Genomic DNA, 72,089 nt, shown 5'->3' with positions numbered 1-72,089 from the left:
GGAGTGAGACAGAGAGAGAGAGAGGGAGAGGAAAAGGAGGGAGAGAGGTAGAGGAAGAGGAGGGAGAGAAGGGAGAGAGAGGGAAAGGAGAGAGAGGGCGAGGAGGGAGAGGAGGGGGAGGGAGAGGAGTGAGACGGGGAGGAGAGAGAGAGAGAGGGAGAGGAAGAGGGGAGAGAGAGGGAGAGGAAGAGGAGGGAGAAAAGGGAGAGAGAGAGAGAGAGGAGGGAGAAGGAGAGGGAGAGGAGGGAGAGGAAGAGGGAGAGGAGGGAGAGGGAGAGGAGTGAGAGGGAGAGGAGTGAGACGGAGAGGAGAGAGAGAGAGGGAGAGGAAGAGGAGGGATAGAGGGAGAGAGAGTGAGAGAAGGGAGAGATAGGGAGAGGGAGAGGAGGAAGAGGGAGAAGAGTGAGACGGAGAGGAGAAAGAGAGAGTGAGAGGAAGAGGAGAGAGAGGGAGAGGAAGAGGAGGGAGAGAAGGGAGAGAGAGGGAGAGGAGGGAGAGGGAGAGGAGGGAGAGGGAGGAGAGGGAGGAGAGGAGGGAGAGAGGGAGAGGGAGAGGAGGGAGAGGGAGGAGAGGGAGGAGAGGAGGTTGAGGGAGGAGAGGAGGGAGAGGAGGGAGAGGGAGAGGAGGGAGAGAAAGAGGAGTGAGAGGGAGACAGAGAGAAAGAGGAGGGAGAGGGAGAGGAGGGAGAGAGGGAGAGGAGCGAGAGAGGGAGAGAGAGAGGAGTGAGGGGGAGATGGAGAGGAGAGAGAGGGAGAGGACGGAGAGGGAGAGGAGTGAGAGGGAGACGGAGAGGAGAGAGAACCCCCTGTAGGAGGTTCGGCTCGCTCGATGCGCCCGCTCGCTCGCATTACCGTGTCACAAGATGAAGATTGTCGAAAAGGTGTGTCACCGACGTGGAAAGTTTGGAAAGCTGTGCGTACTTAACCGGGTGTGTGTGTGAACATCAAGGCTGACAGTCTAGAATTACATCACTAGTAACACTCATTCACCAAGACTTACCCGAAACTGCAGAGCGATCATCTCTGGATAGTGGGACCGAGCCGCTTCGCACAGGGCAACTATTTAAGAGATGCGGGATCATGCTGGGCGCTGCGTGACGTCCCGCCGCAGGCAGCAGCTAAATGCCTGCAGGCTCTTGAGTCCCTTTTCAGGGGTAGACAAAACACTTGTTGGTGCGTGTGTTGTAAATAAAGATGTTAAACTAAAAAATGTTTTAAAAAGTAAGTGGTGCAGTCATGATAAAAAAAAATATCTGCTGTGGTTAACCGTGCAGACAAAGGTCTGGAGGGATATGATACTAACAGGCAACACTGGCTTGGATTAAGTGAGGAGGCCAACAGGCCACAGTGTGGGCATTTATTGTACGACATTAAAAGGCAAAAGTGCTATCGAGTTTTTCTTTGCAGAGGCGACCCCACTCGTGCGTGCTTGTGGTATTTTGGAACATTAAGGATGTTAGGAAAAGTTTACTTAGTGGTGCAGAAAAAACACAGCTGGGATTATCCTTACAGATAGACATCTAAGGGGATGACTTGATGGGTGGGGTATAACTCTTTCGGTGCTCATGACGAGCTCAGCTCGTCATGTGGCACAGTGGCGCTGTGCTCATGATGAGCGGAGCTCGTCATAACCGCCGTGGAATGCCCACGCAGGGATAATTCCCCTGCTGTGCTGGGCGTTCCATTAAGCGGACGTGTTCATGACGAGCTCAGCTTGTCATGAGCACAGCGCCACCGTGCAGCGTGACAAGCCGAGCTCGTCACAAGCACTGCACGCGGACCCTCTCCCCCCCGCGCCGCGGGGGAACTAGCCCCGCGGCAAAAGTGTTAAACGTGCACCATTGGCTAAATAGCGTTAGGAGGACAATAGGTATTTCATTCAATGTGGGCATTTGTTGTAGAACAGAAAAGGGTGGAGGCTCAAACCCACACATGCATTGTCATATCGGCAATTCAATGGCTGGGTGGTTCTTGAATACATACTAGATAATATTCAAGTTCACAATAGACCTACACATATGTTTCTAAAACACAAGCGCATCAGAAAACATTTAAATCAGGCTGATTGTAGCATGCTGGTTGGAAAAGATTAAAATTCTAAGCATATTCAAAAATGCAGATATATATTAAGCCGTACGTTGTGTTTGACATGTTACAGTTTACATTGTCGACAGTTGATCATTGGTGTCTAGGTTTATACAGAAAAGTTCTTTTAAAAAAAAGCATTTAAAAAAAAAGGATGTAAGACAATGTATATATCCCAGAACAGAAAAGGTAGAGTACCTAGGTACCTGGATAGATATTAAGGTAAGCCAATTGTGCGTTGCTCAGGTCTAATTCATTCAGTCCATTAGCAATGGTGTCAAGGCGTACCATCCATTTCGATTCCCTAACTGTTAGGATTGAGGCTATGTTACCCCCTCTAGGTCCCAGATTGGCTTTTTCAATGACCACCTGCATTTGATCAGGACTGTGACCCATCTGTGTGTACTGTTCAACTAGAGAGCACCAACATGAAGCATTGGATCCTGCTTTGGTGCTGTAGTATCCTAGCCTTAATTTTCTGTTGGGTTTGGCCCAAGTGGAGAGAGCCACATGGGCAGACTATTCCATAGATCAGGCTAGTGGTATTCCAGTTGGTGAAGGATTGTAGCATGATTGTGTGGTGTTTGTAGCTGAAAGTCTTAGTTGATATCGTGGTCTGGCATGCTTTACAGTATCCGCACTTGTAGTGACACTTTACCGGTGGTAAATTCCACAGTGATTTTAATCTTGGCTCTGGTGGGCTCAACAGGAATGAGTGTACGACATGGTCCTTCACACTCATGGCCTTTTTATAGGAGTGTGTAGGTTTATTTGGTTGGTCAATATCGGCTGATACTAAGTTCCAATGTATGTTTATTATCTTTTTTACTGCGTTATTCTGAGTGGAGAAAGTTGTGACACAGATTATTCTTTGTGACGTAGTGTCTTCCTTGTCCTTTTCTCCCAATAGTGTTTCCCTTGGGTTGAACCAGACCCTTTTCGGGGCCCTCTTTACCAGTCTTTTTGGGTATCCTCTCCTCATCAGGCGGGCACTCAGATCTTCAGATTCTGACAAGTAGTCTGCTTTCTTTGTACAATTTCCACTGATCTGTAGAAATTGACCCACCGGAAGATTATCCCTCAGGCCGCGTAGGTGGTAGCTGTTGTATCGCAGGAGGGAGTTGCGTTCGGCAGGTTTTCTGTGGAGTCTAGTGAATAATTTGTTGTCTTCACAGCAAATCGTAATGTCCAGAAAAGCTATCTCGTTGGCATTCAACTGGATAGTAAACTTGATATCGTGGTCACATAGATTCAGCCACTTCTGGAAGTGACCAAGCTCGATTGTGTCACCCTTCCAGATAAGCAGTATGTTGTCAATATATCGTTTCCATAAGTCCACATGTTGGTGGAACGGATTGTTGTTGAAAAAGTTCTGTTTTTCAAAGTTGTCCATATAGATAATTTGCACAAGCCTACGTTCCGAGACCCTATGGGTGAGATGACAGTGGAGTATCTTCAGTCTAATATCGACAATGCTCCAATACCAACACCAATGTTGAATGGGACACTTCCAAAGTGGTGACCCGCAACTATTGCCTTAGTCAGTTGGTGGGGGCGGCAAAGACACACAGAGCAGAATTGACTGCACTGAAGGACAGCATGCATCAGTTGGAGTGCGAGCTACCAGGCGAGTCACAGATTCGGCCAGCCCTGCTGGAAGAACAGAACATCAGAACAGCTTCATTCGCTGAAGTGCCATGATTACCTAACTGTGGCTCATTTGGAGGGAGGAATGGAGGGCAAAGTCCTGTCATGGCTAGTATGCATTGGCAGTAGGGGAGGCTCTATCACCCAAGTTAAATCTGAGATGGAGACATGCTGCTTACGCAACTAGAGATACTAGCAGCGATCACAGACCACTACCATGAGCTATACAGGAGACCCAAACCGGTACAGAGGAAGAAACTGGATGCCTTCCAAGTGAAGGCGACATTGCTGCGGATGGCGGCGAATAGCCGGGCATCATTGGAGTCCTAGTTACAAACTAAAGATTCAGGTAGCCATTAAAGAGCTGGCATCCGGTAGGACCCCAGGCATTGTTGGCCTCCCAGCTGAGTTTTATTAAACCTTTACATCTTGCCTAGCTCCGAAACCAGCTAAGCTGTATACAAATGTGTTAGACTGTATATCCCTGCCGGCGACAACAAGGAAGGCTCAAGCCCTCTGAGGACCCTATGGGTGTGGCAGACTACCAGCCTTTAGCAATGTTAAACTTAGACTATAACATTCTCTGTAAGGTCCTGGCCAACCGCTTATTGCCCTACCTTCCCACACTAGCACATGAGGATCTGAATGGTTTATCCCCAAGTGTAACGTCTCATTTAACATACACCGTCTATAGTGCTCTCTGTCTGAAATACCTCGGGCCCTCCACACAGGGGCAGTGGTAATATTTCAAGATAGCAGGAAAGCGTTTGACACATGTCAAAGATGGCACTGGGGGAGGGATGTGGTAGGTAAGTGGGGCTGCTCTACATAGGTGCACAGGCACGGGTGCGCATGGGATGCTGCATTTCTGGCCGTTTTGTTATTCATAGAGGCACAAGGCAGGGCTTCCCGCTATCACCACTGGTTGAGTCTTTTTGCGTGCATGATGCATATTTAGGGCCATAAAAGGGGGATCTCACTCCATGATAGTGAACATGTGGTTTCATTATATGCAGGTGACATGCTCCTCTATCGGCGAAAGGATCAGATGGGCATCCTGTGGTGTGCTGACTTACTGGAAGACTTTGGAAACGTCTCCAGGTTGTGCAATAACTGCCAAATAAGTTTTCATTCCCGGTGTCACTAGACCTTGCTGACTCGTGGGATCGGTGCAGTGGAGAAGAATACAAAGGGCATCTAGAACCTTTACATACCTGGGGTTTAGAGTATACCACATGGACTCAGATATGATAGAGGGATACACCCCAGAGCTGGTCATCAAGGTGCCAAATCCACCTCAGAATTAATACTTTGTTCCTTTTGGTGTCCTTCCGTACGTAGCGACACAGAACAATATGTCACCCCTTGTCCAATCTATACACAAAGTATACCTTCTCATACCCAGCCTTTAGGTTTGCTACATTCTTTACCCATTCTACCTGCACCCTGGCACACCATATCAGCTTACTTCATTACAGCATTACCCCCCTTCTGAGGGGATCAAGTCATAATAGTAACATTAGATTCCTTTTCCAAGATGGCACACTTTACTCCTCTAAAAAAGTTGGCATCCGGTAAAGCAAGTCTTTATACACAAAATATTTCACATAGATGGTCTGCCCCAGTTAATTGCATCTGATCAAGGTCGCGTACTTATTTTGGTTTTCGAAAAAATAATTGCAAGCCTCTGCAAATTGAGGTTGCATAATCCTCTGTTTTCCATCCTCAAACCAATGGATAGACAGAACGTCTCAACCAGAGTCCAGAACAATACCTCCAATGTTTTTGCATTTCTACTCAGATTGACTGGTTCACCTTTTTGTCTCTTGCAGAATGTTCCTATAATATTTTTAGTTCATAATGCATCCAGGACTATACCATTTTTGTCTGTATGGACTTCATCCTAAAACCTTCCCTTCAGGCCTGCAGGCTTCTGCCACATTTCTTCATCACCTTCAATCTCTAAGGCATAAAATTGTCCTTAATTTATAAGAATACAAGCAGACGATAAAAGTCTCCTCTGATGCCCATTGGCTTCGATTTCTTGTGTATCAGGTTGGAGACAAGGTTTGGCTTTCTACCTGCCCACCTGTCCTTAAACAAATTCAAACCATGGTTCTATGGACCATTCAAGATTGTTCATATAATTAATCTGCTGGTGCACTTGCTCCTTCTTGGATTCATTCATCTCAGTTAAAACCCTATTTAAAGGATCCCTTTTGGTGTGTCTATTCACAGCCACCTCGGATTTTGGTAAATTATGCTCTTGAAGTTCAAGACATTTGTGACTCCCGCTTCTCTAAGTCTCACTTGCAGTTCTTGATCAATGGGAATTGATCATTCTCCCAGCAAACAATCATGGGAAGATGCTTCTGCACTTCATGCCCCTGACCTGTTCTAACGATACTCTCAGCAGTTTACTGACAAACCCAGTACCTCCGGGGAGGGAGACATACTGTAATACCACGGGCCATGATATGACACATGCCCCACCCAACTGCTTCCCTCTGTATAGACTGGCATACAATCAGCCATTCTCTCGCGGCTGGACTATGCAAGTTCCCTACTGCTAGAGGCAAACGTAGCGGAGAAAACTAGACTGCAACTTGTCCAGAATGCCGCAGCCAGAGCACTGATTGGCCTTGCCCAGCATCAGTCAGTGGCAAACACCCTAGCAAAACTCCACTGGCTTCCGGTAGAGAAGAGGATTCACTTTAAGACCTTGTGTCTTGCATTCAAAATCTTGAAAATGTCCTCCCCACCCATGCTAAGTCCACTCCTCACAGCATAAGTGCCCCGACGTACTCTGCGCTCAGAGGGGCAGAACCTGGTAGTTGTCCGGACAGACGAGCGCTCCTTCTGGTATCTTGCAGCTAAGCTCTGGAACGCCCTGCCATCCGGATTCGTGGACTGAATGACCTACTATCCTTCAGAAAGGCTATAAAAACCCACCTCTTCTGCTAAATTTTGTTATGTTACTGCAAATTCCATCTGCAGCCGTTCTCTCTCCTTTTCATGCTGAAAGCGCCGGGACGCCCCTTTGCTGGGGCAGCCGTGCGCTATACAAGCTTATGTAACATAACATAACATAACATGTGCCTTTCACTTACATGTGGGGCTGTAGAGATGCAGGCAGGCCACCACAAGTAACGATGAGCATTTCTTCACGGTGGCCGGCCTGCTGGTGTAGTCTCAGGCTATCCTCTCTCCGGGATCACGCTGAAAACCACCATAGTCCTCCTTCCCAGAATCCCTAGAGAGGTTCAAGGGTTATTTCCGTTTCTCTATCCATGATGGCAGCCTCTCTAGTGATTTGCATGGTTTTCTTTTCAATCAAATATGGTGGCGCCATTTTCAGATGTAACTTCCTGTACTGGTTCTTTAAAAGCGGTTGCATTATCTTTTTCCTTGCATTGCAACAGTTCTTTGCTCCTGTTGGCATTTTCCATTGCCCTGTTGGTGTGTTCCCCGCTAATGTTGGTACCTGTTGATCCTGTTGGGGGTTCTTCTTTCTTGACCGTGTCTCCAGGGGTACTCTACTGGGTCCATTGTCACTGCCCTTGTCATCTTGGAGTCGTACTACTTTCAGTGGAGGTTTTTCCCTTCAGAGTTTTTCCTCATTGGAGCTTCTTCAGCTTAGGCACGTGGGGGCAGATTTACAAGCCCGTTGCGCCGCCTTTATGCCGCCATTGCGTCACTTTTGTGATGCAGCGGCGGTGCAAAAGATGCGCCATGGTGTGGGGTATTTTCAACATGACGTATCTCCCAGATGCGTCACTTTGTAAAGCCCTGCGCCAGAAGAGGCGTACCATTGCAGGAGGAGGCGTTCCGGCGCAGGAATGCCTCCCAAAAGTGGCTGAGTGAAATCTACAAGATTTCACTCAGTCACTTTTGGGCCCATACTGCGTCAAAACCCTGAGCCTGCTTGAAGCAGGCATAAGGATTGACGCAGCATTGTGCACATAGGGGCCCCCTGATCATTGCTGGAGCTGCATCGCGCTTGTGACGCAACTCCAGCAATGCACCACTTTTACGGCACAGATGCGTGACGCATCTGTGCCGTTTTTTGCCCCATGGTGCGCCGCATTGTAAATGCGGATCATCAAGGGTGGCGGAGCTGCGGCGCACAATAACTGGCGCCTCCCTGGGGATATGCAGGGATGCGCCAGTAATTGTAAATCTGCCCCTTAATGTGTCTGTGGGTCACCCATATCTCAAGCAGACAAAGACGGTCAAGGATTGAGCTGTAAGATCTGCACGCCACCCACAAACGGTCAGATGTTCTTTTTCTGAAAGGCCTGACACCACTAGGCAATTGCAAAAGCAATGCGGAAATACATTTAATCCCACTGCCTCCACGAGGCAATTCAAAGGAATAAGGGAATGCAATGATACCCTGTCCTCAACCAACTAAAAGCTGGTGAGATCTCTAATTGTAATGGGTCGAAAAAAGGGGCGAAGTGCTCAAAGAATCGGGTGTGGAATCCGGGTTGGTAGGAGTACTAAGTGAGAGAAAACACAATATTTTGAAAAATAACCAGCATTCCTTTCCATACCCGACTGAAAGCACCTGTACCCAACTACTTATCATAAAATAAATGTAATTGTACCCCCCCCCCCCCTCGCCCCCCCTCCCGAAGCTACACCTCTGAGAAGGTCCTACGGCGGCACCCCCCATTCACACTTCTTTGGTGGTGGCGGTAATCTTGGGTGCAGAAATAAACAATATATGTAATGGAGCTCAGTGTGTAATAATTTAGCAAAGAGTAAGTATTGCAATGCTGGTATTCGGTCATATGAAACAAATTCTTCTGTTATAACATCACATGAACTTGTTTACTGTACTAGTGTAAAGATAATTGCCGCGAATGCTTCATAGCTCATGTATATTTCATGCTGGCTTGTTGGTCCTACCTTTGACTCTTTCATAAACACACTTGTTTCTAAAAAGCTGAATTTCCTAGAATCCATTAAAGGCTTCTAGGCAGAGGCGTGTTAGAAAGCATTACATTGTGTGAGGCGCTGGGCCTAGCTGCACAATGATCGTCACGCTCTAATGAATGAATGCTTAGCTCTGGTATCTCATTCATTATCTGCTTATTCTAAGAGCCCATTTATTTTCGACTCTGAATTAACTACATCCGTGCAAACAATAAAATGTCAAGGTACATTTTTTCACATTAAGGCTATGACTAAGAAGCTGGCAGTGCTGATAAGTGGAAGTATTGAGAAGAGAGACTTATATGAAAATATTTACCCTCATCAGTTTTCAAGGAGATCAGAAGACCAATACAGGAGCACATGCTGGCTTATAAAGTGTTGCAATACCCTTTTTTCACTTGTATTTTTACTAGGTGCAATTTGATTTAGAGCAAAATGGATTTGTGCCACTTTACGGGATATGCACTCACTAAGGCACAAATTACAAGTTGCACTGTAATGGCAGGCTGGAAAATTGGTACTGTGTGGCCATACCCCAACAGGACTGCACAAATTATAAGTTAATTCCCAATGATGGTGAAAAAACTCAGCGAGTCTGTTTTTTCCTGGTCAAATTCCACACACAATACTCAATGCTGTGGGAATTGAACGTGCTATATGTGCAGGTAGTAAATGGAAACAATGGGGGGCGTGATGGGCAGGGGTTGGGGTGGTGAAAGGGAGAACAGAGGAGGAAGTAGGCTGACATAGGATAAGGGTCATAGAAGGGGATTGAGTGGGGGTGGGGGTGGGGGTGTCGGGTACTAAGGCAAGGCAGCTCTTGCATACCAACCCTTATGCCCAAGCTTGTAATTGAGAGGAATGGTATTGGTACTTCAGAGCATATTGGTAAAGCATATAGCACATTATGTCAACTAGGCCATTCCAAAAGAAGTAGTTGGATGTGTTCACATTACTTAGCATCATCCTTTTGGAGTGGGTGGGTGGTGTGCAGTGGCAGAGGAGCTCAAAAGTTTACCTGTGTACCTATGTGGCTAGGGGGCCATAGGGTCTTTTGAACATGAAGGGGTGCAACCTAGTTGTTTGGAAAGGACTAAACATCGGCATTCTCAATTTAAAGTACATGACAGGATATATGTCAACACACTGACAACCTTTTCAGTGACATGTCCTTCATATTGACAAATCTATTATTACTTAAGTGTAGCCTTGACCTTAATCAGCCACAAACTCTCTACGGCAATTTTTTAACATTCTGAGCAGAATTGAAGTGAAGTGGTGTGGCTCACTGGTTAGAGGCGGCAGACCCGTAAGCAGAGGACGGCCCGGGACCAGGGTTTGATTCCCGACGCGGCAGGGTTGTGGACAATGGTCAGCGGGCTCGATAATTCTCGCCTCGATGCCTACTCCAGTCAGGGACCACACTCGGCAACTCTGGGCATTAGCTTGCCTCATCTTCACAACGGCCCCCCCAGACCGCCGGGGATGCTTGGTCGCACCTTAGGGATACCCATTAGGGACCATCTCTCAGGGTGAGCCAGGACGGGTTCCCCAGCGGTCGAAGCGCGGAGATACTCCTGCGGGAGTCGATTCCTAGCACTATATAAACCCACAATTAAATTAAATCAATTAAACTGCCATGATGAGGTCATAACTTGTAATTAATCGGGGCCGTGGCTTGCGCGTAGCCAAGAGGGCCGCATATTTGTAAGCTCTTTTGCGTCGCCGGGAGGTTGCTCGTTTAATTATGTGACTAAGCCCGTTTCTGCACATAAAAATACCGGACTTTGCAGGCGGAATGCACAAAGAATGCTATGAGTAATTTTGGTAAAGCTGCAGCGTCTTTTGATCCCAATGTTCTTTCTGATGGCTGTCTCCTCAGGAATGCTCCTCAAAATGGTGGCTCACACATTATGACTGGAACAGCGGCGCTTTTGGGATAAGTACTGCCTGCTTGCCGCCTATTATTGACATTTCACTGTTATTTTCAGTCAGAGGTTCTTTGTCTTCTGGCTTCTGCGCCTCGATATGTCATTATTACTGCGAGATATTTCGGTGAACCTTCTTCTGTTTTGATGCTCCTTTCACGCTCTTCATGCTCCAGCTGCAAATTTCTTCTGCTGTAGATATTGCTGCGCCATACACCTCCCATTGTGCTTGAGCTTTGGATATGCCGGTGTCTTTTCTAGCATTACCTTAGCACATTTTTCAAGCTGTGACACACATCTTTCTTTTGCATTGTGAGGTGTACATGGTATTGAACTTATGGTTGGAGAGCAATAAGTACTTTGTTTTTTATGCCCTGAACTGCTCATTCTGGTTTCTCCCAGGAGGTTGTTCTTGAATGGTGAGGTGTCTGGTGTTACTTCAGTGGAGACAAAGATACGCTGAGGGCTTCTTCATTGTTTCTATTGCTTCTTCTCATGGCAGACAACATGGGTCTTTCTCCCAAAACCAAGGACTCTAAAGGTAACCTTAAAAGATCTAAACAAACTTCTCCTACTCCGGAGCTTGTGCCGAAAGACTCTGGTACTACTTTAGATGCCATTCTCTCTCGCCTGAATGCTGTACATGATATTGCGCAGAGTACATAAACCAATACTGATTTACTTCAAGTTCAAGTTGCGGCAATCCAAAGTGACTTCAAGGACTTAACACTTCCGGGCACATGCATCAAGGGTTTTTGCATTCGCAAACGGTGCGAATCGCAAAATTCGGCCGTTTGCGAATGCAAATCCCTTTTTTGGGATGCATTAAGGTTTTTGCTTTTTTCGCAATTTAAGAAATTGGAATTTATTTGCGATTTCTTAAATTGCAATTGCATTTAAGAAATCGCAATTTCTTAAATGCAATGCATGATTTTTTTTAAATTGCGAAATCGCAAATAGGAAGTGGTAAATTACCATGAAGTTAACCTTCATGGTAATTTGCAAAAACTTTCAAAAATGCACAAAAGTGCATTTTTGAAAGTTTCATTTTACACACACACATGCCCAGGGGGCATGTGTGTGTGAAAAAAGTACTTAAAGGTACATTTCAGGGGTGCATGGGGGGTCCATTGGACCCTCCCTGCACCCTTGAAATTGCATTCTCATTTTGCGATTCCTTAATAGCGAATCGCAAAATGAGAATGCCTTCACATTCATTCCTATGGGCCTCCAGGCCCATAGGAATCAATAGAAAGGGATTCCTTAATTGCGATTCGCAAATTGTGAATCACAATTTAGGAAAATTAGGAAATCGCAAAAAAAATAGCGATTTCTTAATGCATAGCCGTTTGCGAATTCTTAATTGCGATTCCTTTAATTTTCGCAATTAAGAATTCGTAAACGGGAACATTGATGCATGTGGCCGATAGTGTCGCTAATGCTGAATCACAGATAAGTGTAGTGGAAGATTCCGCACACCAACAGGCTAAATCCATGCAGAATATGGAGCGCTCCCTGGCTGCATTACAGAGAGATCTTACGGAACAGGAAGACAGAAATGGTAGAAGTAATCTAGGTATCTTTGGTTTACCTGAAGATGCAGAGGAAATGGCGCCATCAATGCTAGAGTTTTTGCTCAATTGGATCCCTACTGTGTTGAATATTTCTTTTCAGAGGGACTTTGAAATAGAGCGTGCACACAAGGTTCCTACATTTCGACAGAAGTCTTCACCTCATCCTAGACCAGTGGTTTTTAAACCATTACGACATCAACATTTTGAACAAATTTTGGCGCAGATGAGGAAAATTAAAGCGACTAATTGGGAGGGTCACAGAATTGCCATATCCCAGGATTTTGCTAGAGATACTGTCATCAGACGGAAAGGTTTTCTCAATCTGCGACGAAGACTTCTTGACATGAACATTCAGTTTTCTTAGCTGGCCCTTCACGATTTCGAATAACTTTTAGAGGTCGCACTCAAATTTTTCATGAGCTTTCTGATTTCTCTACCTTTTTGGACAATCAGACTGAATCCCAGATGGAATCTACTCCTTCTCCTGGTCCCTCTGGATCTTGAGTATCTCTTGTGAGATCTCTGTAATTTTGCTTTTACTGGTCTTTATATCCTTGCGATAATGCTAGCGTATTTGTTACTATTTTTGAAGAAATGTTGGATGATACTTGCAGCTTTTAGTATGTTCTAATCATTTATTTGCAAGTTCAGCTCCTATGGTACAGGTTACGATTTCTTCATATCTGTCTTGTTTGGGGCTTTAGTAACGGTGTTCTCTACTACTATCCTCTTTGTTCTATTTTTCTGCTTTCTTTGATTATTCTCTCTTAGAGCAGTATCTCTCCTTTATGGATGTTGGGTGTTGCAGGGCAACTACTGTCATTTCTTGCTCGAGATTCCTTGGTATTTCTTAGTTTACTGTTTTATTTAGGTAATTCTCTTATTCTCTTTTTCTATTATGAGAGCCTATTATATATATTTTTGTTGTCTTCAAGTCCTGTCCATTGTTTATGTCAATTTTTTCGTCCTCTTGTTCTTGTCTGATGGTGTGTCTTTGTATCTCTGGTCTGTTATGGTCTATTATATTTTTTCTATGTTTGAGTATGTGAGTATAGTGTGTGGTGAACTTCTAATTCTTTCACAGATCATTCATGTTCATAGTTAATATTTATTTTGTCTCTGTTGTTCTACTATTCTTATATTTGGTATTATAGTCCAATGGTCCCTTACCCTATTCCAGATCACTTATTGGTATTATGATCTGCTTATTCCTTGATAGTTGCCTTTTACCAATGTGCTGTATGAATTGTTATATATGAATTCTCTTTTGATGCTGTGATTGTATATCTACATCGATACGTTTCTGTTATTTATACTGTTACTATAGTAATATATATATTGCGCTTTGATATGCTATGTTTAAGATGCACATAATATAAGCTTTTCTTCTCAAAAACTGTTCATATTGATTGATGGCTCCTTGTTAGATTAACTGTTTTGTTCATCAGTTTATATGTTATAATGCATTTATATATTTAATCTGGCTTGCCTCTCTCTGTTGCCTCTGTTTCTTATTCTCTATTGCTTTCTGCCTGTGTGGCAATTGGGGGTTTTTCTTTTTGGTTGGCCTCCTTGGTTGCTTCTCCATGTTTCTACCTCGTATGCATTTTGTCTCTTATAGACTTCCCCTGGTGGGATCTTTTTTCTCTTTTATTCTGTATCTTCTTTTATTCTGTATCTTCTCTTCTTTTTTCTCTTTCCCTTTTCTCTTTTTCCAATCTTTACTCATTCCTTCTTTTCTAGAGGCTCCTGCTGGTCTCCATTGTTTGTGTCTTCATTGGTTCTGTTTTGTCATTGTTGTGCAGATGCTACTGTTATGGGGTTCTTTTCTCTGGCACCAAGTAGTAGTTGTTTTTTTGATTTTTCGCTATTATGCCAGGTTTGAACGTCTTATCCCTCAATGTGCGTGGTTTGAATCATCCTGTGAAGAGGGCAACAATTAGGATTATTGTAAAAGCCCTTCTAGTGATTTAGTATTGTTACAGGAAACCAAAATATCGTATAAAGAAGCTCTATTGTTGCGGAAAGAGTGGGTTCTTAATGTTGTTTGTTCTGAGGCCTTTAGAAAGAAGAATGAAGTGATGACTATGATTTCCAAAAATTCGGGTTTGACTGTTGTTACTGCGGAACATGATTCTGAGGGTAGGTGGTTGCTGACCCGTTAATCCAATGGCTCTCTTGACTTCTATGTCATGAATATTTATGCACCGAATAGTAATGATCCATCTTTTTGGCGTTCTATTACTAAAAAGCTTTCAGATGTTCCTCATAATGGCAATTTGATTGTCGGAGGAGACTTTAATCTCCCAATGGATCCCATTTCGGACAGACATTCTGCTTTTAAATTTCATCCTCCTTGGGCTCGTAAACCAATGTCTAACATGTGCTCCTCCTCTAATCTTACTGATGTGTGGAGATTACATAATGCCTCTGGTAGTGACTTCACTTTTTTTTCTTCTCCTCACGCTAGCTTTTCTCATATTGATTATCTTCTAGTTCACCCAGTTCTTCTAAAGTACTCTTCGACTCTTGTCATTCATCCTATTCTTGTCTCTGATCATGCTGCGGTTTCCTTTATGCTCCTCGATCTGTCAGAAACGAGGGAGCCCGCACTTGGCGTCTGAATTCAGAGATCTTGTATGATCGGACTCAAGTTGACTTACTCAACAAGGATATTAAAAATTTCTTCCTTGAAAATGAGTCTTTGGTTATTCTCCTGTGGTTTAATGGGACGCTTTTAAATGTACGATCAGGGGGGTAGATTATTAGCAAAATGGCGAAAAGGAAACTCAGATATCAAGAAGGAACTTGCTGCTTTAGCAGATAACATTAAGCAGAAAGAATCCCTATATAGGAATTCTAAAGATATGGTGCTCTTACAAGATATCAAGAATCTAAAATACTCTTACAATTCCATTGTAACTAAGAGAGCTCACATTGGTGTCCAGGCGCAAAAGTCCAAACGGCTACTCCTAAAGAATCGAGCAGGGAAGGTTTTGGCGGCTACGTTAAGGTTCCAGGATTCTAATATCAGATCAGCACAAATATCTTCTATAAACAACAGCTCTGGAGCTAGGAAATTTCAAACTAAGGAGATCCTTGAGGTCTTTCGTGAATCTTATAGTAAATTGTAAACTCCTCATAATCAATCTTCTCTTGATCAATGCCAACAATTTTTTAGGCTGTTTCTGATGCTGATGGGGCAAAGTTGGGGGGACCGACTGCATCCGAGGAAGTTATTCATGCTAACAATTCCATCCGCTCAGGGAAAGCTCTGGGTCCAGATGGTTTTCTCATTCTTTTTTATAAAGCCTTTCTTCAATCTTTTGTACCTCTTCTCAAAGATGTTTTCGATGACTTTATTTCGTCAGGCTCGGTTTCTGGCTCTGTGGCGGAGGCTACTATTGTAGTCATCCCTAAAGAGGGTAAAGATCATTTGGATCCTAAGAATTTTCACCCCATAGCTCTCCTAAATATGGAAGCGAAAATTTTTGCCAAGATCCTGGCCAAACGTCTGAAACCATATATTCCTCTACCTATTCACCCATCGCAGACTGGCTTTGTTAAGGGTAGGTTGGCTAGGGATAATATCCGAACATTTTGTCATATCCTGGGGAAAGCAGAATTATCCAACCTGCCTGCGGCGGCCCTTGCCCTCGATGCCGAAAAGGCTTTTGATAAGGTCTCATGGCCTTTTCTACATGCAGTGCTTCGAGCCCCATTCTTGGAGATTCTTTTATTAATATGGTGATGTCTTTCTACGCACATCCTAAGGCAAAGATTAGGGTTAACTGTGCTATCTCTTCTCTTTTTAATCTATGTCAGGGTACTAGACAAGGGTGCCCGTTATCACCTCTTTGTTTTTATTATCTATTGACCCTCTTCTTCATTTACTTAATCTTAATCAGGATATTAACCCCTTCGATGCTTATGACGGAACGGTTCCGTCATCAGCGTCGGTTGGGCTGTGCTGATGACGGAACCGTTCCATCATGACCACACCCGTTTTTCGAATCTTCAGCACAGCGCGAAAATTCGTGCCGCGCTGAAGAGGTTAAAGGGTTTCAATTTGGTTTAACTTGTATCAAAACAGCTGCCTTTTCAGATGATGTGCTATTTTTCCGATGATATAGTAACTGCAATTCCTGCTATTTCCAAGACTATTAATCTATTTTCTAATGTTTCAGGATATACCCTCAACGCGTATGGTTTTCCTGCACACATGTGGGATGCTGGCTTTAAATGTCAATCAAAACTTATTAAATATTTGGGGATTTGGTTTTGCAGTACTCTAACAGACACATTCTCATATAATGAAGCTTAAACTTTACTTAAGGTTTGTTAACATCTGGATACTTGGTCACCTAAATATATTTTGTGGTGGGGACGTCTTCAAAGTTTAAAGATGATGATAACGCCTATTATTAACTTTGTGTCCTCATTGCTTCCTGTAAGTTGTCTTCGTCTTTTTTTCATGAAATTGATTCCCTTACTTAAAAATTCCTCTGGAGTGATAAGAGAGCTAGAATAGCCTATAAACATTTGAGGAAACCTTATGACATGGGAGGTTGTAATTTTCCTGACTGGGATCGATACCAAGTGGCTTTTTTTGCCTCCCAAGGGGCTCTTTGCTTTTCTACGGATCCTCGGCATAGTCCACCGTGGGTGTTTATTGAACGAGAATTATCTTCTCCTCTACCTACCTCCTCTATTTTAACTGAGTCCACATTGTCTATTTCGTTTTCTCGTGCTATTATTTTAGATCCCATTACTGCAGTGAAAGCGATTGATAAGAAAGTATCTAAGCCAATCCATAAGTCTAGATGGTCCTCTTTGTGGCACAATCCTAAAATTAAGATTGATTTTGACTCGACTTTGGTGGCCTACTGGGCTAAAAAGGGTATCACCCTTGTTCAACATCTTTATGATCCCAATCATGATCCATTACCCTTTTCTTCCTTAGCTCTGCAGTTTTCTCTCACTAATTTTGATTTTTATAAAAAAATTTAAGTCAAAGTTGCCGTTGCTAAGGTTAATTTTGATCCAATTTCCCATACAGTTTCTCTTCTATCTATGTGGCATAAATCAGATCATGTGGCTTCTAAGATTTACGATTCAGAAAAGGGGGTGGTGATGAACAGAGTGTCTGAATTAAGCAGACCACTCTTACCCAGTCCAAAGATCAGGGCTTGATCCATCACCGTTATTTAGCTCACTGCACCATCCCAGCTCAGAACCTGGCTATATGCAAATTAGTCTGTCCCTGGCCCAGTGCATCATGGGAACAGGGCAGACCAAACTACCAAGCCAATTCTTCACCAGAAAGGAGACAAGCTTCCGGGGACCGGTTTCTGGCATTTCAGCCGTCGTCGGCCCAGGTTGCTTGAATCCTGATGGTGCAGTGAGCAAGGGACTCATGTCTGAGTATACCCTGCCACACCTATAGTGGCCAAAAACGATTCAGAGAAGGGGGTGGTGATGAACAGAGTGTCTGAATTAAGCAGACCACTCTTACCCAGTCCAAAGGTCAGGGCTGCTCACGGAGAGAAAGTTTGATCTTCTGTTCCTCACGGAAACGTGGTTAGACCAGTTTTCCAACTCAGATATCATCTAGGCCATGCCTGAGAATTACTCCATGGTCAGGCAGGATAGGCCTGTGGGGAAGGGAGGAGGAATAGCAATCCTTTTTAAGAAAAATCTTGATTGTGCACTGGAGTCTACCCCGGTTGCGGAGAGTGAAGCAGGTACATTTACCATACAATTACATGGGGGGACGGTGATTAAAGGCTTTCTTGTCTACCGACCTCCTGGGCCTTATACCAAGTTTAGAGAGAGCCTGGTAGAGAGTCTTACCGAGGCAGCATTACGTAGGGACAAATTTCTTTTACTGGGAGATTTGAATTTACACCTTAATAGCCCAGAGGACAAAGGAGCGGAGGAGCTCTGTAGGGACATCCAAGCACTTCAGCTTGAACTCAAGCTCTCTAGTCCCACGCATCGTCAAGGCCACCTGCTGGATCCGGTGTTTGCTAACTGGGGAGGGGTTCAAGTCTCTACAATTGAGCCGATCCCCTGGACAGACCACTTTCTGATGGCATTCTCTATAAATAGCATAAAACCTATAAAGTATAGTCAGACACCCCTGAACTATTCACGGAGGAAGTGGGCAAAATTCTCCTTGGAGGATTTTAATCTAGCACTGACAAGGGAAGGCCAGCCTGGAGGTGCGGACATTGAATCTGCTGTTTTCAACCTGAATAGGCGCATCACTGAGGCGTTAGATCAGACAGCGCCACTCTGCCGTACACCTGAGGGCGGCCGCATGGAAAGATCTGCTCCTTGGTTTAATGGAGAGCTGCGGCGGACAAAGGCAGAGTGTAAGCGTGCTGAACGAGCCTGGAGGGTATCTTATGATGCTCAGGCCAGGGAACTGTTCTTAGCAAAGAGGCGGCTGCATCACAGACTGATCAAAAAGTCGAAGGCAGCCTTTTACGCAGGGAAAATTCTAGGGGCAAAAAACTCTGCTAAGGAGCTCTTCTGTATCTACAAGTCATTGACCACAATCGATTCATCCGTTGACCCGAAGAGTTGTTCGATTGAAACATGTGACCGCATCGCCAACTATTTCTCCACCAAAGTCGAGAAAATCTACTCGACCTTCCCCAACCCTCCTCCCATGGGGGTTGAGTTTGAAGTTACAGCAGTGGGTATGGAGATCCCGGGATCCCTCACAAATTTCATCACGCCACCTCCTGAGGAGCTGGTCAGGACGTGCCTCTCGGTAAAATCTGGCTCCCCTATGGACCCGGTGTCTCCTAAGCGGTTGGGGGACAGTTTGAGTGTCCTGGAGCCTTACATAAGGCACGTCTTGGATATCTCCTTCAAATCTGGCACGCTTCCTGAGGGGTGGAAACAGGCGGTGGTACTCCCCCTCCGAAAGAAATCTCACATTGGTTTTGAGGTGTTGGAAAATCTGAGGCCCATCTCACTCCTACCTTTTCTGTCCAAAGTGGCTGAGAAGGTGGTGAACACCCAAATCATGAAGCATGTAGAGGAGGTGAGTTTGCTCCACGATACGCAGTTCGGTTTCAGGCCGCGTCATTCCACAGAGTCCGCCCTTCTCATGGCAACCGAACATCTGAGACAGGGCGTAGACGAGGGGCAAACCATGGCCTTGATCCTGCTTGACCTCAGCGCGGCGTTCGACACTGTAGCACATTCCACCTTGCTGCAGTGTCTGAGCAAAGGTGGCATCGCCAGCACCGCGTTGATGTGGATCCAGGCCTTCCTTACAGGAAGGAGCTTTCAAGTGAGGCAGGGCGACTACTACTCCAAAGGGGTACCTTTGGGTCAGGGCGTGCCTCAGGGCTCGTCCCTGAGCCCGACCCTTTTTAACTTGTATGTGGCACCCGTTGCATCGATTGTGGAGAGTTATGGCCTCCAATTGGTAACTTACGCTGACGATACGCAGCTGGTCATCTCCCTGTCGCACGCGCCCTGTCTTGCTGCAGATGGCTTCCAATCGTACATGAAAGATCTTGCCGATTGGATGGCCATGAATTGTTTGAAGCTAAACGGCAGCAAGACAGAGGTGCTGGTGGTAGGGAGAGCCCAGTCGGCTTGGTCGTCAGCCTGGTGGCCATCCTGTCTTGGACCAACTCCTGCCCCTTCTCAGGAGGCCAAAAACCTGGGCGTTTGGTTCGATGCGGCTCTGACCTTTGGGCCTCAGATCAATCGGGTGGTAGGAGTATGCTTTGGGGTCCTGAAGAGACTAAGGAAAGTTCTAGACCTTCTGCCATTGGAAGCTCGCCAAACCTTGGTGCATGCCTTGGTGACCGCAAGGCTTGACTATGCGAACCTGCTGTACCTTGGGGCACCGAGTAAAAACGTGGCACGTCTTCAGGTGCTGCAGAATGCGGCGGCACGCCTGATTCTTAGGCTGCCCAAAAGGGCGCCCTCGAAGCTGGCACTACAAAAATTACACTGGCTACCGGTAAAGAGCAAAGTTGAGTACAAAGCCCTCTGCACATGTCACCGGATTTTGTATGGTAGGGCGCCCCGACCCTTGCAGAAACTGATCGAAGCCTATGAACCTCCTAGAGCGCTTAGATCTGCGGGCGGAGGACTGCTGAGGACTCCCAGGGTAAAGAAAGCTCGTATGGGAGGCAGGTCCTTCAGGCACCTGGCCCCCAACCACTGGAACAAACTCCCAGTGGACCTTCGCTTGGAACCAGCAGAAATGAAGTTTCGAGCTAAGTTAAAAACCTACCTCTACACTAGATAATTTTTGACCTGCTAGCACTGTTTTCCTTGTCTTATGCTTTTCTCACTGTCAGCGCGGGGAAACGCCGGTGCGCGTAACTCAGCGCTCTACAAATGCCCCTATTATTATTATTATCCATCACCGTTATTTAGCTCACTGCACCATCCCAGCTCAGAACCTGGCTATATGCAAATTAGTCTGTCCCTGGCCCAGTGCATCATGGGATTAGGGCAGACCAAACTACCAAGCCAATTCTTCACCAGAAAGGAGACAAGCTTCCGCGGACCGGTTTCTGGCATTTCAGCCATCGTCGGCCCGGCTTGCTTGAATCCTGATGGTGCAGTGAGCAAGGGACTCATGTCTGAGTATACCCTGCCACACCTATAGTGACCAAAAACGATTCAGAAAAGGGGGTGGTGATGAACAGAGTGTCTGAATTAAGCAGACCACTCTTACCCAGTCCAAAGATCAGGGCTTGATCCATAACCCGTTATTTAGCTCACTGCACCATCCCAGCTCAGAACCTGGCTATATGCAAATTAGTCTGTCCCTGGCCCAGTGCATCATGGAAACAGGGCAGACCAAACTACCAAGCCAATTCTTCACCAGAAAGGAGACAAGCTTCCGGGGACCGGTTTCTGGCATTTCAGCCGTCTTCGGCCCGGCTTGCTTGAATTCTGGTCAATTTGGTTGCAGTGCAGTGAGCTAAAAAACGGTGTTGGATCTAGCCCTGATCTCTTGACTGGGTGAGAGTATTCTGCTTAATTCAGAAACTGTGTCCATCACCACCCCTTGTTGTTAAATATTTTGTCCACCATAAGCGTGGAAGGGTATACTCAGATGTGAGTCCCTTGCTCATTGCACCATCAGGATTCAAGCAAGCCGGGCCGACGACGGCTGAAATGCCAGAAATCGGTCCCCGGAAGCTTGTTTCCTTCCCAGTGTAAGAATTGGCTTGGTAGTTTGGTTTGCTCTGTTCCCATCATGCACTGGGACAGGAACAGACTAATTTGCATATAGCCAGGTTCTGAGCTGGGATGGTGCAGTGAGCTAAAAAACGGTGTTGGATCTAGCCCTGATCTCTTGACTGGGTGAGAGTATTCTGCTTAATTCAGAAACTCTGTCCATCACCACCCCTTGTTGTTAAATATTTTGTCCACCATAAGCGTGGAAGGGTATACTCAGATGTGAGTCCCTTGCTCATTGCACCATCAGGATTCAAGCACGCCGGGCCGACGACGGCTGAAATGCCAGAAACTGGTCCCCGGAAGCTTGTTTCCTTCCCAGTGTAAGAATTGGCTTGGTAGTTTGGTTTGCCCTGTTCCCATCATGCACTGGGACAGGAACAGACTAATTTGCATATAGCCAGGTTCTGAGCTGGGATGGTGCAGTGAGCTAAAAAACGGTGTTGGATCTAGCCCTGATCTCTTGACTGGGTGAGAGTATTCTGCTTAATTCAGAAACTCTGTCCATCACCACCCCTTGTTGTTAAATATTTTGTCCACCATAAGCGTGGAAGGGTATACTCAGATGTGAGTCCCTTGTTCATTGCACCATCAGGATTCAAGCAAGCCGGGCCGACGACGGCTGAAATGCCAGAAACCGGTCCCCGGAAGCTTGTTTCCTTCCCAGTGTAAGAATTGGCTTGGTAGTTTGGTTTGCCCTGTTCCCATCATGCACTGGGACAGGAACAGACTAATTTGCATATAGCCAGGTTCTGAGCTGGGATGGTGCAGTGAGCTAAAAAACGGTGTTGGATCTAGCCCTGATCTCTTGACAGGGTGAGAGTATTCTGCTTAATTCAGAAACTCTGTCCATCACCACCCCTTGTTGTTAAATATTTTGTCCACCATAAGCGTGGAAGGGTATACTCAGACGTGAGTCCCTTGCTCATTGCACCGTCAGAATTCAAGCAAGCCGGGCCGACGACGGCTGAAATGCCAGAAACCGGTCCCTGGAAGCTTGTTTCCTTCCCAGTGTAAGAATTGGCTTGGTAGTTTGGTTTTCCCTGTTCCCATCGTGCACTGGGACAGGAACAGACTAATTTGCATATAGCCAGGTTCTGAGCTGGGATGGTGCAGTGAGCTAAAAAACGGTGCTGGATCTAGCCCTGATCTCTTGACTGGGTGAGAGTATTCTGCTTAATTCAGAAACTCTGTCCATCACCACCCCTTGTTGTTAAATATTTTGTCCACCATAAGCGTGGAAGGGTATACTCAGATGTGAGTCCCTTGCTCATTGCACCATCAGGATTCAAGCAAGCCGGGCCGACGACGGCTGAAATGCCAGAAACCGGTCCCCGGAAGCTTGTTTCCTTCCCAGGATAAGAATTGGCTTGGTAGTTTGGTTTGCCCTGTTCCCATCATGCACTGGGACAGGAGCAGACTAATTTGCATATAGCCAGGTTCTGAGCTGGGATGGTGCAGTGAGCTAAAAAACGGTGTTGGATCTAGCCCTGATCTCTTGACTGGGTGAGAGTATTCTGCTTAATTCAGAAACTCTGTCCATCACCACCCCTTGTTAAATATTTTGTCCACCATAAGCGTGGAAGGGTATACTCAGATGTGAGTCCCTTGCTCATTGCACCATCAGGTTTCAAGCAAGCCGGGCCGACGACGGCTGAAATGCCAGAAACCGGTCCCCGGAAGCTTGTTTCCTTCCCAGTGTAAGAATTGGCTTGGAAGTTTGGTTTGCCCTGTTCCCATCATGCACTGGGACAGGAACAGACTAATTTGCATATAGCCAGGTTCTGAGCTGGGATGGTGCAGTGAGCTAAAAAACGGTGTTGGATCTAGCCCTGATCTCTTGACTGGGTGAGAGTATTCTGCTTAATTCAGAGACTCTGTCCATCACCACCCCTTGTTGTTAAATATTTTGTCCACCATAAGCGTGGAAGGGTATACTCAGATGTGAGTCCCTTGCTCATTGCACCATCAGGATTCAAGCAAGCCGGGCCGACGACGGCTGAAATGCCAGAAATCGGTCCCCGGAAGCTTGTTTCCTTCCCAGTGTAAGAATTGGCTTGGTAGTTTGGTTTGCTCTGTTCCCATCATGCACTGGGACAGGAACAGACTAATTTGCGTATAGCCAGGTTCTGAGCTGGGATGGTGCAGTGAGCTAAAAAACGGTGTTGGATCTAGCCCTGATCTCTTGACTGGGTGAGAGTATTCTGCTTAATTCAGAAACTCTGTCCATCACCACCCCTTGTTGTTAAATATTTTGTCCACCATAAGCGTGGAAGGGTATACTCAGATGTGAGTCCCTTGCTCATTGCACCATCAGGATTCAAGCACGCCGGGCCGACGACGGCTGAAATGCCAGAAACCGGTCCCCAGAAGCTTGTTTCCTTCCCAGTGTAAGAATTGGCTTGGTAGTTTGGTTTGCCCTGTTCCCATCATGCACTGGGACAGGAACAGACTAATTTGCATATAGCCAGGTTCTGAGCTGGGATGGTGCAGTGAGCTAAAAAACGGTGTTGGATCTAGCCCTGATCTCTTGACTGGGTGAGAGTATTCTGCTTAATTCAGAAACTCTGTCCATCACCACCCGTTGTTGTTAAATATTTTGTCCACCATAAGCGTGGAAGGGTATACTCAGACGTGAGTCCCTTGCTCATTGCACCGTCAGGATTCAAGCAAGCCGGGCCGACGACGGCTGAAATGCCAGAAACCGGTCCCTGGAAGCTTGTTTCCTTCCCAGTGTAAGAATTGGCTTGGTAGTTTGGTTTGCCCTGTTCCCATCATGCACTGGGACAGGAACAGACTAATTTGCATATAGCCAGGTTCTGAGCTGGGATGGTGCAGTGAGCTAAAAAACGGTGCTGGATCTAGCCCTGATCTCTTGACTGGGTGAGAGTATTCTGCTTAATTCAGAAACTCTGTCCATCACCACCCCTTGTTGTTAAATATTTTGTCCACCATAAGTGTGGAAGGGTATACTCAGATGTGAGTCCCTTGCTCATTGCACCATCAGGATTCAAGCAAGCCGGGCCGACGACGGCTGAAATGCCAGAAACCGGTCCCCGGAAGCTTGTTTCCTTCCCAGGTTAAGAATTGGCTTGGTAGTTTGGTTTGCCCTGTTCCCATCATGCACTGGGACAGGAACAGACTAATTTGCATATAGCCAGGTTCTGAGCTGGAGTGGTGCAGTGAGCTAAAAAACGGTGTTGGATCTAGCCCTGATCTCTTGACTGGGTGAGAGTATTCTGCTTAATTCAGAAACTCTGTCCATCACCACCCCTTGTTGTTAAATATTTTGTCCACCATAAGCGTGGAAGGGTATACTCAGATGTGAGTCCCTTGCTCATTGCACCATCAGGATTCAAGCAAGCCGGGCCGACGACGGCTGAAATGCCAGAAACCGGTCCCCGGAAGCTTGTTTCCTTCCCAGTGTAAGAATTGGCTTGGTAGTTTGGTTTGCCCTGTTCCCATCATGCACTGGGACAGGAACAGACTAATTTGCATATAGCCAGGTTCTGAGCTGGGATGGTGCAGTGAGCTAAAAAACGGTGTTGGATCTAGCCCTGATCTCTTGACTGGGTGAGAGTATTCTGCTTAATTCAGAGACTCTGTCCATCACCACCCCTTGTTGTTAAATATTTTGTCCACCATAAGCGTGGAAGGGTATACTCAGATGTGAGTCCCTTGCTCATTGCACCATCAGGATTCAAGCAAGCCGGGCCGACGACGGCTGAAATGCCAGAAATCGGTCCCCGGAAGCTTGTTTCCTTCCCAGTGTAAGAATTGGCTTGGTAGTTTGGTTTGCTCTGTTCCCATCATGCACTGGGACAGGAACAGACTAATTTGCATATAGCCAGGTTCTGAGCTGGGATGGTGCAGTGAGCTAAAAAACGGTGTTGGATCTAGCCCTGATCTCTTGACTGGGTGAGAGTATTCTGCTTAATTCAGAAACTCTGTCCATCACCACCCGTTGTTGTTAAATATTTTGTCCACCATAAGCGTGGAAGGGTATACTCAGACGTGAGTCCCTTGCTCATTGCACCGTCAGGATTCAAGCAAACCGGGCCGACGACGGCTGAAATGCCAGAAACCGGTCCCTGGAAGCTTGTTTCTTTCCCAGTGTAAGAATTGGCTTGGTAGTTTGGTTTGCCCTGTTCCCATCATGCACTGGGACAGGAACAGACTAATTTGCATATAGCCAGGTTCTGAGCTGGGATGGTGCAGTGAGCTAAAAAACGGTGTTGGATCTAGCCCTGATCTCTTGACTGGGTGAGAGTATTCTGCTTAATTCAGAAACTCTGTCCATCACCACCCCTTGTTGTTAAATATTTTGTCCACCATAAGCGTGGAAGGGTATACTCAGATGTGAGTCCCTTGCTCATTGCACCATCAGGATTCAAGCAAGCCGGGCCGACGACGGCTGAAATGCCAGAAACCGGTCCCCGGAAGCTTGTTTCCTTCCCAGTGTAAGAATTGGCTTGGTAGTTTGGTTTGCCCTGTTCCCATCATGCACTGGGACAGGAACAGACTAATTTGCATATAGCCAGGTTCTGAGCTGGGATGGTGCAGTGAGCTAAAAAACGGTGTTGGATCTAGCCCTGATCTCTTGACTGGGTGAGAGTATTCTGCTTAATTCAGAGACTCTGTCCATCACCACCCCTTGTTGTTAAATATTTTGTCCACCATAAGCGTGGAAGGGTATACTCAGATGTGAGTCCCTTGCTCATTGCACCATCAGGATTCAAGCAAGCCGGGCCGACGACGGCTGAAATGCCAGAAATAGGTCCCCGGAAGCTTGTTTCCTTCCCAGTGTAAGAATTGGCTTGGTAGTTTGGTTTGCTCTGTTCCCATCATGCACTGGGACAGGAACAGACGAATTTGCATATAGCCAGGTTCTGAGCTGGGATGGTGCAGTGAGCTAAAAAACGGTGTTGGGTCTAGCCCTGATTTCTTGACTGGGTGAGAGTATTCTGCTTAATTCAGAAACTCTGTCCATCACCACCCCTTGTTGTTAAATATTTTGTCCACCATAAGCGTGGAAGGGTATACTCAGATGTGAGTCCCTTGCTCATTGCACCATCAGGATTCAAGCACGCCGGGCCGACGACGGCTGAAATGCCAGAAACCGGTCCCCAGAAGCTTGTTTCCTTCCCAGTGTAAGAATTGGCTTGGTAGTTTGGTTTGCCCTGTTCCCATCATGCACTGGGACAGGAACAGACTAATTTGCATATAGCCAGGTTCTGAGCTGGGATGGTGCAGTGAGCTAAAAAACGGTGTTGGATCTAGCCCTGATCTCTTGACTGGGTGAGAGTATTCTGCTTAATTCAGAAACTCTGTCCATCACCACCCGTTGTTGTTAAATATTCTGTCCACCATAAGCGTGGAAGGGTATACTCAGATGTGAGTCCCTTGCTCATTGCACCATCAGGATTCAAGCAAGCCGGGCCGACGACGGCTGAAATGCCAGAAACCGGTCCCCGGAAGCTTGTTTCCTTCCCAGTGTAAGAATTGGCTTGGTAGTTTGGTTTGCCCTGTTCCCATCATGCACTGGGACAGGAACAGACTAATTTGCATATAGCCAGGTTCTGAGCTGGGATGGTGCAGTGAGCTAAAAAACGGTGTTGGATCTAGCCCTGATCTCTTGACTGGGTGAGAGTATTCTGCTTAATTCAAAAACTCTGTCCATCACCACCCCTTGTTGTTAAATATTTTGTCCACCATGAGCTTGGAAGGGTATACTCAGACGTGAGTCCCTTGCTCATTGCACCATCAGGATTCAAGCAAGCCGGGCCGACGACGGCTGAAATGCCAGAAACCGGTCCCCGGAAGCTTGTTTCCTTCCCAGTGTAAGAATTGGCTTGGTAGTTTGGTTTGCCCTGTTCCCATCATGCACTGGGACAGGAACAGACTAATTTGCATATAGCCAGGTTCTGAGCTGGGATGGTGCAGTGAGCTAAAAAACAGTGTTGGATCTAGCCCTGATCTCTTGACTGGGTGAGAGTATTCTGCTTAATTCAGAGACTCTGTCCATCACCACCCCTTGTTGTTAAATATTTTGTCCACCATAAGCGTGGAAGGGTATACTCAGACATGAGTCCCTTGCTCATTGCACCGTCAGGATTCAAGCAAGCCGGGCCGACGACGGCTGAAATGCCAGAAACCGGTCCCCGGAAGCTTGTTTCCTTCCCAGTGTCAGTGTAAGAATTGGCTTGGTAGTTTGGTTTGCCCTGTTCCCATCATGCACTGGGACAGGAACAGACTAATTTGCATATAGCCAGGTTCTGAGCTGGGATGGTGCAGTGAGCTAAAAAACGGTGTTGGATCTAGCCCTGATCTCTTGACTGGGTGAGAGTATTCTGCTTAATTCAGAAACTCTGTCCATCACCACCCCTTGTTGTTAAATATTTTGTCCACCATAAGCGTGGAAGGGTATACTCAGATGTGAGTCCCTTGCTCATTGCACCATCAGGATTCAAGCAAGCCGGGCCGACGACGGCTGAAATGCCAGAAACCGGTCCCCGGAAGCTTGTTTCCTTCCCAGTGTAAGAATTGGCTTGGTAGTTTGGTTTGCCCTGTTCCCATCATGCACTGGGACAGGAACAGACTAATTTGCATATAGCCAGGTTCTGAGCTGGGATGGTGCAGTGAGCTAAAAAACGGTGTTGGATCTAGCCCTGATCTCTTGACTGGGTGAGAGAATTCTGCTTAATTCAGAAACTCTGTCCATCACCACCCCTTGTTGTTAAATATTTTGTCCACCATAAGCGTGGAAGGGTATACTCAGATGTGAGTCCCTTGCTCATTGCACCATCAGGATTCAAGCAAGCCGGGCCGATGACGGCTGAAATGCCAGAAACCGGTCCCCGGAAGCTTGTTTCCTTCCCAGTGTAAGAATTGGCTTGGTAGTTTGGTTTGCCCTGTTCCCATCATGCACTGGGACAGGAACAGACTAATTTGCATATAGCCAGGTCCTGAGCTGGGATGGTGCAGTGAGCTAAAAAACTGTGTTGGATCTAGCCCTGATCGCTTGACTGGGAGAGAGTATTCTGCTTAATTCAGAAACTCTGTCCATCACCACCCCTTGTTGTTAAATATTTTGTCCACCATAAGCGTGGAAGTGTATACTCAGATGTGAGTCCCTTGCTCATTGCACCATCAGGATTCAAGCAAGCCGGGCCGACGACGGCTGAAATGCCAGAAACCGGTCCCCGAAAGCTTGTTTCCTTCCCAGTGTAAGAATTGGCTTAGTAGTTTGGTTTGCCCTGTTCCCATCATGCACTGGGACAGGAACAGACTAATTTGCATATAGCCAGGTTCTGAGCTGGGATGGTGCAGTGAGCTAAAAAACGGTGTTGGATCTAGCCCTGATCTCTTGACTAGGTGAGAGTATTCTGCTTAATTCAGAAACTCTGTTCATCACCACCCCTTGTTGTTAAATGCTTCTAAGATTTATACATTTTTTATCTTCCACACTGCCTGTGTTGTCTACCGTTGGCTACACCATTTTGACCATGATCTTTTCAAACATATTTCCCCAGAAACTTGCAAACTTCTTAGGAGACTTTCTCTTCGTAAAAAAATTGCCCCCTCTCTTATTCAGTCTAAATTTGTTTCTCTTAATCTGTTACATTGGACATCGGTACGCCTGCATTCTCTTAATCTTAAAGATAATGACCTTTGTTGGAGTTGCAAATTAGCCGCTGGTACCCATCAACATATGTTCTTTGAATGTTCTTTACTCCAGCCTTTTGGGGAATTGGTTCAGAATCATCTCATGCTAATCTTTGGCATTCAGTTTCAGCTTTCGTTACATCTAATTTTGTTGGGTCCATGGGCTACACTATTACCATTACCGTTTGATTCTTTAGATATGCAATTATTAGACTTGTTGTTGACAATTGCGGTGAAGATTATTCTTATGGAGTGGAAATCTTTTGGGACAATATCCTATCATACATGGTGGGCTTGGGTCTCTTTTCTTTGTGCGGCTCATACCTCTGTGGAGGAGAATCATCTTTCTCCCTCTATTTCTAGTGGGGTATGGAGATCATTGGATATATATGTGGACTTAGTTTCTAAAGGTTTGGTAGAACAATATCCCTTTGTGTTGTCTCCTTAATTTCTTTTTTCTGTCTTTTTGTAGCAGGAGACTCTCTCTTCACTTTTCACTCTTCACTCTCCTCTCTTTCTCTTTCTTCTTTTCTCTTTTCTTCATTTCCCTTTTTTCTCCTTTCTTTCCTTTTCTTTCTTTTGATGAATTATTATCAAGTGATGCATCTGACTTTTTAATATGGTTCCTCTATGATCTTGTTCCTGCAACATGGTATACAATGTTATGTAGGAGCTATATATGACAGTATTGATACTGAGTTTTGTATTGCTCCTTTGTCAGTGCATTGCTTTTTATTGTCCTTTCTAATTTAATAAAAGTATTAGAACTAAAAAAAAAAACTTGTAATTAATCGGAATCTTTCCTAAATTGCATAGTCCATGCCATGCTGGAATGCACCATGGGATGCAGCATTAAAGCTCACATATGAGCCTTTTTACAGCACTGCCACACAATCCACCCTCCAGATCACGATTTCACTCATAATCTGCATAGTCCATGCCATGCTGGAATGCACCATGGGATGCAGCATTAAAGCTCACATTTGAGCCTTTTTACAGCACTGCCACACAATCCACCCGCCAGATCACGATTTCACTCATAATCTGTCCGGCGGTTGGCGTTCGGGTTTGTCGGTGTGGGAGTGGGTGGTGGCGTACAACTCCCCTCCCTCACCGCCAAACTCATAATCAAGCCCATAGCCTCTTTTCACTCTTAAATGTAGATATTTGCAGCAAAGTTTATGCAGAAAACCATGGCAGCTAAGTACTTTTGCATCTGGTTGCTCAGTGTTTTTGTTGCTCCTCATGCCAGAATATAGTTATGCTAATTGGGCACAACATTTCATGACTAGGAATGGGCTTAATCTCCCCATATTTAGGAAATTCATGGTTATGTCTAAAACGCTGATCCTCCATGAAACGTCTTTAATACACAATGACCCTCTCTGTTTAGCATCCTCTATTGTATTTGAGGTATGCATGAGGGAAGGGGCTCTGGAAAAGAGACCAGGCTGTCACCGCTGAGATGACAGATTACAGCTTGGAATCATGGATGAGGCTGGGTTCCCACATGGCTGACTGGCATGGAGATTATTTTACCAAGAGGGACATTACCCAGTACAGAAGGTCGATCGCTACCTCACTCATGCCCCACCAGCTTGAGAATCACTGCAGGGGCCTGATTCACAAAAGTAATCTGAGACAAAATCCTAACTTTACGACTTTCGGTATTCACAAAATGCATTTAGGAGTACCAAATTTAGGATTCCTAACTTTAGTAATCCTAAATGCATTTTGTGAAAACCGAAAGTCGTAAATTAAGGATTTAGGGCCAGATGTAGGTATCCAAATACCGGTTGGTAATGGCCGAAAATAACGATTTTCGGCCGTTACCGACCGGTATTTGGATACTGAGATGTAGGGCATTAAAAAATACAGATTCGGTAATTTTACCGATTCGGTAAAATTACCGATTCTGTAAAATTACTGAATCTGTATTTTGTTATGTAGGTAGCACTGTAAACAGTGCCTCAGGGCTTTAAGGATTCGTTATTTACCACCAACTATTAGTTGGTGGTAAATAACGAATTCCTATGTAAATGCAAATATGTGCATTTACACCTGTGCCATGTGGCACAGGTGTAAATGTATGTGTGTCGATGTAACAACCGGATTTTCGGACCAGATATCACCAGCTCACCAAGACACCACCAATCCAGCCGAAACGTAACCACCTCCCTCCTCAGGACCTACCTACCACGGTACCTGGGTACCTACCTGAGGATGGGGTATTAGCAATATACAAGCTGATATCATCAAAAACACCACTAAATTTATAGGATTACTAGAAATACTCACCGATTACTAAGGAATTCCATATCCTACACCACACTCATACCTTATAGTCTTGCGGTAACTTAGGCCCAGACTATGATACCCTCCTACTCATAGTGAAGGGGGCAGTTCTGATTACTTACCATTACACACTGACCACAATCAGTGCTCACACAAGCCACAATCCTGTGGGTATATCTTATTAATGCCACTCTCTCTGGCAGCAATCTCACTACGCACCGTATCCTCCCGGTGCTCTCACTCTCTCACACAAGCCACAATCCTGTGGGTATACACATTGACCACAATCAATGTTCTCACTAATGCCACTCTCTCTAGCGGCAATCTCTGTCCTATGAATACCTTCAGCTCTTTCTCTCTCTGTTGGGAAGTTTCTCTATATGTATCTAATATCTACTGGGGATGTCTCATACACAATTGTTATATTTTATGTGGTAGATAGACAGATCAATCCTCTCACACAAGAATGGCCAAATTACAATATGCAAAGGTTATTCTTTGATTTAGGCGCTCCCTGCTCCCTTGCTCAGTTACCACTTACCCGGACGGGAAACACATCCGTCCACATAACAGCATCTGACTAGAAGAAAGGTTAACTTCATCAAGAAATAACAGTTACACAATGGTTCACTAAGAACTGGGGTCCCTTTATTACACAATAGCAAATTATAACATCACAATAACTAGCAATCTAGACATAGCCTGAAAAGTAAAGGGAAATAGGTACATCTAAGGAATACACAGATCTGCGGGGTCTCTCTATTATAATGGAAAACAAGAAATCTTTATTACTAACACATCCACATATAGCTGACAGGAACTGTAGATAGCTAAAAAGGGAAATGGGTTATAACAGACTGCACACCACTGAAAGAAAAGGGATTAATCAGTGCAACAATACAGTAGGGAATATAGCCTAGGAGATAAAGGAAAATGAATGATTAAGTGTAAAGCAAACTAGTTTAGAATACCTCACCCTATAAGAAAGGAATGTTTCTCTCTCTCTGGTGGAATCAGGGCTCTCTCCCTCTGTCACCACGGCTTCACTCTACTGGCTCCAACTGCTCTAAAAGCTCTTCCATCTGACTGGCTCCAGCTGACAGTTCCAGCTCCAAGGATCATCTCTGACTGCTCTCTTCAGCTCCAAAGACCAACTGCTTTCTACCATTCCAAGATTCATCTGACCGCTCCAAGATCCATCTGACTGCTCTCTCCAGCTCCAAAAACCATCTGACCACTCTCTTCAGCTCTAAAAAAACATCTGACTCCTCTCTCCAGCTCCAAACACCATCTGACTGCTCTCTTCAGCTCCAAACACCATCTGACATCTACCATTCCAAGATTCATCTGACTTCTCCAAGATCCATCTGACCGCTCTCTTCAACTCCAAACGCCATCTGAACACTCTGCCTCTCTGCACTTCGCTAATATGGAATGCTCTCTACTCATGGAAATTTCCAACAGAAAGCTGCCTCCCACCGAATTCCTGTGCCAGCTCCGAGGCTCTCCACGCAGCTGCAGTGACCATCTGCATGTTACGTCTGGACCCAAGAGACAAACACATTCTTTCGATAAGAACCAGTCTCCGCTGGTTTTCCCCTAGCACACAACAGGCTTAACTATAAACATTACCTTTACCCTGCAAGCTCCTCAGTCAGCAGAGGCAGAAAACAAAATGGAGTCTCTCTGGTTCTGGGCCTTGTAGGCCCAAAAAGGATGAAATAGACACTTAGCTCTATACAAAAACCCTACCATTAGGTAATATAAAGTCAGAACTACAGGATCCACCCTCTACTATAGGTAGAATGATGAAAGGACACATAATTCAATCAAATCAATCAATCAAATACACTTATAAAGCGCGCTACATACCCGTAGGGTCTCAAGGCGCTGGGGGGGGGGGGGGTGCCGCTACTGCTCGAACAGCCAGGTCTTCAGCTTCTTCCTGAAGGAGAGGTGGTCTTGGGTCAGGCGCAGGTCGGACGGGAGGGAGTTCCAGGTCTTGGCGGCCAGGTAGGAGAAGGACCTTCCTCCTGTAGTCGCTCTTCGGATGCGGGGGACGGCGGCGAGGGCGTGGTTGGCTGATCGGAGGTGGCGTTTGGGAGCGTAGAAGTTGACTCGGCTGTTGAGGTAGCTCGGGCCTTGGTCGTGTAGGGCTTTGTGTGCGTGGGTGAGGAGGCGGAAGGTGATTCTTTTGTTGACGGGGAGCCAGTGAAGGTCTCTCAGATGTCCGGAGATGTGGCTGGAACGTGGGATGTCGAGGATGAGTCTGGCTGAGGCGTTTTGGATCCGCTGGAGTCTCTTCTGGAGCTTGACGGTGGTCCCGGCGTAGAGGGCGTTGCCGTAGTCCAGTCGGCTGGTGACGAGGGCCTGGGTGACGGTCTTCCTGGTCTCTGTGGGGATCCACCAGAAGATCTTCCGTAGCATGCGTAGGATGTTGAAGCACGCCGAGGAGACGCTGTTGACTTGCCTGGTCATGGAGAGGGAGGAGTCCAGGGTGAAGCCCAGGTTTCGTGCATGGTCTGTCGGTTTGGGTGCGGTGCCCAGGGCGGGAGGCCACCAGGAGTCGTCCCAGGCGGAGGGTGAGGAGCCCAGGATGAGGACCTCCGTCTTGTCCGAGTTCAGTTTCAGGCGGCTGGTCGTCATCCACTCGGCTACCTCTTTCATCCCTTCGTGCAGGTTGGCTCTGGCGGCGGCGGGGTCGTTGGTCAGGGAGAGGATCAGCTGGGTGTCGTCGGCGTAGGAGATTTTGCTGAGGTGGTGTTTGCGTACGATGGCCGCGAGGGGGCTCATGTAGACGTTGAAGAGGGTGGGGCTCAGGGATGATCCTTGGGGGACGCCGCAGATGACTTTGGAGGCTTCTGACTTGTACGGTGGTAGGCGGACTCTCTGTGTTCTTCCGTCCAGGAAGGAGATGATCCATTCCAGCGCCTTGTCCTGGATTCCGATGTTGCTGAGGCGCCGTACTAGGGTGCGGTGGCAGACCGTGTCGAATGCTTATGTCAAAGCCAATAGGCAATAGATGGATTAGAGTCAGAAATAAGGGATCTATCATCATATAAAGCGGCTATCCTCTAGTTTATGCTTCTAGGTCTGAAAAGAGGCCTGAAAAGGACCAGAACAAGCTAAGAATAAGGATCTAGGATGGTAGCAAGCTAAAGTCACCATCACTCAGAAATAGAGCCAAAAATCCGGTCAATACAGCCACATGGCACATAAGCACTAATCAGGGGTGCAATAGGATGTCAAAGTAACACCCTGCCACCCTTGACTATTTCACACATTTACCGAATCGGTATTTACCGATTCGGTACTTGCCATTCATTCCTATGGGCCTCCAGGCCCATAGGAATGAATGGCAAGTACCGAATCGGTAAATACCGATTCGGTAATTACCGAATCTTAACGATTCGGAAAAAAATACAGAATAATTACCTACATAGGTTTTACCAATTCTAAAATACCGAATCAGTAAAATTCGGTATTTTAGAATCGGTAAAACCATTTTACCTACATCTTAGTCTCAGTTTACTTTTGCGAATCAGGCCCAGAAATCCTACCTTTAGTCCTCCTAAACGCCCTTTGTGAATACCGAAAGTCGTAAAGTTAGAATTTAGTCTCAGTTAAACTTAAATTTTGGTTTTAAGAAGACCAAAACATAAGTTTAACTCAGTCTAAATCCTAACTTTACGACTTTTGGTATTCACAGCATGTATTTAGGAGTAGTAAAGTTAGGATTTCTAACTTTAGTACTCCTAAATGCCTTTTGTGAATACCAAAATTCGCAAAGTTAGGTTTTGTCTCAGATTACTTTTGTGAATCGGGCCCCAGGTGTTTAATCTTGGCAGAACATATTTCTCAAGTAAGGGGATGTCCACAAACACATGACAAGATTTGGGGGCTGTGTTTGAATCCCTTTGGGATTTCGAAGCACACTCTCTAGATCACTGTAAGATTGCTGTTGGACATGATGCTGTTATACTGATGCATCTGATCATGGTGGAGCACTTATATTTCCCTTTCAAAAGCATGTTACTGTGAACCTCAATAAATAAACAAATGCTAATAAAAAGTGTTACAGAAATAGATTACTGTTACATTTTTTATATACATGCTTGTCTCTTGAAATGTGATTAGAACTTCATGTTAGGTTTGTGCTGCATCCTTTGTTATGGGGTCTAAATTCCAGTCAGATTTGACTTGACCATCTGACTGAGCAACTTGTATATTTCCTTGCTCTGTAATTAAATCTATTTTTTATACAAATCATATTTATCAGCTTTATTTTTTTACAATATTACAAAATGTGGAGATTTATGTATCCTGATTTTTTATCGCGTAAGGATATTTCCTTTGTGTGCCTTGGGATTACAACATTTGGATTGCCTTATTTTTTTATTGCACTCAAACCTACTGTTCAGCTGTGTAAACCTCGGAAAATTTGAATGAGCTGCGACGAAAATATTTATTTTTAAACGTTTACCTGACTTTTTCATGGTATCTCCAGTCTGTTGCTCCTTGCATTTTTCAAGTGCCTCGCATGTGGATTCAGGTGCCTCGTGTCTGGATTCCATCTACATTCTGTTCTGCTTCCTTCTACGAGTGCTTCATCGCATCACCGTGCTAGTGACCCATTGCGTCATCGCGTTTGTTGGGTCACGTCAGGTCATGCCAGGATTTCGTACGGGAACCATTTTGTTTGTAGTTTTGCTTGTTAAGTGCGACTTTGAATTCACGTAGCGAAGCGCGTTTGTTCCTGGAGGGAGAACGGCGGAGATTTCTTCAAATCAAAAGAAATTCAACAATACTACAACGACCAACAGTGATCATACAGCAGTATATTTTCAATATATTTCAATAATGTGTAATGTGTGGACAATAACTTTATTTTAACAGCAACAGGAACAATTTTGAACATTAACTGTATTCCAATTGCAGCAACAGAAGTTTATTTCTTATATATTTTACTATTATTCTTATTGTGATATTTATTTTATTATTTTATTTGTGATACATTTCTAGCACTTTGTAGAATATTTGAACCTACTTTGTGCATATGTAGGGTGATGTGCACATCCTTACTCATTTAAAGTATATTTTAACGCTTATATGTTCACACAGTGTTACTGTATAGTTTCAAATTTTTGCATAATTATATTTTTGTGCTCATTTTATGTTTAATTCAACTAAGTATATATATATAGCTTTGTTTAACCAATTTTAACTCTGCTGATATACCTTTTTACATATTTTACTAGTAGTACCTATTATTCAGATCTCAATATGCAGTTCGATCCTCCTCCAAAATTACTTCAAGTCAAAAATGATTCCCCGATACCGTGGTCCAGGTGGAAGGAGGAATTTATGAGTTATATCAAAGCCATTGAGGTGAAAGGTTCTCTGCTGAAAGAAAAAAAATCTATTATTTTGCATTGTCTGGGATCTGAGGGTCAACTTGTTTTTAGAACTCTTCCACAAGGGGATGGAGGTGGTGATATAAATGTTTTTGAAGATGCATTGAACAGGTTAGAAAATAGATTTAAACCCTCATTTAGTGTCGCACTTAATAGATATAAGTTTTACACTAGAGAGCAAGAAGAGAATGAAACATTTGAAGATTTTCTTACAGGGTTACGTGGGTTATCTGTACATTGCAGTACCAGTACTTCACCATCACACGATGAACCTTCTCAAACTAATTACTTAAGTCAAACTTTTATTAGGAAGTCTGAAAAGGGTTTCCATTGTTTTAGATGTGGGAATACCAATCATGCAGCTTCTTTTGCTGGTTGTCCTGAAAAACGTGACACTTCTAGTGTTAAAGAAAAAGTATCTTATGTAAATTCTGGTGATTATTCTGATAATAATGGTGCACGTGAGACTGGAATGTTGTTATCCATAGATGAAGAGGTAGTAGAATCCAACTTCAATAAACTGTAACCTCTTTAATGTATTGTGCATATACAAAATGTTGAATTAGAGCTTATGGCTGACTGCTTTTCTCCTTGGACTATTGTCACTAAGGAGCTTTTCTTAGATCGTTTTAAAGGAAAGTATTTCACTTAAAGATTTAAAAGAATCGGACATCATTGCTAGGGCTTTTAATGGATCTATTATAGACATGGAAGGATACGTTAATACTGTCATTGAGTTCAAGGAACGCACCGCCAACATCAAATTGTATGTTGCAATCAAAGGTGTGAATATTTCGGGATGGAGGGATGAGTGGTCTCTGGGTATCATACTAAATCCCAGGAGTGAAGATCCTGTGTTATTGATATCACAAACTAATGATAGTGTGTATATAAATGAATGTGATAATATAATTAAGTTATTTCCTGGAGTTTTTTTCTGAGAAACTAGGTAAGCTTAACAACTTTTCACATAAAACTAAATTGGAATGAAGAATGGAACTTTGCCTGTCAAACAAAAACTTAGACCTGTTCCCATTAGTGTGAGAGAGGATTTGAAGAAACTATTACACAGACTTATTGATCAAGATATAATTGAGGAGGTAGATTCCTCAGAATGGGTTTCCCCCATTGTTCTCGCACGGAAATCAGATGAAAGTTTGAGACTTTGGCGTTGATTCTGATCCGGTAAAATGCGCTCCGAATCGTCGTACGGAGATTTTTCCCTGTACGAATCGTACCCGTAAACGTCCCCGTACGTACGATGAAGTACGATCCGTACCAGGAGCCAAAGTCCGTACGAGTCGTACAGGACTTGTACGACTCAAATATCCGTACGAGTCTCACTCGGAACCCGCTGTACGTGACATCGCTACGGTTCGCGGCTGGTTTTTACGACCCAGCAAGTACGATTCGTGTCGGTTACGCACCGTATGACCCTTTTTTTACGGGAGCTGGAAACAGCCGTAAGCGCATAGTTCGCACCGAAACAAGTACGGAACACCCCCCCCGGGGACGCCGCTTACCCCCCATGATCGCCAGGGTACGCGCCGTACCCCTGCGATCATGGGGGGTACGCGCCGTACACCCAGCGTACATGGGGTACGCACCGTACCCCATGTAGGGTGGGTGTACGGCGCGTACCCCATGTACGCTGGGTGTACGGCACGTACCACCCATGATCGCAGGGGTACGGCGCGTACCCCGGCGATCATGGGGGTACGTGCTGTACGGTGTGTATGTGATTGTGCGCTTTTCCGTACGAATCGCCCTTACCTGACGCGGACCGTACGAATAGCGTCCTGATCACCCGGTCCGGATCGTACTCGCCGGGTCGTACGGTGTGTTTACGAGTCGTACGGAAACGGCTCCGGATACGAATCGTACGGACGGGGATTTTACCGGATCGGAATCGACGCCATAGTATGTGTGGATTTAGGAGCACTTAATTTAAATTTAATTGTAGACTGCCACCCTTTGCCGAATATTAATGAAGTTGTTACCATGCTTGAAGGTGACAAAATATTCTCTACTTTTGATTTACACTCTGCGTATCATCAGATTCTTCTCACGGAAGATTCAAGACAATATACTGCATTTATAACTTCAGAAGGTCTGTTTCAATATAAAAGAATGCCCTTTGGCTTGGCCTCAGCGGCATCAGACTTTCAAAGAGCAATGCATCACATTTCTAAGGACATAGGTGTATTTGTCAGATGCTTTCAAGATGATATTCTTGTTTTTTCAGCTAATTCAGAAAAACATGATGAACACATAAAAGAAGTTTGTAGTTGTTTGGAAAAGAATGGATTAACTTTGAAATTAGAAACATGTAAAGTATTTAGGTCACACACTTTCTGGGAATGGTGTTGTCCCTAAGAAGTCCTTAGTGGAAGCCATTGTGAATGCATCAGCTCCAGATAATAAAGAGAAAATGTTATGTTTTGCTGGGCTTTGCGAATATCCCAGCAAATTCATTAAAGATTTTGCTACTAAGTTGGAGCCGTTGAGAGAGTGTTGAATTTTGCTGGACGCAAAAAGAAGAGGATGCCTTTCAACTCATAAAAAAAAAAGTTGAAGCTCCTCCTTTGAAACCATTCTGTTTGAACAAAGCTTGTATAGTAACAGTTGATGCTAGTATGTATGGTTTGGGTGGTGTACTTTCACAAAGAGCTGGAAAATATAAATGGTACGTAGCCTTTGCTTCTCGCACTTTAAGTGAGACTGAAAGAAAATACTCTGTGATTGAGAAGGAGCTATTGGGATGTGTTTGGGGAATTGAGCATTTCTGGAATTTTATGTGGGGTAACAGATTCATCCTCAGGACTGATCATAATCCCTTGGTTTCTATTTTATCTCCTCGGGGTGGGTGGAATGCCACGGCAAGAATCTGGAGACTTATATCTAGACTGCAAGAATACAGTTTTTCTATAGAATATATTCCTGGAGGACATAATGCTACTGCGGATTGTCTCTCACGTCCTCCTAGTTGTCAAATGCTGGAAGTTGAAGATTCTATTGATTCTGAAATGGTTGTATCTGAGTCTGATTTATTCTCACCTGAATTTTCTTCAATTTCTGAAGAAATGTGGAATCAAAGCATGGTTGCTGATAATAACATTTGTTGTCAAGTTAAAGAGTTTATTCTTAAAGGATGGCCAAATGATATAAGTATTCCTATTGAACTTAGGCCATTTTTGCAAGTTTACTCAGAAATTATTTTTGAAAATAACCTTATTTTTAAAAATGGTAAATGTGTCCCTCCTGAATCAATGAGGAATTTTACTTTAAAACTCGCTCATGAAGGACATCCTGGAATGTCCTCTATGAAAAGGTTAATTAGATCAAATTTTTGGTGGCCCGGCTTGGACAAACCAGTTTACAGAACAGTGAGAGAGTGTTTTGAGTGCGTAAACAGTGAAAAAATGTTAAATGTTTTTCCTGCTCCTCTTAAACCCGTTCCATGGCCAGATTCTCCTTGGCAAAAAATTGCCTTTGACATATCTGGTCCATTCAACTCATTGCCCCAAGAGTCTCGTTTTGCATTAGCCATTACCGACTATCATTCTAAGTTGCCAGAAGTTAAGTTTGTTCACCATGCCACTACTTCAGTTGTCATTAAATTTTTTAAGAGCTTTTCTCTAGAGAATGTATTACTGACTGACTGAGATTCTTATAACAGATAATGGTGTACAACTTAAATCTCATGAAATGAAGGAATTTTGGATGTTGCACAATATTAAACATCATACTTCAGCTCTTGTGAACCTTAAAGTAATGGTCAGGTTGAGAGGTTCAACCGTGTTCTTAAAGATGGTGTTAAGATGGCTAGGAAATCAGGCAAAGATTGGAAAATTGTGTTAAGGGAGAAATTGTGGATATATCGTATTATTCCTCACTCTACAACAAATTTAAGTCCATAATATCTTCTCAAATGTAGAAATCCTGCTTCGTAGTTGTGTCCTTGTTGGGTAAAAAATAAAATGTCAGAGGAAAATTGTGATTTTGATATAGAACAAACAAGATATGATATACAAATGAAACAAGACAAGATGAAAAATGTGTATGACTCTAGAATGAAAGTGAGAGAATCTTCCTTTGTAGTTGGTGATTGGGTAAAAGTACGCAAACAAGGATTCAACATTAAAGGCTCATCTAAATTTGGTTCTCCTATCAAAGTCATAAAAACATACTTCAATAGTGTAATGGTTAAGATGGTAAAAGTTGGAATGTTAGAAGAATTGCCAAATGTAATGTTCCTTCTTTTAATCTCAATCCTTTTATAACCAACAATTTTGATAAAGCAGATTCTATTTCTTCTAGAATTAGAACTAATGGTAGAGTTGTTAAAGCTCCCATTAAAATGAAGGATTATGTTTAAAATTTAGGAGAAGAGATGTGGTACATTTTCAATATACATGCTTGTCTCTTTAAATGTGATTAGAAATTCATGTTAGGTTTGTGCATCCTTTGTTATGGGTTCTAAATTCCAGTCAAATTTCCCTTGACCATCTGACTGAGCAACTTGTATTTTTCCCTGCTCTTTAATTAAATCTATTTTTTATACAAATCACATTTATCAGCTTTACTTATTTACAATATTATAATTACATATTCTCCTAAACACTTTATTGCATGGCTGATTATATACAGACTGTATGAAGACGGATTCTAATTCGTGAAATGCCCCAGTTTTTTCAGTTTTGGAGCTCTGTGTTTTTCATTACTGCTGTGGTATGGGAAATCCTAATTGAGTCTCCCCAACTGTAATGCTTTTGCTAAAATTGTTTTGAGCTCTAACCTCTTGTGCATCCCCATTATAATAAGGTCCAGCTAGGGCAGTCTGTGATTGACAAGTGCAAGCATTTGCGAGTTTGTTGGATTGGTGACTCAGCCTGGCATCCGAGCACTACTAGCACGGCTGCAGTTGGGTTCCATACTAAATTAATCTGATTATTATTGGAAACTCAAAGAGACTGAGCCATCCCACTTGGAGTATCATGTAGTGTAATACGTTTTCACTGTGCACTGTCCCAGCTATACACAAATTGAACTTACACTTGTGAGCAATTTACACATGTTGGTTTGCTCTTACACTTTTGAGTAACATTATTACTTTTGGCTATTCACAAAATACAGTTAAAAGTGTAGGCTTAAAAGTGTCTCCAACTATCAAAGAAGGGGTAGAGCCTCATTTCTGAATGTAAGTTACTACTGTCAAAAAGAAACAGTAGTACGTTAAATACCATACATCGCCACCCACTGATAATGCAACACCATCCCATAGAAAGAAATGTTGGTAGGGACTTAGAATAAAACTAAATAGGAAAAACTGTTACATTACATTAGATTATTTATCAATGTTAGAAATATAAATAGGTATCACTCAATGTTAAAACAGTTAAAACATGTTTTTAAATTATTTAGTTATAATATATTTTACAACCGTTTTTGATTTTTTTAAAGTAAAGTAATATCAATGTTTATTAAATATAATTACATAACTTTTGATTAATTTCATACATTATTTCAATAATTAGTTATGCATAATAATACAAGTCATTATGTACTTTATGTGCAACTGTATTACTTAATTTAATACATTTGAATTAAAGATTATAAATTAAGTTAATAATTCTAAAGCATTTTTTCTTTTGTTGTTTATTTAAAATTCATATAGAAAATTATTTTGCAGTAAAATTAAACATAGAAATATTTTACTAACTTATTATAAAGTTTATTAAATATTTTTAACTTTCTTTGTGATTTACCATAGGGAGGTCTCGCTCTCCACCCCAAGTGTGGATTCTCCCTATAGTAACATATAGGGGAAGGTAAAAAAAGCCTATTTAACTCCAAACAATACCTAAAAATATTTTTATGTTAAATAATATTGGAAATTAATTGTGTATATTAATTTTAAAAGTAGAGTAAAAGAAAAACGCTATAGCATCATTAACTTACTTCTGAATTAACTCTTATCAATGAAATTAATTTTTGCTATGTAATAATAATGAATAAAGGTGATTTATACATTCAAAAAAGGTTAATAAAATACTTCATAATTAAATAATAACTATATTTTTTATTTTTTATTTTAACCAACATGAAATTATACATGCTTATATGTTAAACTATTAATCGACGATGGAAGGGTGTTGCAGTGGCAGTGTTTGGCCATTCATGGTGATTGACGTACTGCAACCTATCAGCTGGTGTAATTTAAGACTGTTTTGGGTCCCTTTTGGCAGTTTGTGAATAGCAATAGCCTTTGTCTTTTGTGGGTAGGTGCATGTCCCTCCCTAAACACCTCCTTACCTTCCCTAAGCTGCTCCTTACTTCTCCGTAAACCCCTCCTATTTAGTAGCAAATATTCCCCTTTTTCCAGCAGGTCCCCCGGTCCCACCAATATTTACTACTAAGGGCCTTATTATAATGTAGGGTGGCCTCACTTCTGCCCAGCACGTGCGGAATTTGGACTGACCAACATCCAGTCGGCGGTCTCGACTGCAGCATTACAATGCAACCACACATGGTGCGGTCGCATACTCCCATTTCTCAATGGGAGCTTGTGGTGCGGCCGTAAACCGGCCATAGCCCAGTCTCCCATATAGAAATGGGTACCTGCCACACGGTGCAGGGATCTATAGGGTGCCCCCTCGGCCCTCAACCGAAGGCTGCTAGGGGCCTCCAAAGTTGCTTTCCATGTCAGAAAGCCCGAGATAAAAAGCCTATCTGGAACCAACATCATAATCCCAACGGCGGAAATGCTGTCCATTGAGATTATGGTCAGTCCTCCGGTTGGCCGACAGGCTCCTTGATCCCATTGGAATCCAACCCGGAATTACCAACCAGTTTCACTTTCGACTGCCTGCTTCGCAATGCAATCCGAGTCCCATCTTAATGAGACCCTAAGAAGTAAACTTACATGTGTGTGACTCTCCCAAATAGTGATGATAGGAGTGGAGTAGGTGGAGATTCACACTCACAAACTTCTGAATCGCATTTTGTAGTAATTTAGTAGTACTTCTACATTGCTACTAAAGTACTACAAAATACAGTTTGTGAATAGGCCCCAAAATGTGTAAATTGTGTTTATCCTTAGTTTATGACACAAATGTCAGAGATGCTCCCTTGCATATAATTTATTTAAATCCAAATAAGAGGCCTGTTAGGACATGTCGAATTACCATTATATATTTCATAATTTTGCTTATTCCTCTGAGTCAGTCCTAGTGAAATTTGTCCATTGTGATACCTAACTATGAGAGTTAATTGCTTGCTGTCCCAGCCGGCAGATCAAATACCCTCTGAACACAAGAGGCCCACTCCATAGAGATCTAGAACTCACCTACGGCCGTATACAGAAAGTGCCCCGGGGCCCAACAGGTGTTTCCACCACCTTTGCACGACCCTTGGGCACGTTGGTATTACCGTAGGGGCCGCCAACCCTTGTGTGGTCCCTTCTGTAAAACAGATAGTGCTGGCGCACAAAAAGCGCCACTGCTATCCTCAGGGGGCGTTCCCTCATTTGCATGGGGGTGTGTCCCATGCAAATGGGGGAATCCCTTTGCCTCTGCGCCTGAGCCTTATTACAGACGCAGGCGCAGAGGCAAAGCAGCTCTTAGAGGGCACACTCACAGTGCGGTAAACAAGAAGGTGGTGCACTGTGAGTGCAGACTAAAAGTGGGTGAGTGCACCCCCTTTTAGAGCAGCCCCCCAGACAAACTTTTGCAGGCGGGTGCAGTCACTGATTGTGTCTGGAATTAAAACATATGTATAAGAATCAAGCAAAAGCGCATATGGCCTGAAGAAGGTTAATCTGACGTTAAAGGAAGGTTGACTTTCCTAGGGCAACAAGAATAGCAGGAGTCTATCTAAGTGGGATGATCCCTTCAGTAGGATGCAAAAAAAGCCCTGGTTAAACAGAGAAATGGTAAACATTAGCATGCTGGGGGTGCAAGGCAAGGAAGGGGAGTGATATGTATTTTTATGTATGATGCACACTTTTACATCTTTCTATCACCTATCACTGCACCTCCTTGCACTTAAGTGTGAGCACTGGATCTTTCTTAAACAACAAACAAATGCCTAATAATGATAAAGTACGCAATGAATGGATACATTGCTAAATAGTATGGATTACCTGCCTGTTTATCCCTTGCCTTGGACAATTGTTGTTGTTATGTCTCTAAGACATATTGCTTTTTTATTGGGATTGACGTCCCAGTAAACCATTGTTTCCCTTTGTTACTTGTCAGCTTTCATATTTCACTGTCTGCTACTCATTTCTACTAATTCACAATGTCATACTCTGTTTACTGTCAGTACTTATCTGCCCACTGTGCTAATGCTCACCAGTTCATCCTCTCCCCTTTTTTTCCATATTCTCTTTATATAAAGTACCATGCTCAGCAGTTTTCTGCATCAGTTTTGCTCAGTGGAATGTCCCAGAATTGCTTTTGCAGTGGTACAGATGCCTTTCCCACCTTGAAAGGATATACCCATGAAGATGGCATGTTGGTTGTTACACATGATATGTGGCCCCCTTCCTTACGCCATATTCAGCCCCCATCAGGGACCCCATCCCCAGAGCCCAATCTAATAAATTAGGTAAAGGGGTGTGAAGCCAGCCTCCCCAGGCCACTTTCAGCCCCAGGCCAATATGGGACAGTCGCATAGCATATGTATCAGGTTTGCGTTCACCAGGTGGCAGCGGGGGCACTGGGCGTCCACGCAGTAGAAGTATCTGTTAATATTCTCCAGCGTAAGGTATGCCCTGTCTATTATGTAGAGTTCCATGAGGCAGAATTGTGCATTTCTAGGTATGTGGAGTGGTCACTGTAATATAGCCTCCCAGGTTTTGTTAGTACTAGGGTTCTGCAGGGACGCGTCCCAGTGATTTCTTGGTGAAATTAGCTGGGGCACCGTGTGCATGCGCAGTGAGTCAGCAAACCATTTGCTTAGCCTTATTCCTGTGCCCATAGGGTGGATATATTCTATGGTGTGGTGTATTGCCGGGTCTTGCGACATGTCGCCCCAGCACTCTCACAGTCCTGCTATTGGAGAAGCAGAAAGCAGGAACTGCCTGTGATGGGGTCAACTGTCCGCCGCTGTATAAGTCTCCCAATGTTTGTACTCCCGCTGCTTCCCACATGGAGAGGTCCGCACTGGTGACATGTTTTTGTCCTCTCAGAGTACTCATTAATGGGAGGGCAGGAGCGCATAGGATGCCATTTTTGGTGAGAAATAAGGTGCACTTGATGCATCTGTGGGTCACTACCAACATAAATTGCTTAGTAGTCTTGTCCCGGCTTCCCGGGTGGAATAGCCGTAGAATGGATGAACTCGACTTGGCTTGATGTTGCATGGCCGTGCCCTGCATGTGTTGTCCGCTCATCCATCTGGTCATCCACTGGAGTTGTGCTGCGAGATAGTAGTGTTCCATGTGAGGCACTGCAAGCCCCCGTTGGTCCACCTGAAGGTACAATTTGGATAGTGCTACTCGGTAGCAAGAGGCATTTCAAATGAACATGCGCATCACGCTCTTGAGGCAGCGAAATATTGGTGGGTGAATGTAAATCGGTAAATTCGTGAAGGAGTCTAACAACCTGGGTAGCACCACAATTTTCAGTAGAGCGATGAGGTCCATTAACGTTAGCGGTAAGGTGCTTCAGAATTATATTTGCAATCGGATAGCGGTAGTCGCACGTGTTACATTGCGTTCTAGTAGGTCATCAGAATGATGATGTGTCCGGATACTTAGGCAGCAGAAACTATCTGGTTGCCAGCAGCTTTGTTGACCAGTTGATGGATAACCTTGGGTCTGAGATGGAGGGGTTAAAGGGATATAGGCCCAATTTGTCCCAATTAACTCTGAGGTCAAACAGTGATGCAAACACCATGAGTGTGGTGTCAATGATACCTCTGGGAGTCCCAATGTCTCTTACATATAGCAATAGGTTGTCCGTGTTAGAAATGGGGGTCTCTAGCTGGCAGTGGCTGGCCACAGTCCAAGTAGGGACCCTTCTTCCTAAGTCAGAATAAGGGGGCTACACCCTTTGATAACCCCTGCTCAACCCTGTGGTAACTTAGCACGTGCAGCTAGGCTTATCTCAGAGGCAGTGTGTAAAGCATTTATGATCATACACAGTAACACAGTGAAGGACACTACAAAGGGACACCACACACGTAGTTATAAAAAATAAGTATCTTTATATATAGACTTAACACAAGACCAATAACGGTAAAAAGCCACAATACTGAAAAAGGGGGGTACTCTTGAAAAGCTGGAAAAAGAGTTAAAAGTGTTCAAATAGGGGTTCAGTTCAAAGCAGGGGTCTCTGCGACCCTTTTACTTACAAAGTCCCTGGATTTCATAGCAAAACATGCAAAATGTCCCAAACGAGCTGTAGCGATGGTTTTCGATACGCTAGGCTGGCGATGCGTTGAATCCTTGCCGCAAAGGGGTATGATGTGCCGGGCTGCGGGTGCATGCGGGACAAAGCAACAGACTTATTCACGCTAAGCCAGCAATGCATTGAATCCTTGCCTCGAGGGAGGATGATGCGCTGATCCTGTTGCGTGTGCGATCTTGGTGCGATGCGAGGAAAATGGTGGACGCATGGCGCTCGCTCTGCGTTGATCTCGATGCGATGATCCAGGGTTAGCGAGCCTTCGACAAGCCCGCAAACATGCGATGTAATGATCTCTGGGGTTAGCCAGCACTTTGTGGCCCGCAAGCATGCAATGCGATGATCTTCGGTTTGCGAGCGCTCAGCGTCAGCAGCACGATGATTTTTCTTACGCTCTTCAGCTGAGGCGGCTCGCAAGCGACATTAGCGACGATTTTCAGCACTCTCTTCTCTGTAGTAGAACTAGAGGCCCTGGAACTCACAGGAGCCTCATCTGCAGATAGAAATCCCCGTTGGGAGGAATCAGGAGGCTGGTGGGGGAGTCAGGTGTGCCTGTGACTCCAGCAGGAGGCTAGCTCACTTCTGACCCTTGGGTGATTGCTTAGCAAAATAAAAGTCTCTCAAAAGTCCTTTTCCCTCTTCTTCCAAGTCCAAGGAGAATTACTGCAGGTCAATCCAAGAAACAGCACACAAGCACAAGGACAGTCCTCTCCTGCAGATTCCTACAGTAACACGGACAGAGGTTCCTCTTGACATCCAGGAGCAGTACAAAAAACAGGAGTATGGGCACAGATATTTATACCCCAAAAGTCTTTGTTCTCAACTGTCTCTAGTCACTGAACCCAGCCAGAACCAGTTCTGCTCAGGCCTGGAGCACTTTGTTTACCAGGCTGCATCCTTCCTTTCAGAAAGAGGGGGTCTGCCATCAGACGCACAGTAGGAGGTGGAGCCAGCATTCACCTTGCCAGGCACAGCCCAATTCAGGTCAAGGAGCTACCCCTCCCCAGTACCCAATGCAGATCTCTCTATTCAACCCAGGTCTGACTCAGCCTGCCTTGCACCTCTAAACACAGACAGCCAATACACATAACAGCAGAGCACACTGGAGGTTTAGGCAAGAAAAAAACAACTTTCTAAAAGTGGTATTTTCAAACACAGAATGTTAAAACCAACTTCACTAAAAGATGTATTTTATCATTCTGAGTTCAGGCATACTAAACTCGAATTTCTACCACGTTCGCTGAGTCAGATGGGACTATAAGATGTAATAGCCAGTCTGCCCATTCTAGCCTATGGAGAACAGGTAGCCATGCAGCAGTGAAAACAAAATGGAGGGTGATTCACTACCAGAACATGCTACACATATGAAGCCAAGTCCTACCTTACACACACAATGCACCTACCATAGGGGTGACTGACATGATGCTGAGGGAAGGTTTAGGGGCTGGGAAGTGTGGGCACTTCACAGCCAAGATGGCAGTTCTGGACTACACACAGACACTGCAGTGGCAGGTCTGAGGAACACTTTACAAGCTGCTTCTGTGGGTGGTGCAAACCAGCACTGCAGGCCCACCAGCAGCATTTGGGTTACCAGCCCTGGGCACACACAGGCCACACTATTAGGGACTAACAGGTAAACCAAATAAGCCAAACAGGGAGATACCAATTGACAGTTATATTTACAGAGGGAGCATTTGCGCTGTGGCACTGAATGCCAGTGGCACAGCACCCAGAGCATCTTATACCAGCAAAAACAGAGGAGACAATAGCCAAAAATGGAATAGAGACCCACGCCAATAGTGCCAGGTCTAACAGTCCGCATAGAGTGAAATTGCAGGCATTGTGTCTCCAAGCAGCATTCCCCATTCTGCTCCCCCAAGCCGAATAGCGGCTGCTTATGGTTTCATGGCTGGAGAGAATGACAAGGGCAAAAGCAGGCAGCCCTCTCTGGTACCACTTCTAATGGGTATTGGCCGGGACAGATAGGTTCTGGTTTTTACTCTTGCTGAGGGCAGGGTGTATAGGAGTTTGATCAGGCAGAGGTAGCGTGTGCCCAGACCACACCTGGCTAGCACTAGAAACAGGTATTTTCATTCCAAAATATTGAATGCTTTCTCCAAGTCTAGGAGTAAGCACCCGGATCACTGCCATTGCTCCGGTTCAAATAGGTGTGGGCGGGTTGTGTGTCGTCGCGCTACGCACAGCTCTGCAAAATGGTAAAAAATCTCTGCGAGCACGGAAAAGTTCCAATAACACGTGGAATTGCTTGTTCCGCCCGTTCGCAATGCTTTTTCCCTGTTTGCAAACGCTGTTTGCGTGCTCTGGGAGAAATATTTTGCGAACACGCATTTTGAAAGCACAAACAAGCAAAAAGTTCTGCAAAGCCGCAACTCTGCGCTCTCCGGGGAATGCGAAATTACCCAAATTCTGCAAATTCCGCGAGCAGAATGGAATTTACCGCCCAGGCCTAGTTCATATCTGGCCATGCGGAAATAGCGGCGCAGATTTAGTGACGTGTTACGGGATGGGACAAACCCATTTTAGTCAGTGTGCACCAATGCGGGGACCAGAAGGGCTAGTCGTTCCGTCAATATATTTGCCAATATTTTGTAATCGGTATTAAGGAGTGCCAATGTGTGATAAGAGCCTAGCTGTTTTGGGTCTGGTTTTGGTAAGGATACCAGTATGGACTCGTGCAGGGATGCCGGTAGTTGGAATTTCTCCTGCATGGCCTCATAGAGCGCCAGAAGGAGAGCCAGCTCTGTGGCATATGCCTTATAATATTCGGCCGGTAGGCCGTCAGGGCCAGGTCCTTTCCCAGTGGCTGGTGACTTGACCGCAACTTGTATCTCAAGGAGAGTGATCGGTTCGTCCAGTTCGTTTCACTGCTGTGGTGTGATAGCAGGTAAAGGAAGGGGAGTGAGGAATTCCTCCAGGTTGCGTGAGTCTGGCACTGTATGTGAGCTATAGAGCGTTATTAGGGCATTATGAACTCAGCGTGTACGCCCGACTCGGTGTAGAGCATGTTCCCTGTGCATGAGCACAGCACGAGAATTGGCTGCTGTGTCTGTGCCTGCCTGATTAACCATGCTAGTAGGCGACCCGCTCTGTCTGCTGAGGAGTGGTCATGCGCAGAATGAGCAGCGTAGTTTAGGCATCACAGTCTCTCTAACAGGTCTGCATGTTTATGTTTTGCCTCCACGTAGTGAGCTTCCTCAGGGTCAGCAGCTGCAGCAGTTTCAGAAGCGATCGCTCTATGTGTGATACCTCTCTGTCTAACTGCTTGTGGATGCCCCAAGTCCGACCCATGCAGTGGCCCCAGATCACTGCCTTGTGTTTGTCCCACTCTGAGCCCGCATCTATTCCTGTGCCCGAGTTAACTTAAAAGTATGTGCGTATGACTTCGCCCAAGGATTCCCAATAAGGTGGGTCTTCCAAGGCAGTCGGTTGAAGACGTGCATTTGGTCGGGCCAGGCCGTCTTAACTGGATGAGATGGGGATTGTGATCCAAATGTGTGCGCCCCCGGTAGTCGGCATGGTGACAGTCGGGAAGCAGTGCTGTTGATCCTACAAAATTATCAATATGGATGTGCAGGTTTTGGGGGTGAGAGTAAAATGAGTAGAGTTTGGTCAATGGATCCTGAGCACGTCAGATGTCCGTCAGCCGCCAGTGAGAGAGCCAGCTGTGTAGTGTTTGGGCATGTGAGACTGCAGTTGTGCTCGTGAGGGGGGAAGGATCTGTCTAGTGATGTGTCAAGTACCACGTCAAAGTCCCCACCTATAAGCTACGGTAAGGAGCTCTGGTGCACTAGGGTAACTGATAGGGATTGCCAGTATGAGGTTTGCTTGGAATTAGGGGCGACAATTACCATATGTCGCCCATCTAGGCGGCTACGTACAAAAACGTAGTGTTCATCCTTGTTTATCAGAGATTCATCAGCATGAAATGGGATGCCTGGTCTCACCCAAATTAGTACTCCCCTGGCATGTGCGGAGCAGTCTGTGGCAATCACCTGCCCGCGCCATCTATGGCGAATATGTGGGGTTATGCATCCCCCTCACATTCCAAGAGAGAATGATAAAGGACGACATTTTCTAATAAAACGTCTATGAATGTGCGTTTGATCTGCACCTGGGGAAGGCTGTGCAGTGTAACAGGATAGCACCTTTTGGGCATCTGTGGCATAGGGCTGTGGTCAGAGATTTCATAGGAGGATATGAAGGAGAATGTGTGAACCATCGGAGCAAGGTAGGGCGGAGTAAAACTTAGGGTAACTGAATAGGGGCAGAGGGACAACATGAATCCGCCCAAACTGTGCAAGTGAAAAGAACAACCCACTACAACGGAGCAACTAAGTTGTTCCACGAGGGAGGCACTGCGTCGTATCAGGGCTTTTGAATGTGCTGTGTGTGTGCCTGCACTGTAGGCCCCCACATGTCTTGTGGAAGTGCCTTCAAGGCAATATATAAGGTCTACTTATGTAACGCGAGATTGAACCTTGGATGCCTCTGAGGTATCTCTGTGAGTATTCAGTTAAAGTCAGGTGGACAAGCTGGGTTGGAGAGTTAGAGGTCAGTCAGATATAAAATATTTCCTGCACAATACTGAGAAGGGACGAGGCCCTGAGACAAATTCATCTGCTGTACAGTTGGGGGCAGTTTGGATTCCTCTCTGGAAGGCGAGGCCACAGTGGAGCCGTCATAGCTGAAGGGAAGGTCAGGAGTAGCATCCAAGTCCCCATCTGACTCACAGGAACCCAGTGACGCCACTGCCTGTATGGCCTCCCTGTGTTCTTGGATCACCTGCTCCAGGCTCGTTATTAAATGGGGCTGAGAGGGTTGAGTTGGCTGGGCCCGAAGACGTCATTTCCCATATGTGTTCAAACGGGGATGTGTGTGGGGTTGTGCCTTCCCCATGTCTCAGGAATGCTCCCTGAGTGTGGTTGATTCTAGCCAGCACCAGGTCACCACCACTGCATCAAAGAAGAGTGTGGTTCCAACAGCTGTGATTCTGAGGCGTGCCCGCAATTGAAGTGAGCACGGTATGTCTACTTCTCCCAAGCTCCTTTTCACTTCTAAGAAGGAGTCCTGCTTCTTCTGGACTCCCGTGACTTAGTCAGGGAAAAAGAGAATGGCAGCATTATCTACTCACACCCCTTCGATACTACGGACTTCGCGCAGGACCGCATCACAGTCTTTGTAGTTGAGGAGGTGGAAGAGAAAGGGCGAGGTCTGAAGCCAGGTGGGGGCCGCCCTGCCGGTACATGGTGTGCCCTTTCAATTGTGAAACGGGGGGAGAGTGAGTCCGGTGGGAGCAGAGCTTGCAGGCAATGTTCAGTGTACTTCAATGCATTTGATCCCTACACTCCCTCAAGCAGGCCAATAACGTGGACATTATTCCTGCAAGAGCGGCCTTCCGCATCCTCAGCTGCAACAGGTGGACCCTTCAGGTCAGGTCACACATTTTGGTGGTTGTGTCTGCAATGATAGGACATTCTCCTGCAAGGGTGGACTCCATGTCTTGCACTTTGTCTGCTAAATTGCGGTGGTCATCATGTAGCAAGGTAAAGTCAGCTGTGATTTTATCTATGCAGTCCTCGAACAAGGTCCTGGTTGAGCTAGAAAGGTACAAAGCTTCTCCACAGCATTCAGTACTGAGTTTAATTTGGTGGACACTGAATCTGGACCAGGGTCTCCCCACGGCAGAAGGATAGAAGTTGTGTCCGTCTGCGGGGGGGCTGAGATGGGGGCCTCGCTGTCGACCCATTTCTTGAGAGTGATCCAGAGTGTTTTCCACAGAGAGTATTAGATGAGATCGGTCGGTGGAGATAATCAGGTGCTGCATGCAGTCTCCTACTTCTGTGGTGAATGTGGGGGGCGTGCATTGAGGTGGCAGTACTACGCATCAGTGGGCGGCTTTCCTGATGCCCTTGTTAGGGATATGCCCCAATACATCCCGTTTCTACAGGTCCATTTTGGCACACGCAGAGGCCATAGTTCCCCACCAAGTAGCGAAATAGACGGGAGGTGGAGAGTCACGGCAGAGGATGATGGCACGATGGAGGATGCCGCCTGTAGTTATGCACGACCAACAAAACGGACCAGGCAGCGTGGTAGAATCCCACTGTGGACGGTGCCTCTTGTCTGTGCGCCCCACAGGGGAGTGACCCTGGGTCTGATCTGACCCCCAGTCCCAGCAGAGCTGCCCCCAGGCACTGCATTCCCTAACTGTGGTAGAGGGGGCTCAGGATATCAGGTGCACAGTGTCGGGGAACTAATGAACAGAAAAGTCACCCAAACAGTGGTCCCAGCCAGGCCCCACAGCCGGGGCAACACAACTCCTGCACCCAAGGACCCACTCTTTTGTCCTCCAGTTCTCGGGGCAGTCAATGGGCAAGGAGGACTGCCAAGAGTTCGGCAGTAGAGGCAAAGCGGCCCCTGTAATGTTTCCCAGCAAGGACAGGCAGTCACGTCCCTCCTGGGTCTCTGCGACTGCCATTTCAGAAGTGGCCCAATCAACTCAATCCCAGTCAGTCCTCCCCGGTCATCTGTGTCTTCCAGCCACAGGGGGAGAGCCACTCAATCGGGGTGCGGCCATTCGTTACAAGCAGAGCAGGCCTGGACCCGACAGAGCCTTGGCCCGGTGTCTTCCCCTCACTCTGTTCCTCACATGGGCCAAAGAAGGAGCCCAGCACCCTACATCGTTCGCAGAACAGTCACAGTCATGCGGACCAGCAGCGGCAGGCAGGTAGGGCTCCCACGAGCTTCAGCCACAGGACGGGCCATGCAGGGACAGCCAGCGGGTCTCCGCACGTGCCCCAGGTCTTGGCCTGGCTCGGCCCGGGGTCTCCTCTTCAATCCGTCCCCCACATGGGCCAAAGGAGGAACCCAGCGCCCCACATCAGTCGCAGAAAAGCCCTGACCGTGCGGATCAGGAGCAGGCAGGCAGGGCTCCCACAAGCTTCAGCCGCAGGTCAGGCGAGGCAGAGGCAGCCAGCTGGTCTCTATGTATGTTCCGGGCCTGGGCCCAATACGGCCCCCGTGCCGCCAAGATTCTTCGGCTGAGGAGGTCGTTATCACCCACCAGGGACCGGGGGGTCTGAACTACCGCTTGATACACCACAGGACAGGCCGCAGGCAGTGTCAGAGCCACAGAACCACCGCTTGACTGGCCGCCGGCAGGTGCGGTTAAGGGAGTTGCAGCAGTCGTAGTCTTCAGGGCCCGGACATCCACCAGGTGCTTCACCAAGATGGCACCGGGGGAGTATTACTGGTGCCAGCAACGTCCACCCGCAACCGCAGCAGGGTAGGCACAGCAGGCTCATCCCCGGGCAAGGCTCACTGCACAACGGTTTCGTGGATTCTCAGTTTTGTGGGCCTCTCGATGCTAGCCAGCCACTCCGCTGGGGTCGCAGAGCATTGGAGTCCCACCAGTTGTCCGGGACCTCCACCGGTCACCTCGTTGCAGCTTATATCGGGGTCATGGGGACACCATGAGGTCCCAGACAGTCCCTAGCAGTGGCGGCATCTTCAAGCGTCAGGTGGCCTTGCAGGCGACCGATTATTGTTCGATTAAGGGGACCGGAGTGTGGAGCGCTTTCAAAGTGTGTCAGCCATGTTGGGCATTTAGCCACGCCCTCTAGAGCTGTGTATTGTTTAGGTTTAGTTAACTTATTATTGGAAGCAGGAGGAAAGGGGAACTCAGAACAAGACAGGGAAAGAGATGGGAAATTTAACAAAGAAGTAGAAATGTCAAAGCAATCGGAGGGTGCAGGGAGGTGGACCAAGAAATGGAAGATGCAGCAAGAGTACAAAGGCAAACACAATTTTGTTGCTAATGTGTTAAGGTATAAACATTGCACTGTGATGGAGCAGGGTTTTTGCTAAATGAAACCTGCTCGAATTGAGCCCCTAGTAATTAATACTAATTGTGTGGTATGCAATACTTATCCAGGAAAAGGTCTAACATAAGGGAAAATGCTACTGCGCAAGCGCAAATTAAAATATTGGAGTAGGCTGCAAATGATTATGGCTAATGGAAAAAGAAAAGGACTAATGCTGTTCTATTGAACTTTACTAACACATGCAGGAAAATAACATAAATTTATGATGCGCATGGGTAAATGCAGCACACAGGGTGGGTGCATTATAGTATAGCATTATAAGTGATTAATAATGACTGTGTTTGTTTTCCATAGCAGTATTGTTTTCTGCTCTGCAGAAAAGGCCTGAAAGCGACTTAAGAAATAAATGTGGGATAATTCTGAGCGAGAAGGGGAAGGTGGAAGACAGTTCGTCCTTCACGTTTCCTATGTGCCTGCCAATGTTTGCATGGCGAAACAAAATAATCTTCGGTAAAAGCACACTTTCTCTGAGAGCGGAATTAATTAACAATTGAGGCACAAAAGTTGTTACATAACTGGGATGGAGGAAATATGTACTATGACAGCAGCTCTAATTTGTATGTCCTGGGCTGGAAGTTGATAAAATGAATAAACAAACAATGTGGTCCCTGAATAAAGTGACATAACGAGAGTGGTGTGACAGTACACCCCCTTCCTTAACCAATAGAATTAGGAGAAATTGTCTGTTCTGACACAAATGTGGGTCGGTCTTTTTGGGTTTTAGGGTATAATTGAGGTTCCCGGTGGGAGGGGTTAAGAGTTGTGTGATTTCTACCTATAATGAGGAGAGGCCTGTGTTGCTATTACCTTTTCTTCAGATGGCTGTTCCCGTCTGCTGATTCCTGACTTAATCTTTGCCTCGTCAAATCTTCTTGAGGGGCCTTACTGCTCTCATGGCCAGAGATTGGTATTCCTATTTTTTTATTGGCTTAGTATAGACAGAAAACTGAATTTTGCATAATCATTTGCAAATGTATTTTTTTCTTTAAACCTTTTGTTTCTATGCCTATCCACTCTCTCATGTATTGTTGTTGAGATGTATGATTGACATTTCTCATTTATTTGTCTCTCGTCGAGATCTATGATTCATACTGTATTGGCATTGATGAGCATTCCCTATCTAGATAAAGCATTATAAATATACAAATTAGTTTGTCTTTATTAGAGGTGTTAATCTTTGGTTTATGAGAATATTTTTAGATCCAAGTATTTGTTTGCCAAACCCTGATTACATAAATAAAGATCGCATCGCCACAAATTTAACGCAAAGATGACATGGTAATTGGATGTTGGTAAGTTTAGAAATTTTCACTCACCCCGAATGAAGGGGCTTGGTGGGTAATGAATTGGGCCCTAGAAATAAAATGTTGTTAATCCCGGATCGCTGGATCAACTGCGTTTGGTGGTCGGCGGGCTCAAGGGTTGGCGATTAATAGGGGTGAGGGATTGCGGTTAGAAGTTATTGTTAAATGGGATTTTAGGATGCTTAGAGTGGGCAGATAAGCCACATGGAATAACAACGAGAGCTTTTGTGGAAAAGTGTGGCTCAATGATTAGAGCAGCAGACCCTGATGCAGAGGTTTAGCCTGGGACCAGGGTTCAATTCCCTGTCTCGGCGGGTCTTGGGCTCACAATTCCACGGACCTGATAATTATCTCCTCAGTGCCTATTCCAATCATGGAGTGCAACTCTGGGCAATAGCTTGCTTAATCTCCACAACAGCCTCCACAACGCTAAGCATGCCTGGCTTCCACCTTGGGGGTGCCCAGGAGTGGACGCCTCACAGGGAAAGCAAGGATGGGTTCCACAGCGGTATTCGTACAAGCGCCTTGAGACCATTGCGGGTGAGTAGTGTGCAATACAAGTATCAATTTATAATTTACATTTTACTTTTCTACAAGCATAAGAGTGTAACAAGTGGTCTTTCCCAATGTAAGTCTGGGAAGCATGGCAAAAGTTGTGTAAACTGACAAACTATCCAGAGAGGTAAATGTGGAAGATGATTTCCAACTTGTAGGCGTTTCCTTACCTGTTGGTACCATCCTGAGGCCTAAATGTAGTTGAAAAAACATAGGTATCTGTAAAGATTCTGTTCTGACCTAAAAAGTGCCCAGTTCTGCAGCAATCTCTCTTTCAGCCATATTGATAGACCAATTTAGATGTGTTACATTAGTAACGAAGAAGCGCCCCAAGAGGTCTATTATTGTATCGAGAAAGAAGGGAAATAAATTGTACAATATCCCTATGAGTAGGCAAGTCCTGCCTATTCTATGCCCTCCCACTGCGAGATCTGACCTTCTCACTCCGTTTTTTAATGTACTGTTTCAGTTGACTCTATGGAAGCTAGAAGTCGCGCTGTTACCTTAAAAAAATAACAATTAATGACTTGCTGTGCATTCCACATTAGCTGCCTGTACCAAGAAGTCTAAGCTGAATTTTAGGCCCAGAATCTAGGCAAGCATCAGAATGTGAAAATCATAAATTATGCTTGGAAAGTTTTACATAGACTAACACAAGTTTTTGCACCGGTGGTTACACCTTTGAAGGGATAGAATTTCGAAGGTCTGCTTAAAATGCCTACAGAACGGTTCAAGGATGGATGAACTGCAGAAGAACCATCGCCTGCGGGACTCATGGATGTGCTGCAATGCGCTTGTCATTCACTCAAGGTCATGAAATTATTCAGGTTCACATTATTTTACATACAGATGAAAGTGATGACATGCATGAATTGAGTAGTTCTCTGTAGGGTTTCCATTTTACTGATGAAAGAAGGGAAATAAAGCAAAATGAGTGTCATGGGATATTTTCATGCTACTCTACGTCACTCAAAATCCATTATAAATTATTACAGACACATCTGTAGTTAGGTAATATATAATTGGTTAATATATACACTAAAAAGAGTATATATCAGCCGCAAAAAGAGGCATTGAACATTGTCATAAGATGGATGCTCTACATTAGAGCTCATGGGATTTTCCCAAGTGTTATCAAATACAATTTCCAGATAGAAAGCCCGTTGAGGAACTTTCTCTGAAGAAAAAAAGTAATATAAAAAAAAAAATTCCCAGTTGACAGGCAGAAGATACCCAGACCCATCTTTAATAAGGCGTCGGACCGAAGCTAGTGCAACACAAAGAGAGGCATGTTGTTAACTAGCATCACAAACGGAGTTTTTTTGCTGGGTATGTGAGCTCTTCACTGAACAAAAACTCCTTTGTGCTGCTTTCATGTTCTACATTATTTTGAATTGTTTTTGACCTAACCTGAAGTCTGCAATCATCAACTTATAAAAACCAAGTAAAGGGGGGCGTGGCCAAGATGGAGGCGGAGTAGGACGCCTTTTCGTGCCGCTCCGGCGCTGATCCGACAAAGCTTCTAATAGCACGAATCTGAGGGAGCGCACCCGCCCCAAAAGCGGTGGGGAAGTCCGTCAGACGGAGCGGTCGGCCCTGGTGTGGTCGCTGGAGCGGTGTGGCCCCGAGTTTGCTCCTGGGATCGAGCGCACTCCGCGGCCTGAGAGACCCCGGGCTCTCCTGACATCGAAGCCCGGCACAAGTGGTGGGCGGGGCCCTGAAGCTGGTCTGAGGAGGTCGGAGCTGGCGGAAGGTGGAAGGTAGCTGCGACCCGACGAAAGGTGGAACTGGCGGCAGACATAGTATCGACCCCCCTGGCCCTCGGGGTGTTGCCGAGATGGATCCCGGCGCAGCTTGTATCGCACGGACGCCCGGAGGATGCTTGAGGGCAGGCGTCAGCGCCTGGACTTTGTCCTGCCTGACCACCGGTGGGGCCCACGGATCGCACTGCTGTGCACGTGGGGCTGGGCGCAGCTGGAGACTACAGAGCGAGAACTGGTGTGCGTTTGGACTGAACGACGAGGCCCGCCATTATACTTGGCCACGTGGCGCAGGGCCGGTGCACTGTGAGCCCCCAAGTCTACTGTGGAGTAGGGGTGCGGTGTTAGCCAGCGGATCCCGGCGCAGCGTGTATCGCACGGAGGCCCGGAGAGTGCTTGGGGGCAGTCGTCAGCACCTGGTCTCTGTCCTGCCTGAACACCGGTGGGGCCCACGGATCGTACTGCTGTGCACGTGGGGCTGGGCGCAGCTGGAGACTACAGAGCGAGAACTGGTGTGCGTTTGGACTGAACGGAGAGGCCCGCCACTATACTTGGCCACGTGGCGCTGGGCCGGAGCACTGTGAGCCGCCATGTCTACTGTGCAGCGCAAACGGGGCCAGGGGAAGGATAATGCCCCGAAATCTTCTCAGCAGCCGGCTTCCCCTGGAGCCAGTGGATCGGCGAAGCAATCGGATGATGAGGCTCCGGCCACGAAGGCCTTCATGTCCGTGCTTTTTGCCTCCATTAAGGAGGACATCTCCGAACTCAGAGCGCAGCTGGCCTCCGACTTGCGGGAGGTGCGGAGAGACGTGGATGGTCTAGGCGAGAGGGCAGCAACCTTGGAAGACCGAGATCTGAGTGTGGCCACCGACGTCCACCTGCTACAGCAGGACATCATTCGCCTCACTGAGCAAAACCTGGATCTGCAGTTGCACACGGAGGTTCTGGAAAACCGCTCCCGTAGAAACAACATCCGAATACGGGCGGTGCCATGGGACGGTGAGGCTGGGGACCTGCGGGGATATGTCCAAGACCTGTTCCTTCACATACTGGATGAAGAAGACACGAAGGAGATCCAGATGGACAGAGTACACAGGGTAGGTCTACCCCGGCGCGGGCCCCCCCCCCGACATCCTGGTGTGCGTACACGATTTCCAGCTTAAGGAACGGATCCTACGCAAGGCCAGAGCTCTCAAGTCGCTGCAGTTCCGGGAGCATCGGCCTCAGCTATACCAGGACTTGGCGGCCTCTACTTTGCAAAAGCGGCGGGAGTTTCGCCCGGTGACTGCATTCCTGAGGGAGAGGGGCATCGCCTACTCTTGGGGACACCCTTTCAGGATCATTTTCCGGTGGCAGAATCGTCTTGCTCAAAACCGCACGCTTCAAGCAGCAAAAGAGCTTCTGGGCCTGGAGGATGTGCCGCCTTCGCAGGCCGCGACGGCTTCTCCGTCTCGAAGGCGCCGCCGTTCATCTTCCTGGCAAAGGGTGGGGGATTCGCCTATCCGACAGCGGCCGGATCTCTCTGCCAGCCTGCAGGAACGGGGTGAAGCAGTTGCATTGGTGGCGTCGGTCACGTTGGCCGACACACAGCATAGCTCTGGAGCGGCGTGACCTCAAGGAGTTGGTGGATCGGCGCCGGAGGGGCCCGGGCCTTCTGGTTGGGGGGAATGAAAGTACTCTTGGAGAAGACACCCTCGACTATGGCCATGGGGGATAGTGTATTAGTCCCCCCGGCCTGCTCCTTGTGTGGGAGGCTTCCTACGGACTTCGGCCTTCTGGACTTGATGAGTATTGTTTCTGCACTTTTGTTTTTGACTTTGCCCCGTGTTTTGATTGCATATCATTTGGGGCGGGGTTGGGAGTTGGGGTGTTCGGGATGTTGGGGGGGGACCCGTGACGGTGAGCCAAAGGGGATGTTTGTTGTGTGTCTGCTGCTGAGTGTTTACTTCACTGTTGGAGATGTCGTGCCGCGGCTGTTCTGGAAGCTACTGGTCATCTATTGCTTGCGGGCTGGGCTGAATGCGGGGTTGGGGGCGCTTGGCATGCGGTTTCTGGGATTTATACTCGCTATGCCGCTTAGCGTAGGAACGTGGAATGTTAAGGGCATGAATTCGCCACAGAAGCGGCAGAGGGTTCTGAAGTATGTAATGGATCACCACCTTGATGTAGTTGGATTGCAAGAAACACACATGGCACGGAAGGATGAGTTGAGGCTCCGCCATAAGGCGTACCCCATTATTTACAGGTCCTCTGCTGTCACGAAACACAGGGGGGTGGCACTCCTCTTCAGGGCTGCGTTGCACTTCCAACCAGTGGAGGTTCGACACGACAGGGAGGGTCGTTGGCTGATGGTTAAAGGGCACATACAGGGTAGATTGTGTACGTTTGTGGTGGTGTATTTGCCCAACGCGGGCCAGAACAAGTATCTGCAGGACCTGCTGGTGAAGGTGGAGGACTTTGCGGAAGGGCTCTTGTTCCTGCTGGGGGATTTCAATTTGGTATGGGACAGGGATTTGGACAGCTCGGGGGGGCGCAGAGCGGATACAGGGGTCTTTTCTGATTCCACACAGCAAGGGGTGGGGGAGTTGGGTCTAGTAGATGGATAGCGATTTTTTCACCCTACCACGAAAGACTACACATTCTTCTCGCACGTGCACCACTCCTACTCTCGCTTGGATCACATCTTCCTTAGTCAGTCCCTCAGAGGAAACATACTGGATGCCGCCATTCTTCCGATCTCGGTGTCGGACCACAGTCTCTTGGTGCTCACTCTTCGTTGGTCGCCGCCTGACACCGCGAATCGAAAATGGTACTTCCCGGCGTCGGTGGTTAGGGACGAGGTTTCCAACCAAGCATTGCGCCTGGCCATTCGTGAATTGTTCGACCTCAACCCCCCGTCGGATACTTCTCTGACGAATACGTGGGACCCCTTTAAGGCGACGATAAGAGGGACGTGCCTGGGCCTCAACTCGCAGCTTAACACCCTGCGTAGGAAGGAACGTGAAGCACTGGAAGCTGAGGTGCTCGAGCTCGAGAGGGCTCACAAGCTTAACCCCTCGAGAGTGACCCTACGTCCGCTGACGGCGGTTAGGGGTAAGCTGAAGGCACACTATGCCAACAGAGCCGAGCTTACTCTCCTGCGACTAGGGCGGCATTCATACTCTAGTGGTAATAAGATTGGCATACACTTGGCCCGACAGTTGCGGGACAAAAGGGAACGAGAATACATAGGGGGGATCAGGGATCCCGCAGGAGTACTCCACCATCGCGACGGGGCGAAGGCGGACATCTTTGGCCCCTTCTACGCCGATTTGTACACGGGTGACGCGCTGGATGCTGCATCACAGCGGGCGTTCCTGCAGCGCTTGCCGCTCCCGCAGGTCTCTAGTGCGTGGAACGACCTGTTGGAAGCACCGATCTCGAGGGAGGAAGTTCTCTCCGCCATCAAAAACTTGAAATTACATAAGGCCCCCGGCCCGGACGGGTACACTGCGGTCTTCTATAAGACCTATGCGACTGAGGTGTGCGACTTTTTGGTTGCCCTCTTTAATGACATAGCTACATCAGGTGTGAACGCAGGGACCCTGGCGGAGGCGGTGATTACGGTCCTGCCGAAGCCGGGGAAGGACCCGGAGCAATGTGCTTCATTCCGTCCCATAGCCTTACTTAATTTTGACGCGAAGTTATATTCGGCGATTCTGGCAAGCCGTCTCCAGGACCTGCTTCCGGCGATTGTACATCCGGATCAGTCCGGTTTTATCAAAGGCCGCCAGACGCACGACAATACACGTAGGGTGGCTCATCTTATTGAGAAGGCAGACAGGTTCCGCATTCCGGCGGTGTTGGTGGGCCTAGATGCGGAGAAGGCCTTCGACCGCGTGGACTGGGGCTTTCTATTTCACACGTTGCAGGCGTTTGGTTTCTCCGATAGGTTCATCACCATGGTGAAAGCAAACTTCTGTAGCCCGCGCTCGAGAGTGGCGGTGAACGGCCACCTGTCGGCCTTTTTTCAGCACTCGCGAGGCACCAGACAATGGTGCCCCCTCTCCCCCTTGCTATTCGCGCTCAGCATTGAGCCCTTGGCGATGGCAGTGCGGGAACATGAAGGGGTGAAGGGTATACCGTTCACAGGGGAGCAACACAAAATCTCTCTCTTTGCGGACGATGTCCTGCTTTCGGTGGCTGATCCCGCTAGCTCTCTTCCCTGCGTTCGGGATATTCTGCTAGAATTTGAGGGGGTAGCTGGCTTCAAGGTTAATTATGGCAAGTCTTATGTTCTGAACTTAACCTTATCACAGGCCGAAGTTGCTCAGGCAAAGGCGTCGACGCCACTAGCTTGGGCTTCGGGCTCGATTCTTTACCTAGGAGTCCACCTGACTCCCACGGTGGGTGGATTATTTGCGGCCAACTTCCCGCCCCTGCTGGCTAAGACACGGGCCGAATTGGAGATGTGGAAGCCCAAATTCCTGTCCTGGCTCGGTAGGGTGCATGCCATTAAGATGGTCCTTCTCCCCAAATACTTGTATCTTTTTCAGGCCCTACCGATTCCACTGGGTACTTCCTTCTTTAGACAGCTCAAAACGTTGATCTTGAACTTTGTCTGGCAGGGTGGTCGGGCACGTCTTTCGTTTGCACTCCTGCGACGGCTACGGTCCGACGGGGGGGTCGGCCTCCCGGATCTACACCTCTATTATAAGGCTGCCCAACTCAGAGTCATGGTGGAATGGTCGCAGCAATTCTCCGAGAAACACTGGCTGCATATGGACCGGAGCGTGGCTGGTCGGTCCATCTGGGATCTGGCCTGGAAGCCGAAGCGTGATCGCCCGGTGAATGCGTACATCAGTACGCCCACGGGGACTACACTGAAAGTGTGGGACACCTTGGTAGGGGATGAGCGGTGGACGACCTTCCCGTCTCCGTTCACCCCATTGCATTTCAACCCGGCGTTCCCGCCGGCTCTCGCCGAGGGCCCCTTTGATGCTTGGAGAGAGGGAGGATGCCGTGCGCTGCTCCATCTGTTTCATGGCCCTGACCCCCTGACCTTTGAGAATTGCATGCGGGACTACCAGGTGCCGCAAACTGATAAATACAGGCATTTACAACTGCTCCATTGGGCCACGTCGCCTGGAGTGCGGGAGGCAGCCACAAGGCCTCCCTCCAAATTTGAGGCCTTCCTGCTGAAAACATCCACCATGAAGGGTGCCATCTCCTTTCTATACCAACTGCTGCTTCAATCCACCCTTTCCCCTAGACCGCGTTACATGGAGCAACGGGAGGAGATGGTGGGGAGGGACATCACCGATGGTGAATGGTCGGCACTATGGAGGGATATGACGCAATTTAATCACTCAATCCTCCTGAGGGAGGCGCACTTAAAAACTCTCACACAGTGGTATATGGTCCCGGCCCGGCTTCATCGTATCTACCCGGCTGTCTCGGATAAGTGTTGGAGGGGCTGTGGCCTTCTGGGGGACTTCCGCCACATTTGGTGGGATTGCCCAATCATCAAACCCTTCTGGGATGAGATTCTCTCACATATTAAAGATATTTTGCAGTATCCTATTGACAACTCTTTGGCATTCGTACTCCTGGGCCTGAGGGACCCCGGCCTTGAGCACCAGACACGCGCGGACAAGAAGATTCAATGGCTCTGCTTAGGCGCTGCCAAGCTCACGCTAGCTGCAGCCTGGAAACGGAAGGAGGCACCGGCGATTTCACTCTGGCACGTGAGACTGTGGAGGCTCCTGAGTCTTGAGAGAATGGCGGACATCTTCCTCGGCGATTACAAAAACTTTAAACACATATGGGGTCCCTTGGTGTCCTTTCTTTCTACTGGTTTGCCCTCGGCAGTATGCCCAGCATCATTGAGGACCTTACATCTCTTTCAGCTCTAAGTATGCGTGACAGATGAATGGGGAATGAGTGTGGCACCGTCACGGGAGGGAGAGGGTGGGATGCGGGAAGTTATGTTCGTTTTACCTTTGGTCTGCAATCGGGGCACCTATGCTTCCTGGACGAGGCCCCAATTAACGTTTTTGTGATTCTTGGCCTACTTCCGGCTTGATTAGCAGAGACTCCCCGCTGTGGAGCTACGTGTAAGACTGCGTCTACCTTGCGACTGTTGGAGCCTAGAGTCTGCTCCCCTTTTCTCACATTGCATCATTGCCTCGTCCTGATCTATTGTTTTTCCCACTGTGTGGGATCATCTGTGCGCCCGATGTGGTACATTTTGTTTATTGTTCTTTTTGTGCTATGCAAAATAAAAAAAATTCCAAAAAAAACCAAGTAAAATAAACTACACAAAATACGAATAATCACAATTCATAAAATGGATCAAAAGTCACTCATGAAATCATAGTGATGTTCCTTCCATTCCACCTCGCCGAGACACTCTTAAGAGGGATTGTACCTAAATGGGCCCATCCCAGCAAAATATTAGTAGACAGTGTTCTATACACTTTCAGGGAAGCACTGTGACCTAGTTATCTAGAGTGTAACTAAGTCAAAGACATTGTACTGCATTTCACCTTTTAAGTCCAGTGTTTTTGAGTTGCATCAATTCACTTTTTCATAGGTTTTGGTGCAATGCTCCCTCTACTAAGATAGCAAGATAGGCATTTGCGTCAAAACTAACTACTTGAAGCAGGAACAAAGAAGAGAAAATGTGTTCATTTCTCAAAATAAAATTGATCAATTGTGCTACAGTTCGCAGCACACATCCAATGCTTGCAAATCTTTTACACATAGGAATTCGTAGGGAAAGGATACGCCTCCAGTACATATCCTGTGCTAGGCAGAGCAAACTGATCACTGCATGATGGTACAAGGCAGCATGTTTGTGCACCAGTGCAGGGCATACCACCAGCAGGGGAATCTTTGTAGCTATGATGCTGTATTGTGTTTTCCGCAAGGCACAACTCAAACTTGGATGCTACATTATGTAATGTCAGAAAATATAGCTTTAGTGTTTAGGTAATATGGTATTTGTACAAAATATCGGGAAAAAAATATTGTGATACGAAAATATCATGGCAGGAATGTCGACGGTAAAAATATTGTTTTGAGTGTTGTTTTAATATCATTGTAAAAAATACTACTGTAGAAAACATGCTTACATGTAATTTTGTTTGTAATTTATTGTGGTGTGTTTCAGTGCATCTGCTTATTGGATTTTTTTATTTGTATTTATAGTGAGATAATATTTTAGTTCTGAAATTGTTGAAGTTTTTATTTTTAGTTGTATTCATGTATTTGAATAATTGTTTCATACTTTTTTCAGGGGATAAGGGTAGGGAGATTTTCAAAAACACTTATCTTTTAAATTCAATATTATGATAATAATTTTGAAGGAATGCAAATTAATAATTTTGAGTTTTAAAATGTATTACATATATATATATATATATATATATATATATATATATATATATATATATATATATATATATGAGAGCACAGGATTCCCTCTCTCCAGCTCTGCGTACGCGGTCAAAGCCTCCACGCCAACCACAGGAAGGAAAAACGGACCACCAATCTAGCAAGCAAATAATGTTTATTTCAGTTCACAAGCCATATACCAGCGACTCGTTTTGAGCACGGATGCCCTTGCTCACGCTGCAGTACAAGAATAAAACAATCACAAGCCATTTTTAAATGCAGGTCACCTGTGTAAGTTACCACCCCTGGTGGTAACTTCCCATATCACGTGATAAATACTAGTGAAGAAAGACTATCGCTACATTGTAAATTCTTACTAAACACACTTAAGCCAAGGGGGCAGATGTCAGGTTAAATCCTGAATTATTTAACAACGTCTATGAATTGCACTAGATGACTGGTTAAATCCACATATATTTGCTAAATTTCTCCCTATTATCATTGCATAAATAACACATTGTATGTACAAAGATGTTACTTGTGTAGGAATTGGGATCTCATAAGTGCAAAAACGTCAGAACCATAGTGTAAGTGTGCAAAATATAGCAATGTTATCTTAGCAGCGAATAGACCTTAATAAAGTGCATATGTGACAAAAAAGTGCAAAAATAGTGATTGCGACGAAAGGTAATCATCATCTATGGAAGTACATATAGAGCCACGAAACCACCAGACAACGGAAGCCAAATCAGCAAATATAACTAAATTCAGAGCCCTGAATTAAAATAGGTCATAAATACATATAGGCAATCGATGTCATGAGAGGTAAAAATAGTATCAAAAGTGTAGAAAAAAGTGTTAAAAATGTGTTAAAAAACGGGTATCAAAATTTATAAATATCTCAATATATACAATCGATTTAGACAGATCAAATTGACATAAATACGAGGTTAGGTCGTGCAAATGTGCAAAATGGTAGGTACATAAAGTGCAGTACACAGTGCAAAATTCAACGCGCAAACCATCTAAACACAGAATTAGAATACTCAAACTGTACAACATGGCAGGGATAGAAACAAATTCAGATTAATTAGTACATAAATAGGGAACCTAACTTATGTAGAATTTGTGGTCTGACAGACAAAAGAATGAGTAACTGGGTAAGGAATGGGCACGTCTATCTAGACATCACAAATAGGGAACCTAACTTGAGATGTCTATGCACTTATATGGAAGTTCTTAAGAGCTGGAAGAGAAATGTAGGATGGAATATCATTCTAAAAAGTGGTGCATTTCTTCAATGTTGTTAAGCCCGTTGGGCCAACGGCTATCCAACTCAAGTATAAATCTCGATTCCAACTTCCTAAGTAATAGCTCTCTATTGCCACCTTTCCTGGATAAAGGTACAGAGCCAATTACAAAATAAGAAAGGCAAGACAAATCTCTTTTGTGAGTGTGATTGAAAGGCCTAGCGACCGGGTAGGCCGGATCGTTATGAAGTATGGCTCGTAGGTGTTGTAATATGCGCATGTGTACTTGGAGTTTGGTACTCCCCACGTACCGAAGTCCGCAGGTACATACCAAAACGTACACGGCATAGTCAGTTTTACATGAGTAGTTACCCAGTATAGGTTTGTCTTCAGTACTAAATGGGGTAGTGTAGTGGGTAGTGGACATGCCAAATTTGCATGCCCGACAGCTGGAGCATTTGAAAAACCCTCTAGAGGGTCATAGCCAGGCTGCTTTAGTTTTTAGTTCAGGAGCAGCCGTATCTAAGTAGCTACCCATAGTCTTTGCTCTCCTAAAGGTCACTAAAGGGGCGGGAGGTAATACTGAATTGAGAGTATGGTCACTTAAAACTATTGGCCAGTTTTTGTTCAAGATGGCCCTGATTTTCTTTTCTTCTCTACTAAAAGTAGTGACCATACGGGGGCCTGTGTCTAGAGGCCTGCTGGTGGTGGTATTCTCAATGTCAGGGTTGTTCTCAGGAAATAGACTTTCTCTAGTACGGGATAAAGATTAAAGATATATATATATATATGGTATTTTCAAATGTTTAAATATATAACACAATTCTTAATAAGTAAAATATATAGAAATATATTTATGCGAAATTGTAAAATGTTATAATTTTTTAAGAAAGTAATTTTAAATTGTAGAAATGTTTTAATGTATTTGTTTTAAAATGTTACATTTATTTTGAAAATATATGTAATATTCTTACATATAAAATGTATTTAAATATTTTTATATTTTATTATTGTTAATTTTGAATTATTCGTTTATTTGTCATTTTATGAATTAAAGTTTAGGAATGGTTGTAAAGAGTGTAAAAGAATAATAATAATTATTATTAATAATAATTATTATTAATAATAATATATATTGTTTATATATTAATATATACATATGTTTATATAGGCTTGTAGCTTTGGTTAGTGTGTTTTAAGATTACATTTTATTTAAGTATTATAGTAAGAAAATCTCTATGAATATGGAGTATTAATTGTGTATTTTCAATTATATTGCACTGGATGCTGTAAATTTCACCACTCTAGCATCCAACATCTTTTTCAAATAGCCTTAGATTAAAGTGGTAACAGTAAATGTTATCCTTTTAGTGTCCAACACCTTCCCCGAACATGGTTAGATTGGAGTGGGAGTAATAAACTGGCCCCTATTTATTATCAAACTCTTTCTCCAAATTGTTTTAGATTGGAGTAGGTATGGTACATGTCACCACTTTAGTGTCAAACACCTTCTCCAAAATGGTTTAGATTGTAGTAGGAATGGTAAATGTCACCCCTGTACAGCCCAACACCTTCCCCAAATTGGTTTTGACTGAAGTGATAATAGTATATGTCACCCATTTAGGGATGCATTAGGATGGCTGGCGGACAAGGTCCGTTCGCCATCCTCCCGTGGAATGGGACCGCCCGCCATAGGTGCGGGGGTCCCGTTTCAGAGATTAGGATGCGCCTGCCACACTGGCGGGTGCATCCTGCATTCCTGACATTGCGGCAGGCGGTGCACTCAGCACCGCCTGCCACAATGCCATAAAGGCATGTTGTGCACTTCAATGCACAACCTGGCAGGCACCGCACAGTGCCTGCCATGTTGTGCATGGAACTGCAGGGGGCTACGATAGGTACCCCCCATGAGCACCCCCCATGCCCCTGGAGTCCCTGGGGGCCCGCAATGGGCCCCCGCAGGCAGGCTCCGCATGCCTTTCCATGGCGGCAATACCGCCACGGAAAGGCATGTCCCAGCACACGTCCAAATATGGCTGGCGGTGTCTAATAGACACCGCCACCATATTGAAACCTTTTGGGCGGAAAGGCAGCAGACGGTCTTTCTGTCCGCCGTGGACCTCCCAGCCATTGTAATGTGGCAGGGGTCTTTACTGAGAGGATGGCGGGCGGATCTCCCCCACCGGGTCGGTGGTGACTACCGCCAGCCTGGTGGGGGCGAACCGCCCGCCATCCTAATGGGGCTCTTAGTGTTCAACACCTTCCCCAAATTGGTTTAGACTGGAGTGGGAATAGTGCATGCCACCCCTTTAGTGTCCTGCACATTGCCCCACTATGGTTGGATTGTAGTCGATATAGAAAATATCACCCTGTTAGTGTCCAACACCATTCCCAAATTGGTTTTGATTGGAGTGGGAATAGTAAATGTCACCACTTTAGTGTCCAACACCTTCCCTAAATTGGTTTATATTGGATTGGGAATAGTAAATGTGACTCCTTTAGTGTTCAACACCTTCCCCAAATTGGTTTAGGTTGGAGTGGGAATAGTAAATGTCATCTCTTTGGTGTCCAACAACTCCCGCCAAAATGATTGGAGTGGAATGGGAATAATAAATGTGACCCTTTTAGTGTCCAATGCCTTTCCCAGATTGGTATAAATTGGAGTGGGAATAGTAAATGTCACCCCTCCAGTGTCAAACACCTTCCTCAAATTGGCTTAGATAGGAGTAGGAATAGTAAACACCACCTCTTTTTTTGTTGTTGTTTTCATTGGTAGGTAGAAAGAGGAGAAGCCACTGTATACATTCATTTATAACATCGGTTCCTTATCACATCTTCGTGTTTATACATGCCATTTATAAACATCCCCCTCCCTATCCCAACTTCTCCCACCCCGGGCTTAGATACCCTAGATCTGATATAGGAGACTCTAAACTACCTTGTCCATGGTATGGGTTAATGGATGACCCCGCACACCCTCATTGTGTCACTGTGTGAAAGACAAACAACCTGTATACCCGGCTCTTTGCAACCCCTAATGGAGTGTGACCGCAGATCTGCACCTCTGATCTTTCTCTGTCCCCAGCACTCAATGGGGTAACTTGTCTGGTGGTGTCAATAGCTCTGCTCCTGGGGAGAGGAATTGGCCTAAAGGCTAGGGCGGTTGAATCTGGGGAACTGAGTTCGAGTCTCAGCAATGACGCTGAACATCCTGTGATTCTGGGCAAATCACTTAAACTCCCTGTGCCTAACAAAAATTAATGTGTCCTCAAGTAACGCAACTGGTCTTATGTAAAGCGCTCCAATACCCAATACCTTCGTCTCAAGTTCGCACTATAGAAAACTCAGTAAAAAAGAAAACAAAAAACATTGCCTTTCAAACTCTCATATCTTTACTCACTCTCTCATCCCTTGGGTTGCCCTCATGTGACCATCCTCTGCGTCAGACCATTCAGCCATATCCTTCAACCAATCCTCTATCATGGGGTGTCTGGAGAACATCCACCTGATTTGAATCCTGTGTTTGGCCTAATGCAGCCCCAACACCAAGTACTTTCTGCTCAATTTCTCTTATTTTGAAACAGTATTATCCCATGTAAACACTGTGCTTGTTCCCTCAGAGTTTCCCGCCCTGTGACAGTGTTAAGTTCCAAAAGGATGGACTGCCAGTACACTTCAATGTCCGGGCAGATCCACAGCCTATGTAGGAAAAAAGCAGGCAGCCCCATACATCTCAAGCACTCTAGTGAACATTCGGGTATATGGCCTGCAGCCGGCTGGGCGCCAGGTATAAACCCTATGCACTACATTGTATTGTATAAGCCTAAACCTTGTGTTTGTGTATGTGTGTTTGACCCCTTCATGGATTTTTTTTCCAATCCCTTTCGGTAATGGACCTTTACACCTCTGCCTCCCACCTCTCTTGTATCAGAAGTGCCTTTCTGAGGGCATCCTCCCTCAATGCCCTATATATATGAGAAATCAGCCTCTTGCCCCCTGCCAACTGTGGGAGAACATCTAGCGTCTGGGGTAGGTGGCACTTCAGGAAATGACGGCCAAATCACTTGTGCGGTGGCTGCAATTTTTGCATATTGCAAAAACTGCCCTGATCCCATCTGGAAAGTCTCCATTGTATCATGTAATGTTAAAAATGTTTTGTTGGGATAAAGATCTCCCAGAGTCACGCAGCCAAACTGTCACCTCTTTAGTGTCCGTCACCTACCCCAAATTAGTTTTGATTGGAGTGGGAACAGTAAATGGCATCCCTTTATTGTCCAACACCTTCCCCAAATTGGTTTAAATTGGAGTGGGAGTAGTAAATGTCACCACTTTAGTGTCCAACACCTTCCCCTAATATGGTTGGATTGGAGTAAGAATAGTAAATGCCTCCCCTTTAGAGGCCAAAGTCTTCCCCAAATTTGTTTAGTTTGGAGTTGGAATAGTAAATGTCAGCTCATTAGAAACCAACGCCTTCGCCAAATTGGTATAGATTGGAGTCGGAATAGTAAATGTCACCTGTTTAGTGTCCAACTTATTTTCCAAATTGGTTTAGAATAGAATGGTAATAGGACATATCACCTCTTTATTGTGTAACAATTTTAATTAAATTAATTATTTAGAAGAAGTGTTATGATTCAAATTTATATTTTTATTCTGAAATCTTTTATTTTACTTTTATTTGTATGTAGTAGAAATGCTTTCTGTTATTTTAGTAGTATTGTTAGTGATTAGAAATATCATGAAAAAGTAGT

This window comes from Lissotriton vulgaris, chromosome 8 (genome assembly GCF_964263255.1).
Source record: "Lissotriton vulgaris chromosome 8, aLisVul1.2, whole genome shotgun sequence".
Classification (NCBI taxonomy): domain Eukaryota; kingdom Metazoa; phylum Chordata; class Amphibia; order Caudata; family Salamandridae; genus Lissotriton; species Lissotriton vulgaris.
Note: the sequence above shows the minus strand (reverse complement) of the source record.